Source organism: Trifolium pratense, linkage group LG4 (genome assembly GCF_020283565.1).
Source record: "Trifolium pratense cultivar HEN17-A07 linkage group LG4, ARS_RC_1.1, whole genome shotgun sequence".
Classification (NCBI taxonomy): Eukaryota; Viridiplantae; Streptophyta; class Magnoliopsida; order Fabales; family Fabaceae; genus Trifolium; species Trifolium pratense.
Window position 1 is genome coordinate 9,676,816 of NC_060062.1, and position 63,235 is coordinate 9,740,050.

A 63,235-nucleotide genomic window follows, 5' to 3' on the forward strand; every position below is an offset into this window, starting at 1 on the left:
GATAGAAAAATGATTTCTTTAAAAAAAATATATTCATTTACCTAGTAATTTAATCATCTAATCTACCTGTACATTGAAACTTTTCCTATGTACCATAGAATTTCCCTTATGGTATATCACGATTCGCACCGCACAATAATTTAAGGGTAACCAAGTTATTGGACTCAAGTGCTTAATGAGCTTTACCAAAAAGGACGAATTTTGGGAGAACCCAGGTTCGATTCCTGGCTGGAACAATTTCTTGGCCAGACTTTACTTACCTCGCGACCGAACTCTTGAATACTAGGCCGCTTCCCCCAGGAACATGAGAGTTATAAAAAAAATAAAAAATTTAAAGGGTAAAAGTGTAAATCTCTCCCTCCACTCCTCTCACTTCCTTTCCCCTCCATTAAAATCTCTTCACTTCCCTCCGCTGAACCAAACGCTTACTACTGAGTCACATTCGAATCCGAAATGCCGAAACGCACCAAATCGGAAGAAGAGGGTACTTCAACATCATCAGAATCGGAATCGGAATCAGAACAAACCGTACGGAACGGAAGTACCATGTCAGAGTACGAGAAACAGAGACTGCAAAGAATTGCGGAAAACCAAGCGAGATTGAAAGCTATGGGGTTACCCCAAATGGTCACTTCATTGAAAAATTCAACTCCGATTAAGAAGAAGAAAGGGAAAGAAAAGGTTCAAGATGATGATGAAGAGTATATACCCGAAAACGAAGAAGAACGAGAACCCGAATCAGATTCAGATTCTTCTAGTGAAGAACAACATGAACATGATTCTGACTATGAAAATCCTTCTGGGTCACGGAAAAGAAAGGTTTTTAATTTATTTTTTTACATTTTTCAATCAAAATGTCACATTTTTATTTTTAGTTCAATTTTTACTCCAAAATATTCTCTTTTTTCAATCAATTTGTCCCATTTTATTTAGGTACATAAAGTGTTGGTTTTTTGTTAGTTCAAATTGTTTTATGGGTCATGCTAACCGGTGCCTCCGGGGCACTGGTTAAGGAAACCAAAATTAGAAAATTTTGAAAAGAAAATAACACTTTTTAAACTTTCGAGAAGTTGACTGCACAAACTCCAATGCCAAATTACTATTTTTGCATCCTTAACTAGTGCCCCGGGGCACTGTTTAGCATTTTCCTTGTTTTATTTAGGTACAAGTAGGTAGTTTGGGGAATTGGATTAGACGCAGTAACTGCGTCATTTTACGTGCCATAGCCGTCCGATCTGGAACCAATGATTGAGATCATTTGTAGTTGCTTTTCTTAATATGCATTATGAACTGAACGTTTGTGATTTAAAACTGCGTGAAACTGTATGCGGTTTGGATGGTGGACTAAGGATACCGAATGAGTTTTAATCATAGATGTAGGAGGTTAAGGATTTGAACTCTAGAAACTTACATAATAACTAGTAGTTTACTAACATTTAAGGATTCGGGAGGAGGTGGAGGAGGTTTAGGATTCGAACTATTGAAACTTATGTGATTACTCGCCTATGTGAATGAGTCGTAAATGTTTTAGTTTTAGTGAAATTTGGTTGGTGAGATGAATAATCTTGTGTAAAGAATGTGTGCAAGTGCAATTATGTCATTAACTAGTAAGGAATTTGGTATTGGTTTGAAAATCTACTTTACAACTTATGAGGTTTATTGTATGACTTAAAACACTTTGTATGTGTGAGAAGAGTTTACAAAATAGCATAGCTTATGATATGTCAGTGAGTTGTTGGTAGGTTTTTTAATAAGTACTTATTCGATAACCACTTAATTAAACGGTTTATCCCAAGGCTTCCTGGTTTGTTTAAATAAAGACTTATATTTGTAAATGAAGAAAACATAAATGCAGTAGTAGGCAGGAATATGGTTTGGTTAGATGAATAATCTGTATAAAGTGTATGAGTGCAATTATTTGATAAAGTTGGTAGGAATTTGGAAAAGCTTATGCTTATCTTATTATGACTCCAGTACTTTGTAAATGTCCACAAGTTTTCAAATTTTTTTCGTTTCCCATGAAAATAGCTTATGACTTATGCAAGAACAGTTTAAAATATTATCTCTTTGATTGCACTAATCGTTTGTTCTTAAGATCTTATACGACAAGTCTTTGTTCGATAAACACTTAATTGATCAGGTTACCAAATGTCCCATGGTTTTCATATAGACAGACTTGATCTTGAGTCTTGTAAATAAAGAAATATCCTTTCGCAGAGGTCCCAATGTGAAGTATGTGGATAAAAAAAATAGGCATCGAGCTTAAACTTTAGGATACATAAAAGAAAATATAAGTGAATTTAGTTAAGAAATTAAGATATACCAAAAGAATGATAAAAAAGTACAACAAAGTTTGCGTTTGAAGTTATTTTAATTGAGCTTTCATGCAAGCATTGGCCTATTAATATTAATTTTATTTTTGTAATTTCAAAGTTGAGTTATTTTATTTGAGAATGCTTTGTATTCCCTCCGGTCCTTATTATAAGAAGAACTTTACTTTTTAAATTCATAGAATGTTGGATGTATCTAGTCAATAATATGGATTATGGACCAGATAGATACATCCAACATTCTATGAATCTAAAAAGTAAAATTCTTCATATAATAAGGACCGGAGGGAGGATTTGATTAATGTTTGGTTTGATATGAATACTAGGATGCTTGAGTTGTGCATTTCTTTAATAGTTATTCTGCACAATCCTAATAGTTATGGTTTGAAAATGAAGTTGACCATTACCATTCTTTTCCTTGATACTGATTGCAGGCAAAGAACAAAAGTTTGAAGGTGAAAAGTAGAGTAACTGGAAAGAAGCATAGTGGTAATTTAGATTATATTGATAATGAAGACGAAGCTTTGATGCAGGTAGCCTTGATTTTTGGATCATATTGGTTACAATTGTTTGATATAAATCCTAAACATTTTGCATTGCTACTGATTAGAATATCGTGTTGAATATAGAAAGTGTCTTAACTGTACAGTGTGATATGTATGGACAGGCAATTGCTCTTTCCTTGCAAGATTCTGCCGAAGCTTCATTTTTCTCTAACAAGAATGTAGGGAACATCAGCAAGGCTGAGAAAAATGAAAACGCTCAGGTTCAAGAAGATAAGGGAAGAAAGAAGAACAAAAAATCGGTTTGTATTGAGTTTGCTATTCACAGAATGATGATATTTCCTTCTTTGTAGTTCTTTTAGTTTGTATTCGTCATTCTTTATTCTAATAATTGATTTTGTTAACAGTTTACTAGTCGGCTGCAAATGACTGAGGATGAACTCATTGTACACTTCTTCCAACTTGATGGTAATTTGATAATTTATGTTGATGCTACTTTTTGTTTGTCAATTGAAAGTTATGATTTAAGAGATCGTATTGGAAGTGTTTCTCACATGATAGATGATCATATAACATTTCAATCATACTTATTTATTTCCGGAATGGAAGTATTTTGGCCTCATTTTTTGTTTTTCCGTTTTGAATTAATGGAGCGGGTCATGGTTATTGACAAGGTTGATTTTGATATGCAGAAGCAGGAAAAGGAACTGTAACAAAAAGGGATTTAGAAAGAGCAGCTATAGCTCATGATTTTGCATGGACAGACAAAGAGTTGCTTGATATGATTCGTTGCTTTGATAGTGATAGAGATGGAAAGGTAAGTATTATTAGCAACTTTTTCAATGACTATTTTTTATCGGAGATGGTAGAGAACATAGAATAACCTATAATTTGAACTCAGGATGGGTAATTGATAAAACGTTTTGGGTTATAGCATAGACTTGGACTGTATTTTTCTATATAATCTTGTTCACAATTCCAAGGACTATATTAGCAATTCACTTGAATTGTTCTTTTTTAAATCTTAAAAATATGAATATCAATAATTTCAATCTCTAATTTTCATGTATTCTGCACGATATTTATACTATTACTATGAAGATCTAATTAAGTATAAATGGCTCTGTTGCAGCTAAGCCTTGATGATTTTCGGAAGATTGTTGTTCGTTGCAACATGATAAAAGTCTCAGAAAATTCTTGACAAGCTCAAGGTTAGTAGTAAAACAGTTAGCTCTATGTTTTTAGGCATATAATATATAGAATGGCAATATTTCACTTTGTGCTCTGTGGCCATTTTGGCATCACTTTGAGGGCCGGAGAACATGATCACTATAGTGTAAAGACTGTTATTAAATGTACGTATATTTCCAATCAGAGTTGCTTTTTAACTTTTTTTCTTGCACTATGTTGCTAAATTATAGTCACCACAAATAAATTATAGAATGTCACTTTTATAGTGACAATAAATTAGCCATCGAGACAACCAACAATCATAAGTAGCTACGTGAGAGATAGGAACATAAAAAATAATCACATGTGCGATATTAAATAATAACAGAGATCGCATGATATAGATTTCATCAACCCGTCTATAATCTAGAAAATAAAGCAATTCATACAACAGCAAAACTAAAGAAAATGTCGTTGGAATAAACATATATTCTACTGATACGAGGCTAAAAAATGGAACAAATAAATAACTCTATCCGTCATCTGCATGTCTACAGATATAGATTTCATCAACATGTCTACTATGTATGACAGTTGTTGTTGGCCTCACGCCTCAGAAGCTCCTATGCATGACAAGATTCAATCAATCAATTATTTTCCAATAGAACCATTGGTTATAAAATGTACACTATGGTGCAATAATTAACTTCTACATTAAACAATTTTGACAAGGAAAATGATATAGGTCGGATGGAGAGAGCATAGTAGTTAATCCCGGATCGTGGAGCGGAGCGGCCAACCCCAAAACTGGGATAGCGGCATCGCGGGTGCGGGAAGGCCGCTATTTCATTTATTTTTTTTTTAAATTACATAAATAATACTATAAACATATAATTAATGTAAAATTAAACAAACATCTCAAAATCCATAAAACATTCATTCATAAATTTAAAATTCAAAACACAAATCTCAAGTCTTGATCAAACATTACATCCAAATTACCAACAAAAGTCAAGCAAATAAAGAAGCATGAAAATATTCAAGTCTCCAACACTTAGATTAATAAAGTAACTAAAAATTAAAACTCAAGTTCATCATTAAAGTATAAGTCTAAAAATCATTCTCAAACTCATCTTCTTCAACATAATCCCCATCAGCCTTGATGAGGTGAAGTGGTCGAAGAGACGAAGACTCGAAGCTTTGATGATGGTGAAGCGGAGGATTGGTGAAAAGGTGAGAGAATATGATGGTGAGAATGACGGTTAAGTGTGTTAACAACAAAAGGACATGTAAAAAACCAATTGTGCTCATACTAGAAACAGTCAAATTTCAAAAATACCCTTTAAAACCCACTAATATGAAATAACAGTCTTGACCCGGGATATGGAGCCGGGATCCGCTCTGCTCCGATCCACTGAGATCCCGGCTGTAGCGGCCGGGAACTGTAACTGCACCGCTCCCACCCTACTCGCAGCGGCAAGGCACCGAGACAGGACGCTCCGCCGGGATCCTGCGGGTTCGACTACTATGGGAGAGAGATGGATGGAGAGAGATGAATGGAGAGTTGGTTGAAGAGAGTTGGATGGAGAGAGGCGGATGGAGAGAGACAAATGAAGAGAGATGGATGGAGAGAGACAGATTGAGAGAGTTGGATGGAGGAGAGATGGAGAGAGTTGGATGGAGAGGGATGGATGTAGAATGGAGAGAGACGGATGGAGAGAGATGGATGGAGAGAGACGGATGGAGAGAGATGGATGGAGAGAGACAAATTGAGAGAGTTGGATGGAGGAGAGATGAAGAGAGTTGGATTGAGAGGATGGAGAGAGGCTGGAGAGGGATGGATGGAGAGAGATGGATGGAGAGGATGGAGAGAGATGGTTGGAGAGAGTTGGATGGAGAGAGACGGATGGAGAGAGATGGGTGTAGAGAGATGAATGGAGAGAGTTGGATGGAGAGGCGGAGGGAGAGAGATGGATGGAGAGACAGATTGAGAGAGTTGGATGGAGAGAATGGAGAGAGAGAGAGAGAGAGATGGTTGGAGAGAGAGAGATGGAGAGAGGCTGATGGAGAGGGACGGATGGAGAGAGGCGGATGGAGAGAGGCTGATGGACAGAGAGGGATGCAGAGAGATGGATGGAGAGAGTTGGATGGAGAGAGGTGGATGGACGAGTCTTGAAAAGATTACAACCCACAATGGTGGAAAACATATTTGAGATCTTGCTGGGATTGAAACAAGATGGTGCAGTAAAGGAATACAGGAAACAATTCAAAGATTTCCCTGCCAGAAATTGTGTCAGGAATTTTTGCCAACGACGTCGAGGAGGAGATTAGATTGGAAATGAGACTACATAGGCCAAGTTCGCTAAATGAGATGAAAGGAATGGAATCCATGAAAAGAATAATGGGGCTTCACAAAATATAAAACCCAGTTTTAGAATGAAGGTAGAGTTCAAAGAACACGTCGCAGGGAGATAGCTATAGTGCTTCAGTATCGTCGTATGTAGAAATAAGAAAACCCAAGCCAACTGAATGAGTGAACAAGGAGGGGACACAAAATAGAGGAAGTACGAAAGATAAAGTTAAGACTGTTAACAATTCCAGGAGTATCATGAAAAGATGAGCTAAGGTTTGTGTTTTACATATACTGAAAAATATTCATCTGCGCATGTTTGCAAAAATAAGATGCTGAGAATTTTGATTGTGGTCTCGGAGGACTTGGTGAAAATGAAAACTAATTTTAGAAACTTAGCCCTAAAGGTTAGGAAAGATAGAGTCAAGTACACCCTGAAAGGGGACCTCCTACCCTTTGTAAAGGCAAAATTTTAACAAACACTATGATCAAGGAGCTTCAAGAAAGAGATAAGTGTTTTATAGTGGAGTGCACACTGCATCAACAAGAAACAAAAGGAGGGAATTAGATTCCAACATCATTGGAGATTGTTTCAGTAAAATTTGAGGAGGTTTTCTGGGAAGATTAGGGTCTGCCACATGAGAGGAGTCACAACCATGTGATAGTGTTAAAAGAAGGGGCCTCTATCCCTAACCTGCGGTCAACCAGGTACGCACATTTCCCAAAAAATGAAATTTTGAAGTTGTTAGCAGGCATGTTGATGACAGGGATAATCTATATTTTGATATTCAAATAAAACAACCAATTAAAAGTAACAAAATAGGATCATAGGATAACAATTAACATCACAGGCTAAACATTAAAGATAAAATGTGCATAAGCATCCATAAAAGAAAATTTACGGAATAAATGCCATACCAGTTCTTGCTCAAGCCTTTTATATTTGTCAATAGCAGAATTCCTCTCCTCGGTTAACTTTGAAATAAGTGCTCTCGCCTGAAATGATAAGAAATTCAAAATAAACAGCTATATTTCGGAATTCACATCTTACCAAGAGCAATCCATCCATGAAATAGACATGAATAGGGTTTACAGGGTGGGCTTATATGGGGGACATTCCCAACGAACATTCTTAAATTGCAAAGAAAATCAATGTATTACAACAATATCTTTATCAAAGGCCAGTAAAACTCAGAAAACTTGAAAACTTTCAACTTGTCCTTTTCGGTCAAGATCACAAGTATATATTATAATATGCGAGTTCCGGTTGAAGTTCGTAACAATGTCATTATGACAGATCAATGGAGTTAATAACCAATTAAACAGTATTATATGCTGCATAGAAATTATATGCGAACTACTTTAAAAAAAATGAAATAAAAAGAAACCTTATCTGGAAAGCCAGATGCTCGCGAAGACAAATCTTCATCAGATCCTTCTCGAACTAGGGATGGTGGTTGAGGAGGAGGCACGTAAACAACTTTGAACTTGCACTCTTCAACCTCATAGCCAGACTCTTTCTTAAACTACATGCAATGCGAAAAGAAAACGATTAAATTATACTAGGTGGTTGGAACTTGGAAACCACTATTTATGACAACTCTCAATTTGCACTCGTCAACCTCATAGCCGAATTATTTTTTAAACTACATGCAATGACAAAAAAAAAATGATTAAACTTTACACGGTAAGTGTGTTATTGTGATTCTTTAATCTCTGTCAAGGAAATAATTTATTTGTTGTTAGTTGTTACCATTTCTGGAGTGATATCTTTTGTTGTTGCTCCATTTTTGGAATGATAACTTTTGTGGTTTGCAACTATGCTTTGAATGAGAAACTTATCTTTGCATTGCATGTCAGGAGGTGCCTGCTTTTGGGCTTGCATTATAACTACAACGTGAAAATGTAAATATGATTCAAACAGTAAATGCCTATCTTCACATATAAATGAATTTAGCTCGTCTAAAGCGAACAAACCACTTTAGAGGGAAAATAAGCGATGGTTGATGGAAAAAAAAAAAATTGAGAGAGAAAGAGGGAGGGAGAGAAGAAGGAGAAGAAAACCTATAATATCAAAAGTAGACCTAGGCAACACAACTCCATTGTTAGGCCTAACACAATACTTCTTTGGATTTGTAGTCTTAACCTGCCAAAATACCATCAATTTCACTCCAAATCAAAATTATAACTCTGCATAACACGCAATTTACAAAACAAACATGCAACCATTTACAAACTCAAAGAAAAAGATGAAGAAATAAAACTGAGTGGGAAAAGAAACATAAAGAGTAAATTAATCAGAACCTTGAAAGCTACATCATTATCTGACTTGTTAGACAACTGCAAAGAACATGATATTTGCTTCCTCAATTCAACTGTTTCACAAAGCCAAAGAAGGGAAGAAAATTAATAAAAAATTAGAAACCAAAGACAATAAAAAAAGCTGAATTTTTGAAGCGAAGAGGCACTTACAGGGAAATTGCAGCTCCTGAGGATGTATCTGGATATTGAAACTATCTGATTTAGTAAATGTTTATAAGCCCAATAAAATGAAGAAACAGAAGTGAAAAAACAACACACAAGATATCTGAATCCAGTTCAGAATCTAAGAATGGATTGAGTTCAAGGTTCAATAAGCGATGAAGGTATATAAGATGCACTCAGTAATGGCTGGGGATTTAAATCAGAATTTGCAAGAATGATCATCCTCTTTTGAGGTAAGGAACAAAATTAAAGTAGATACTAATTATTATTGTAGGCATGTTCTGGCCGGGATCTGCACAGGGTCGTTCCGACACAGTAACGGGCCAGTTACCAAATTAACCAGTATTCCGTGCTGCATAGAAATTATTGAGGATAAAAGACAGAAAATTCGACTTGGGGAATGGCACGATATTCTTCTAAGTGACAGATAAATATGTAGCATATGTATATATAATGTCACCTGAAGTGAAGTATCCTGCTGTTCAACCTTGTTATTGGAAGCTTTCAAATCTTTATCAGATCCTTCTCGAACCTGGGATGGTAGTTGAGGAGGAGCAATATAGACAACTCTTAATTTGCACTCTTTAACCTCATAGCAGGACTCTTTATTAAACTACTTGCAAAGACAAAAGAAATCGATTAAACTATGCCATATATTTTATTGTGTTTCTTTAATCTCTATCAAGCAGTTTATTTGTTGGTACCATTTCTGGAGTTATATCTTTTGTGGTTGCTCCATTTTTGGAGTGATATCTTTTGTGATTTGCATCTATGCTTTGAATGACAAATTCATCTTTGCATTGCATGTCAAGAGGTGCTTCCTTTTGGGCTTGCATTGTAACTACAAAGTGAAAATGTAAATATGACGCAAACAGTCAATATGGCTGATCTTTGCCCTCCTGCATTGCTCACACTAGAAAAACCACTAATGGGAGATATCTCCCGGTAAGATTTGCCCTATCGGGAGATACATTCCGGTAAGATTTGCGCTATTAAGAGATATCTCACGGTAGATGAGGGGACGTGTGAGAAATTATGATCAATTTAGGGGGGCGAAGAACAAACATCAACAATCAATGAAACTGAGTATAAAAGAAAAGAAGACATGGCATCATACCATTTAAACAATATTTCAAAAGTAACTGCCTATCCTCACTTATAAATGGATTTAGCTCGTCTAAAGCGAACAAACCACTTTAGAAGGAGATTAAGCAATCACAATTGTACATGTAACTTCAACCATTGATTTATTCATCAACAATACAGATTGTTGTGAATTGTTTACATAAGATGAGCCAAATCCCAGTTTGTTACCAAAAAGTACAATATTTTAAAACTCAACTCATCTTAAATGAATAGAATATAAAGTAAGTAATCTCAACCATTGATGAAAAAATTTAATAGTTGATATATCAATAAACATATGATTTGCAATGCATGTACATGTAATGACACAAATTACTAATTCAAATTATTTCACCATTCACATAAACAAGAACATTAGTATTCCTCTTTGCATATCTTTGTGTACAAGAGGGAGAGTGAAAAAAGTAGAAAGTGTATGCTTGAGAGAAAAGAAAACCTATAATATCACAAGTAGACCTGGGTAACACAGCTCCAATATTTGGCGTAACATAATACTTGTTTGGATTTGGAGTGTTAACCTGCAACAAGTCAATTTCACACCAAATAAAAATTATAGCTCTCCATAAAACCTAGAAGGGGTACAAGTTACATTAACCATTCTTGAGTTCTATTAAAATATCATTCATCTTCCTCTATTTTTGTAAAAGCATTAATCTCCCTTGAAATTAACATTGTCGGAGTGTATCGAAAAATAGTTTTCTAAATTAGAAAAAATAAAAAAGTTTCAATACGCATGAGTACGCCATGATATGTTGTAAAATATTGTGTCGATACGTTGCACTCTCTTGTGAATCTTCTTTTTCCTCATTGAAAGTTGAACTAATTGCGTCATTTCCTAAAATATAAGCGCACTTATTGCAATTCACAACATAAAAATGCTTGAAACAGATCTTCAATGGAACCAACATGACAAAGAGAGCGTTAGTATAGTATCGCTGCTGTACCACCATGGCTGCCGATGCCCTGTCTCTGTATAAGCAATCTACAACAAACTCAACAATTTATAATCTTTGAACACAGGTTCTGCCAACAAATGTCTCATGAGGCTTACTATACAAAAGGGTTGTATAACATTTCAATGCATTGAGTGCACACCCTGGTAGAGGTTCATGCAGTGGCTGGTCAGAGCGCAAAGTTTAGAGCAATGGCTAGTCGGAGCAACGGAGGTGGTGGGAGGCAATGTTTGAAAGTCTCTATTTTATCTTTTACTTACCACCCACCGGTCCAAAATGGAAAGGGTCATGTTTGAAAGACACTTTTTAAGCCTATTAATGAAATTGCGTTTTTTCTTGTTAAATAATTTTCTTTATTAATATAATGCTTATAAACAATGAAATTGTGTTTTTTTCTTATTAAATGATTTTTTTTATTAATATAATTATAAACAATGAAATTGTGTTTTTTTCTTATTAAATGATTTTTTTTTTAAATATACAAATAGTTGATAAATAGTTTTTTTTTTTGTTCTAGTGGCTAAACTCACTATAAGTGTGGAGAAATGAGGAATTAAAGATTCAAACTCCAGCCCCTCCAATAATATTCTTAGGATCCTAGTAGAACTATCAACTGAGCTACTTTTACGAGAAAATTAGTTTTTTTATTCATAAAAAATGATTGTTAATTTATTGATTTAAACTAAAAATGTACTAAAACACTCCAATTTATCAATGTACCATAGAAGTTCACAAACCATTACCTTAAAAGCCAAATAATTATCTGACTTGTTAGACAATTGCAAAGAGCAGGATATCTCCTTCTTCAATTCAACTGTTTCACAAAAATGGTGAACTATGAGTCTATGAAGAAAATAGTAAACCATAAAAAAAAAAAAAAGAATAGTCAACGTTTTCTAATTATTACATGGAAATTGCAGCTCATAAGGATGTATCTGGAGATTGAAACTATCTTCTTGTGATTTCAATTTTTCATAATTTCCATAAAATGGAGTGAAAGATTCAGAAGAAGCAAAACGTGGATTGATGAAACACCACAATTTAGAAGCTGAGGATTTAGCAGAAGAAATCCTTTGTCCCATTTTTTTCACAATGTGTTGACTTTTTTATCTCATGAAAAAAGAGAAGCTAGAAGAAATGAGAATGGGGACGATTTTATGTAAAAAATAGAAGAAGAGAGGCTTAAATTTCTAAGCATAATCCTTGAATAAAATATGATTTGTGAAATTGTGAGGTATGTATGACCAAGAAATTGTGAGGCAAATGATATTAGGTTACTTAGTGGCCAAGTTTCCTATATGAGTAACTAAATTCTTAAAGTCACTTTCTTGAAAGTAGAAATTATTTTTTTGACTTGCTCCATATAATAAATAGTAATTGAAGTGGAAATTATTATTTTGACTTACTCCATATAAGGCCAAAATAACTTTTACAATTTTTAATTAAAATTGGATTAAATAAGTTTTTGCTCCTATAAATATCTCGAATTTTATTTTTAACTTCTATAAAAAATTTCAGCAATTTTTGGTCATTCAAATAATTTTTATCACAAATTTTAACATTTTTGAATGGTTGTTTGTATTCATGTTTTTAATATTATAAGAATCTCTCCCATAAAAATTTAGAATTTATAAGATGAATTATTTATGAATTTTAAAGCACAAAAAACTAAAAAATTTATATTTAATTCATCATTTGTTAAAAAAATTTAAAATTTTTCAAGAGAGATTCATATAATGTATTAAATTTTTTTATGGGTTTCCATATTAAATTTTTCACGGCTAAGCTTTTGTCCAGTTTCCAAAAACTAAAATAGAAAGATGTCAAAATCGATAGTAAATTACATTAAATAGTTAAAACTTATTAAGTTAATCAGTAAAACTACCACCTCATGTCTTTTTCTCAAAAGAGGTTTAAAACTACCACCAGTATGAGGAATCGCTTCCTTGCTTCGATTTTCTTTATTTTTTATATAACGCTCCTATTAAAAAACAAGTACAAGTTAAATAATTAATCACACGATGGAGGGAATGAAAACTAATTTTACAAACTTAACCCTGGCACACCTTGAAGGGGACCCTACCCTTTATAAAGACGAGATTTCAATAAACACTATGATCAAGGAGTTGCCTGTTTTTTATCCGGGCTTTTTAGCCCGGCATGACAAAGCCCGACCGGGCCAACCCGAAATCGTCCGGGCCGCCCATTTTGACAGCTCTAGTTCCAATGCTAATCCTTGTAGGTTGGGGGAGGTTACGTTGAAGGATCAATATATGAGGTTGTTCCAATTGTTCATTGATCAGGAGCGCAAGTTGGGAGCTTAATTTGGAAGATGGGATGGTGGGGTGTGGATTTGGGAGCTTTAGTGGAGGAGGCGCCTTTTTGTTTGCGAACAGGATCTTCTTGATACTCTTCTTGTTTTGTTGGTCTCAACTTGTCTTTCCTTGTCTGTGGATTATGGTCCTGGAAGTTCGAGTCATCTTGATTGTACTCGGTTAAGTAATCTAATTTGTCTCTCACAAGTGAGGCCCCAAGGAGTGACGGCTAGAACTGTAGCTCTTATTAGGACTTTTACTAGCATTTGGAAGTCTTTGGGTGCCTTTAAGGTGATCTTGTTTTCCTGGAAGCTTCTTTAGGATGGGATCCCGTCTCATCATAACCTCGTTAGGCGTAGGGTGTTACCCGATCCCAGTAGTTCTATTTGTGCGCTTTGTGGTTTATCCGACGAGTCGTCCTTTCACCTTTTTATTTCTTGTCATGTGTTGTCATCAGTTTGGTATACCGTGGCGTGGTCTATTGGTTAGGGTGGGAGTTTGTGTCTCAAAGGGATCTTTTAGGTCACTTCGAGGCTTCTGTGGGGTTGGGGGTGAATAGGAGAGCTAGGAGTATTTCATCTTTGGTTTGGCATGTTGTTGTGTGGTCCATCTGGAAGTCCCGTAACGATGTGACTTTCTCCGGGAGGCCTTTCGCGATTGAGGAGCTGGTGGATAGGGCCCAACACTCCTCTTGGATCTGGTTCTATGGTAAGACCCCATATCACCCTTGCTTTTTGTATGAGTGGGGAGTGGAACCCTCCTTATGTTGGATTAGATAGAGGGGGTGGATGGTTTCCTTGTCAGGCTCTACTTCAGTTGGTCCGACTCTTTCTCTGTGTTCCCTAGTTGAGTTGGGGCCTTCTTTCAAGTCAGGTGGAAAGTGGTGTGCGGGTGCTTATAGTGTGCTTGTCCTAGTTGTTTGGGTGTGCTTTGGTGTTCGCGTCCCCTACCTTTTTTTAGTATCTGACGAATATTTCTTATACTTTCCTTTTTTTCTTTCCTGTTGTACTGGCTGAAATTGTCCTTTTCTTCTTTATAAAAAAAATGTAGACAAAAACTATGATAGGAGCAGGCAGGCAAATTTAAAGTAAGACAAAGTCTGTTTGTCTCATTTAATAAAAAATTAACTTTTTCTCGTTTAGCTTCATTTTTTGGTCATAATTTAATGGCTAGAATTTCACTTTTGCTCGTTAACCTTGTTTATTATGTAGTGGCTAGAAGTACTATTGTCAATGATTATCTAGAAAACAACGCAATTAAAATAAACAACCGCAAAAATAAAGAAAATATTGTTTAAAAAACAAATATTCTGTTAGCGCAGCACACACAATCTAGGCAAGCTTTGCAATGTTGCAGGCTTGGTGCTCATAGGCGCGCAACGAGCTTAATAGCAAGAACACGGAAAATAGGGCAAGATAAGCAAAAACCAGAAAATGATGAATGATGAAAGAATGAAGATCATTGAAACCAAAGTAAAAATTTTATTCATCCACTAATGGGCCAGTGATAAAATATACAATTGGTTTTATTTATACTAGCTACACTAATGACTTGTGAACCAAGTAACTTACACATAAAGCAACTAGCTTCACAATCGGTTGTAACTAACTAACAGGTTGTTGTAACCAACTTATTAACAAACTAAAACTAACTTCCAAACTAACAAAGTATCAAAACTGTGAACATCTAAACTGAGCAGATGTTACGACATCCGTTAGCACATTTGAATTACAATTCAACATAGTCTATTGTTATGTTCCTTAAATTCGAACATATAGAAACAACTTTATCCTATTAGAGGACATGAATTTTTCTCTCCTAAAAACTAGAATAAAAATCGTATTTGTAGTTGGTTGACATCTTCAAGAGTAATCCACTTATTTTTGAAGCCTTTTAATTTGCTCGAGGAGACGATTTTCTATCGAATGTTTCTTGAAATGGGGATGGCAGTTTAGGAGGAGCAACATAAACAACTCGCACGATCAATTCTTTCACCTCATAGCCGGAATTTTTTTCAAACTACATGCAACAAGAAAAGAGAACAATTAAATTTGTTTTATGTCATTTCACACATACAATATTGTAATTCTATAATATCTATCAATGAACAAATTTCTATTTAAGGTTACCATTTCTGGAGTGATATGTTTTCTAGTAGCTCCGGGCTTTACAAATATTGTTTTAAATACAAAGATATCTTTGCATTGCATGTTTGGAGGTGCCTCCTCTTGAGCTTGCATTGTAACTACAATGTGAAAATGTAAACATTATATTTAAAAAGCCAACAATTCACTTTAGAGGAAAATATAATCTATAAAAACCAATGATTAAAAAATTCAATTAATTGTGTCAAAAAAAATATATTAATATGCCAAACATTTTTTTAAAAATACAAAATATTTCTCTTTACTTCAACCGACTACATTCTTTCTTAGAACCTTTATAAAAAGGATAATTATTTTAAAATGTTGCACAAAAAAAATAGCGGCCAAGTGGAGGAAAAAAATTGTCCTTAAATAGTACTCCGTAGTAACATATACGGCACTATAACATGAAAAAATTTGTCCAAAATTGTTATTGTTTCGGAATATATTATTATTTAACAAAAGAAAAGGATCATGATCAAATGTCACATATGAAATATAGCGATTTATTTTGTTGATAGATTGTTATAGCATTGTTGCTTAACATAAACTAGCACATGAGAGAGAGAGAGACAGAGAGAGAGAGAGACCTTTAATATCATAAGTAGACTTAGGCGACACAGCTCCAATATTAGAACTAACAGAGTACTTCTTTGGATTTGAACCCATAACCTGTAACAACACCATCAATTTTACCTCAAATCAAAATTATAATTCTCCATAATATTAACAAGAAAAATACACAAACGCAAATTTACAAACTCAAATTTAACTGAATTGGAAAAAAAAAATATATTCAAGAGTAAAATAAATAATGAGAATCAAAAGGAGTGAAAAGTAAGAATTACACTTACACGAAAAGCCATATAATCATCTGTTGGGTTAGTCAATGGAAAAGACTGTTTGATCCTCTTCCCCAATTCAACTATTTCAAAAAATCAAATAAACAAAGGATATATAATTAGAATAACAATCAAAACCAAAAAACCAAAAAAAAAAAAAAAAAAAAAAGTGAAGAGTGAGGATTACATGGAAAGTGCAGCTCCGGATAAGAATCTTCTTGTGATTTGTTTTTCTTTTGAACAATGCTATCTTCTTCTGATTCCAATTTTTCATAATCACCATAATTGGAAGAAGCAAAAGATGGGTGAGTGCAACAAGAAACTCTTTGTCCCATTGTTTTTATCTATTTCTTTCTATAGAAAAATATCAGTGATATAATAAGGTTTAGAGTTATGAATGATGAGATATGAAAGTGAAGTGGCCAATTTATATATTTAAAAGAAAAAAAAACCTAATTTTCGTCTTTTACATAGGATTTTAAATTAAGATTTGTTTAGATTTGATCAGCTAAAATTGATTAAAGGATTATATATTTTTTTATCTTATCTTATCATTAGAGAGATGTTTTAGGGAAATTAGTTAGTGGAATAGTTAGATGAATTTTTAATTTTTTTTTGGATAGTTTAGATGAATTTGAAATATTAATGCAATCAATAAGAGTATATTGCTAATATTAAAAAGTTGATGAATTTGGATTGAGAGGTAAATTTATCTCATACTGTGAGAGAAGGAAATTCTTGTGCTGACTTTCTTGTTAAAGTAGGCTCAAGTAATGATACTAAGTTGAGGATTTGGAGCTCTCCCCCTGAGGGTTTGAATTCTTTGCTCCGGGATGATGCCTTGAGGTTGTTGCGGCCCAGACATTATAGTTGGGAAAATAAATACTTTTTATTGTTAAAAAAAAATGTAAACAATTTGTTATTAGTATTTTAAAGTGATAAGTAATTGTTTTAAGATAAAAATATTGTATACGAGACACTTTTTATTTTTTAAGAGACAGAATGAGTATTAAATAAAGAGTTTAATTGTTGCCACATCATTTTTTTACAGAGACATCCAATAATGCGTTGCCACATCATTTAATAAATGTGACACATCATGTATTTTTAATTATCATACATGATGTGTCGGTATATTATTGGACGCGTGTGTAAAATAACTTTATACTGTATATAAATTAAATTCTTAAATAAAACAATTTACAACAGAATTCCAAAAAATAATCTTCATACTAAGAGCATGATTTAGATAACTCTTGTAAAATATATAACCAACTTTAGAAAAATAAAAATTATAATAACTTTGGAATTTTATGATATATAATGAAGACAAAAACTATATATAATAGAAGTTAAGACAAGAGGTAGGGTGTTGTTATTAAAATCAATGTTGAATTTCATATCCATTTTCTATCTCTCTTTTTTAAAGATGCCGGTAAAAGTTTGGAAACAAATTGTTCGGCTTCAAAGAATTTCTTATGGGGAGGTGCTGGTCACAAGATCTCGCGACCTAAGAACTGTGGTGGTTTAGGGATTCGGGACCTTCGTGCGGTGAACTTAGCTTTGCTAGGGAAGTGGAGATGGAGGGTTATTGCTAGGGGTCAGGGATTATGGAGGGAGATCCTTTTGGCTAGATACGGCTCTCTTTTTCCCTCACCTCATCTTGGGGGGGCGGCCAAACGGGCTTTCAGGGGTGTCCTCTGATTTCTTCCTTTGTTGCTTCTTTCTCGGTTAGTTTCGTTGTTTTCTTGGTTGGTTAATTTGGTTCAGTTTTATTTGGTTTGCTTTTGTCAGGTTGATTTTTTTGGATTAGTTTGATTTGGTTTCGGTTCAGTTTGGTTTGATTCCATTTGGATTTAGTTGTTTGATGAGTTAAAATAGTGCTCACAAGGTGTTTGTGAAAAGTTCGGATTGAAGAAAAGTTTGAATTTTTGGTCACCACTCATCTCTTTTGATTGTTTCTACTTTGGACGTTCTTCTCTCTTTGTTGGTTTCTATGTTTGATTTGAATTGGTTTGATTCTCTCTCTATTGTTTCTTCTAATTGATTGCATTGCACTTCTCTCTGTCAATTCTTCTGTTTGACTGCTTCTCTATGATGATTTCTTCTGGCTGATTGGTTCTTTCTAATGATTTCTTCTATTACCTCTCATTGATGATGTTTTTGTCTGAATTCTGTCTGATTGCTTCTCTCTGCTGATTTTCTTATGTCTGATTGCCTCTCCTGTTAATTTCTTTTGTTTGATTGCTTCTCTCTCTAATGATTTCTCTTCTATTGGATCGCTCACCACCGTCTATTCTTCTATTTTAGTTGCTTCTCTTTCTACTGACTGATTCTTATGTTTGGTGGTTTGGTTCTTCTCTATGTTGGTTTGGATTGATTTGGTTTTGCTTGATTAGTTTGGATTGGTACAATTTGATTTGGTTTAGTTTGGACTAGATACGTTTGGTTTGACTTGGTTTTGTTTGGACGTTTCTACCGATGATGGTGATGGTTCTTACTGCATTTTCATTGATGTCAACTCACTTTGGTTGCTGCTCTTTGTTAGTTGTTTTGGTTTGATGTCTTGTTTGACAAATTCTCAATGCTTTATGTCAAGGCATTGTGAGTTTGCGGGGAGATGTTAGATAATATGTTAGTGATTTAATAATATAATGGGCTTTTGGTTGTAATTGGGTTTTGGGCATAATAGTAATTTAGTCTATTTATGTTTTCTATATATTCCTAAGACAACTCATTGTATTATAAGCTTTGTTCAATGTTATGAAACCCTAGGGGTGTCAATTTGAATCCGTCAGAGCGGATCCCGCGGGGATTGCCCCGTTCGGAGTTCCGAAAACAAGGATTTTTTTTCCCGTAAGAACGGGGAGGGAGGTAAAAACTCCCCCGCGGGAACTTCGGGGTGGGGATTGGGGAAGACGCACTCGTCCCTGCCGATTCCCCAAATTCGTACATATATAGTACTTAACTATATTATCATTATAAAAGAATAACAAAGTAACTGAGGAGTCTGTCAATTATTTTCTCTAACGGTTTTGAGATATTTTGGTTATGAAATTTTGTATGATTATTCATATTTTGCTATACATTATGAAATATTTTTGGCTATTAGGTTTTGTATGATTATTAGTTGGCAAATGCTTTTGCAACATTTTTTTGGTTATGAATGCATTATGTGTTGTTTTTATTTTTAAAAAAAGAAAGATGCAAATGTTGTTTTTTATAAATAAAACAGGAAAAAATAACGTCATCATATTGTCATAATTTTGACCGAAAAATATAAATTTTTTGTTAATATTCGATATTCGTGGATCTCCGCTAGTACCGTGAGGATCTGTGAGGATGGGGACAAATATTCCCCTGTGGGGACGGGGATGGAGGTAAAAACTCCCCTGCAGGCACTTCAGGGCAGGGAACGGAGAAGCTTCCTCCGCACATTCCCCGTCTCATTGACATCCCTAAGCACACTCCAAGATCCCATGTCAACACCACTACGTCAACTCGTGGTTATATATGAAATATTAATGCAATAAATAAGAGTATAATAGTTGGAAAAAATATATGATTTTTTTAAATTATATTTTAAAGTGACAATTATTTATTTATTTATTTTAATCACAAAGCTTGTAATCATCGTTCTCATAAACACTCATTTGCTCAATGTACCAGGATAGTGGATAAAGGAGCATATTTAAAAATCGATTCGCTACTTTTAAAAATCCACTTCATTCAAAATAGTGATTTTAAATGCCAAACCACATATTTTCAATATTATATTTTTTTTAAAACCACAAAATTTATTTAGAACAACACTCTCCAAAGCATAAGAAATGCTTTAAAGTGAGCTAAAAATACAAGCACTGCGAACCATTCAAGAGGCATACACTTCCACTCCCAAAGCTTTAAAGTAACTATGAATTTTACTTGCTAAAATAATATTTTGTCAACAAAAATAAATTGTATAGCTCCTAGAAAATGTGTATAAATTATTCAATTATTATATAGTCTCATTTTCATTGTGTCCATAACAACACAAACAAAGAAGAGCAAGGTGAGAAATAGAAGCAACTAAAAATAATCACATCAAATAACAACACATATCCCATGATATAGATTGAATCTACCTGTCTAATGTCTAAGATTTCTATTTTCCCATCACACATTCCAAATTTCTAGGAGCAATACAAGACAACATGACAATATAATTGGTTTTTCCATATCACACATTTTTCTTCCCAATGCTTTCTACAATTTTGATCATTTTGATGAAATCTTGGAATCGTCACGTCCTCTTCAATAGGAAACCCAAAATGAGGCCAATCAAGCCAACAACAATTACATACATAAAGGGTATACCGCCGCGGGTTTGCTTGGCCGCACGCCTTAAAAGCTCCTATACATGACAAGATTCGATTAATCAATAATTTTCCAAGAGAATCATAGGTTATAAATAATACACTAGTGTTTTCAAACCACCCATCAACCAAATTAATGGCAAAATTACTCTTGTGGTCCTTTAACTTAATTTCAGATAATGATTTAGTCTTTTATCTTCTTTTTTTTAATGCCATTTTGGTCCTTCACCCATGTTTGGATATGAATTTCAAACTTCAAATCTATGATTTTCTTTCCCTATTCACTATCAATCATAAATATATCTTATGCCCCAAAAGAATACCATAGCTTTGAAGCTTGAAAATACATATGCAAACATGAGTGAAGAACCAAAATGACATGAAACAAAGATAAAAGACTAAATCGTTACTTGAAATTAAGTGAAGTGACTACGAGAGTAATTTTGCCATAATATACATTTTTGCAAAATTGATAACAGAAATAAGCTTATATGGATAACATTCAGCGGAACCAAATGCTTTAAAGAGTTCACATGGTTTGATATGTTCATGTAAATAGTTGAATAACATAACACATGAATAAATTAGAAGTGCTGAAAGAGAACTTAATCGTAATAAAAATAGTAAAATAGGATCATATTCATATTCATAAAGATCATTTGGCTGAACATTCAAGATAAAACCTTTTTCAAAAAAAAAAAAAAATCAAGACAAAACATGTATAAACATGCTTAAATAATATTTACGGAGTAAATGTCATACCAATTCTTGCTGAAGCCTTTTATTTTGCTGAATAACAGAATTCCTCTCCTCAGTTACCTTTGAAATAAGCGTTCTTCCCTGTAATCATAAGACATGCAAAATGAGCACAAGGTTTTCTAAATTCATATCTTATCAGCATGTTTTGTTTTCAATATCAGTGTTAAGAATGTAAATAAATGGCATGAATCAATCAACTTCACACAGCTTATATGCAGGACACTACCAAACAACGTGCTTAAATTAAAAATTAAATCGCAGTTTTAAAGATTATTATAAAAGGCCGGTAAAACAATATCAATCAGTATAGGTAGATATCTCTAGTTCTCTACAATGACATGAAAACTTGTCCTTTTGGTTTAGGATTATAGGTAGATATTATTGCAGGTTTGTTCTGGTCCGGGTCCGTTACAATCGAATGTTAGAGAATTGTTCAAAACGGCCGGATCATAGTCAGAGGCTGTTAAGGTCTTTTGGCTTTGTTTGTTATGTAGTACTTGATGATTCTGGAACTCTCAAGTACTTTACTAAACTAACTACTAACAAGATTAGAGCAATATATTATGGTTTCGGAGCTAGTGCGACATAGAAATCATATGTGAACTGCTTTCAAAAAATCGGAAAAAACCTTATTCAAGAGAAAAGATAGAAAATTCGACTAGATGAATGACAAGTTATTCTTCTAAATGACAGAAAATATGTGATGTATGTGTTAATATATGTCACCTGAAATGAAGTATCCTTCTGTTCAACCCGTTCATTGAAAGCTTTTGAAGCCTACAGTGCATGTTCACAACAATTGATTAACATAAAAGCAATAAAAATTCTTTGAAAATATATGCAAATGCAGTTGTTATTAAAACCTGAAATTGCACAGCACTTGAATGTCCATTTTCTGATACAGATGCTCGAGGAGACGATTCTTCATCAGATCCTTCTCGAACTGGGGATGGTGGTTGAGGAGGAGCAACATAAACAACTCTCAATTTGAACTCTTCAACCTCATAGCCAGACTCTTTATTAAACTACAAGTGATGACAAAAGAAAACGATTAAATCATGTCATCTCATATATACATACACACAGGCTCTGTTTGCTAAAAGTCGCAGAGAGCTGATAAGCTAATAGAGGATAGCGGATTGAATTTGTAGAGTTTGGTAAATTTAGTGATTGAACTAGCTAATAAAGTTAAAATTAACTGAAAAATGATAAGCTACAAGCTCAAACGTTACTTGAAGTAAGTTATCAGAAAACACTATAAGCAAGTAAAAATGCTATAAGCTCGTGAGAAAACATTGTTACCAAACAGGTCTATTTTGATCATATGAGCTTATAAGATATAAGCTCAAAAGTTGCACTTGCCAAACAAAGTTATTCTCAAGTTTCTGTCAAGAAGCAGTTTGTTATGTCCAAGTAGGTAGCATTGGTGAGTTAAGGGGGTACCAAGGAGTTTTAAGCAGAAGATTAAGGGTTTGAACCATGGAAACTACCATAACCACCAATTTACTAACGTTTGCATATAAAAAAAAAGTTTGTTATTTGTTGAATGTTTACCATTTCAGGAGTGATATCTTTTGCCGTTGCTCCAGCATTTGCAACTACACTTTGAAGGAGAAACTTATCTTTGCATTGCATGTCAGGAGGTGCCTCCTTTTGGCCTTGCATTGTAACTACAAAATGAAAATGTAAATATGACACAAAGAGTCATGAAAATGTAAATATGACGCAAAGAGTCAATAAGTAAACAAGGAAGCTATTCTATGAAGCACAGACGCAGACATGGACACGAGACACAACACAGACACATCGACACCGGTAATAATTTAAGAAAACGACATAATTCAATGTAATCATAAGTGTCAGTGTCAGACACCGAAGCTGACGCTGACGCTGACACTGACGCATATTCGACACTGGGACACACCTAACCCGAGAAGTGTATGTGCTTCACATATGCTATTTATTTCGAATTGCTATAAATGTGAGTATAAAAGAACAGAATCCTTTCTTATACACGGACTTAGCTCTTCTAAAGTGAGCATTTCATTTTAGAGTGTAAAATAAGCAATCGAAACTTTGATAGACAACTGATATGACAACATATCTATGATTTTTTATGTATGTACATGTAACATGAACCATTGATTTAACATCAATGGTTGAGATTGTTGTGAATTGCTTACTTTAGATGAGCTAAATCCCAGTTAATTACCTAGGCGAAACAAATTATCAGTAGTTCAAGATTTAAGTAATCTAAAATGAATAGTGTAGAGTTAGTAATCTCAACCATTGATGAAAAAAATAAGAGTTGATATTTCAATAAACCTATGATTTACAATGCATCCACATGTAAAATCAACTATTGATTTGTTCATCAATGATTTATATTGTTTACTTTACACTCAATCAACTACAATATTTTGTGATACTTGAACCAATTACATTCATTCATGAACCTTTATAAAAATGTAGTACCCAACAGCATTTTCTAGTCATAAAAGGGACAATTACTTTAAAATGTTGCATACAGAAAAATTAGGGGTGGCAGATTGTTCAGGAGAACTCGAGTTCAATTCCTGGGAGGAACAATTCTTGGCCAGACTTTACTTACCTCAAGGCCGAACTCTGGATTACCAGGGTCCTGTCCCTAGGAACTGGAGGGTTAACACCGAAAAAAAATATGGGGGTCGGGGGAGATAAAATAGGACCTTGATTCCCCAAGACATTCAATAAAGTCGTTTGATTGAAATCAGATGGTGCAGATTTAAAATAAATAAACAACATAACAAAAAACACGAATCAAAATCGGAAAAATAAGATCTTCTACAATCACAATTTGAATAAAATCGCCATTTTTAAAAGTAGCGAATCGATTTCCAACAAAATAAAATTATAATACAAAATAAAAAAATAAATCTAAAAATTACTAATTGAAATTATTTCACCAGTCACATAAAAAAAGTAAATAATTATTCCTCTATACCTGTAATATCACAAGTAGACCTAGGCAATACAACTCCATTGTTAGGCCTAACACAATACTTCTTTGGATTTGTAGTCTTAACCTGTCAACACCACCATCAATTTCATTCCTAATAAAAAATTATAATTCTCCATAAAACAAAATTTCAAAAAACATAAATAAACACAAACAAATTTCAAAATTCAAGGAAATGAATGAATTGAAATAAAATAAAAAAATGAAATAGAAAATAAACATGAATGAACCTTGAAAGCTACATAATTATCTGACTTGTTAGACAATTGCAAAGAGCATGAGATCTGCTTCCTCAATTCAACTGTTTCACAAAAATCAAATAATAAAACAAATAAATAATTAAGAAATTAGAAAAATACCCAGAAGAAAAAACCAAACACAGAAGCCAAAAAATCGAATTTTGCATCGAAAGGTAAACTTTTTTTATTTTTGAATTATTTTTAGATGCTTACAAGGAAACTGCAGCTCCTGAGGGTGTATCTGGAGGAGTTCGCCGGAAGTCATGGCGGAGAGATCGGGGGAGAATCGGCGGAGACTACGATTACTGGTTGGTGTTGATTTTCCGGTGAATGAAATGAGTTGTGGTAGGTGGAGAGAGAGAGAGAGAGAGTTGCAAGTACTACTAATACTAATAACATGGGACAGTGTGTATTTGTTGTCTTTGGAAATACATGTCATTCATGCAATGCAAGGGTAATTTCGTCTTATCAAAGTTAAAAATCATTGACCTCTATACAATAACTTGTCTCATTTCTAGTCAAAACAATTTTCCAATCCAATCCAAGTTATAGAGCAAGTAAATTTAGTACTCCCGGTTAACCTTATTTATAAGCGAAAGTCAATAAAAAAAATTGGTCTTAAATATAAGTAAAAGTTACCTAAATTAATTTTATTTAATATTATTCTTCCAAAAGTATCTTCATTAATTATTCTACTTTTTAACATGATTGTAGAGTTCCAATGAAAATTTAATACTCCCTTCGAGCACTATTATAAACAAAATTTGACTTTTTTTTAGTACATTAGAAAAGTGATATATTTGGTTCATAATATGAACTACGTACATCACTTTTCCATTGTACCAAAAACGTCAAATTTAATTATAATAGTGATCAGAGAGAGTATATTATAAGGTCATTTTAGTCATTGTAATAGAAATTTTACATGTAATTAATAAAAAAAATAATTTGTTTTCATTTTTTTGTCTCAATACTTATATCCTCCATTCCGTGCGAGAATACAATAAAACTCAAACTGAAATTGGATTGTAACTGGTCCCATTTTTTATTTGTGAAAAAGACAACTTTTGATTCAAATGAATTCATACTTTAAAATTCTCATTTATGTAAATGAAACTTTAACAAAAAAAGACATGCCAAAAACAAAAACTTTATTTCAAGCCTTCGTTTGGGATAGGGACTAAGAAACATAATATTCTTAAGAGCCACTCAAATTCACTTCAACAAGTCAACTTGAATTTCTAACCACTTGACTATTCGACTAAAAAAATACTCATTCATTTTCATAAATTTAAGAACCATCTTTTTAATTTTTTCACCGCCGGAATTTACCATAGTTGTAAACTTGTTCTTACATAAGTAAGGTTCGTCAACTTAACACATAAATAGATGAACACAACAAATTAATTATTCTCTTAAAAAAACCAACAACCAATAATCTAAAATTTCGTCAAAAACAATTTGCTTTAGTGAAAAAACACAAATTAACTAACAGTCATCTTAAAAGTACAATTCAGTTGATAACCACGTGAACGTTAATATTCATACTTCTAAATTTGAAGTTGAATTTTTATTTTGCCACGGTTAAGATGTTTGTGTATATATTTTTCTTAACCACTTGACACCAAGTCACCAACCACCACTAATAGATACAATAAATTTATCAAAATCCTCATAACTTCATGTATAAGCAAACTAAATTTTAGTCAAATTTTTCCAAATTTTTGCATCAACCTAATCCTCACAAGAAAACCAAATTTTAGGCACATACTCCTATTTCCTGATTTTTGCATCAACCTAATCCTCATAAGCAACCCAAATTTTGAGCACATATTTCCTTATTTTGGCATTAATTAACCTCATCCAAGTCCATTGCGTGGGTTCATACTCTCTTTGAGAGAGCATGTGCATACAAGAGAAAATCCAGCGCATACTAAGCAACATAAGGATTATCAATTATGGCATACTTATTGTTTGTTAAAGTCACAAATAATTAATCAACTAGATTTAGTCAAGTTTAGTCGTGATAAGTTTGGGTAATATGTTAAAAGTTTTGGGTTCGATCATCGGTTCTATTGTAAAAAAAAATGACAAATAGTTATTTTACAATATTTTGAAAGGTTATGGACTATGTTGTCTAAACTCTAAAGTCAAACTTTTATCGTTGAACGGACGTTGATGAACATTGTCCCCTATGGTTGATGAAGATCTAAATTAATGAATCTTTCCATCTAAATTCACTAATATTGCTAATGATGGTTAAGAATCTATTTGTTAAAGATTTGGATCAGGTACAGTCAGCACATATAAGAGTGCATGCGGTCAGAGAGATTAAAACCTTTTGATCGAGAGCAGATAGTTCAAATTTTAAAATCAATGTATTATATTCTAAAATATCAAAATTGCATTAAAATTACTAGAACAAAACGGATACGAGGATTTGGATTCTCTACCCCACAAATATTGCTTGAAATTACTGGAACAAAATAGTAATGGATGAGGATTATCAAAATGATACAATCAGTAAACTAAGAGCCAAAAATACTATTAAGATTTTTCACAAAAATTGTGTGAAGTATGTCAGTTAATGGCCATCCATTTCACCGACTTTTGTTAACTATTTGACAGAAAAATTAAAGGAGAAGAAACACATTTAGTTCAAAAACGTGTGTGAATTAAATGCAAAGTAAAAACCCAAGAGTACTTAGTGCTTGTTTGGTTTAGCTATAAGTATTGGATTCAAATTATTAAATCTTTTGTAAAACTTTATCACTCATTAGTCATTACAGTTTTATTTGACTTAAAAGATTAGTTTGTTTTTTTTACAATGGAGCTGAGGATCAAATACAAGACCTCTTGCATACTACCTAAATCATTCATCACTAGATCAAACTCAGTGACTTAAAGATTAGGGGGGTGTATTGGATTGGGATTTCATGAGACAATTTTGGCAAAAAAAGTCTTGATGATTTTATGAGATTTTGTTGGACTATATTGATTTTGTGAGATTTTAAAGACTTTTTTACAGAGACTTTTTTACAATCAAGATTTTTAACACATGATTTGAATGGATTTTGAGAGATTTTTTTCAAAAAACTTTTTACAATCAAGATTTCATAATACTTTATATATTAAGAAACTTTTGTATATTAGGCAAATTTTAAAAGAATCAATAAATTTTAATAAAAGAAATTATATTTTTTTGGGAATCCAAATTTTTAAACAAAAAAAAAGCCTTACATTTTTTTCACGTATATGTTTCTAATCACAAATAAAAACCATTATCACCATTGATGGGAAAAGAAGCAGATGAAGGTAACGAAAAAAAAATTGCCGTAAAAAGTTGTATTGAATCAAAAGTTTGTAAAAAAATGTAGAATTTGTTAAAATATTTTTTTGCAAAAAAACATATTTGATAGAAGAAGAAGAAGAAGAAGAAGAAGAAGAAGAAGAAGAAGAAGAAGAAGAAGAAGAAGAAGAAGAAGAAGAAGAAGAAGAAGAAGAAGAAGAAGAAGAAGAAGAACTGATATAATGATGATGAAAGTAAAAAATCTTGGAGAGTTTGAAAAAGTCTCAAGTCTTTTGGTGAGATTCTTGAACAAGTGAACAAAGAAAAGAAGAAGGAGTGCAGTGATGATGAACTATGAAAAAATAAAGAAAAAAAAATTTGATACAGTGATGATGAAAATAAAAAGTCTTGGAGATTTCAAAAAAGTCTCAAGGCTTTTGGTGAGATTGTTGAAAAAGTCTTTCAAGTGTATTTTCAACTAAAAAGTCTCTCAAAATCCATTCCATAGAAGAATCCATCAAAATCGGTAGACTTTTGAATACCAGTAGACATTTTAAAAGTAGTACCAAATCTCAATTGAATACCAACGGATTTTATTGCCCTGAAAAAAAAATCATGTTTGTCTTAATTGAATACCACAAGATTTATTTAACTTTTGTAAAAGTCTTGATTGAATACCTCAAGATTTTTTTGTCATAAAAAAGTCTTTTAAAATCCCATGAAATCTCAATCCAATACATCCTCCTTAGTCTTTATAATTGTACTAAGAGAATATCCCGTTAAAAATGATGCAAGAGGATAAAACTTTCATAAATACTATGAATATTCTCAATTAAGTCTGAATATAAAACTTCAGCTTAACATATTAAACACTTTAACTATGCCCATAACATCTCAATCTCAAGATTACACAAAAACAACCTAATTCTTTCCTTCTCCTCCTCTTAGCCACCCACACCTTCATATTTCTTCTTCTTCTTTTGGTTGATCAATTAGAGAAGGGTGATTTAGGATCAATTTTGATCCAAAATCACCCCTCTTGATCGTTTTTTTCTTTCTTTTTATTTAAATAAGTGATAATATTCACATATTTTTAGGTTTCATTCGAGTTTCTTCGAGATTTTTTCATCTGGTGTTGTTTTAATCCGTCTTTGTGCGGTGTTTTGTTTTATCCCGTCTTAGTACGATGTTTTGTTTATCTCGTCTTAGTACGGTGTTTGTTTTTGTTCAGATTTGCAGGTTTGCTTCAATCCAAATTCAGTGCAGATTCAATGACTTTAGCGTCGTCAACGTTGCAGATCCGGATGCATGACTATTCCGGACATTTGAATTTTGTCATATCAACTGTAGGCTTTGTCATAGACATTAGGTCGTTTTATGCTATTAACTCGGATATTGTGAGCATGTTCGCATATTCATCCTTATTAGTTTTTAGCGAAATTCAATATGTAATGATTGTGATTAATGTATTTTCTATGAATTTGAATGAATGAACATTGTTGTTTGTGAGTCCAAACACAAAAAAAATCTCAATCTCAAGTCATCCAAAAGTAATAGGAACATCCCAATGACGTTGCAAAGCCAACCAAAGTGTGTAAGTGCAGTCCAACAAAGCAAGTGTGACTTGGCATACAGTGGACAATAAAGCATATTTCCAAGTTAGACCAAAATGCCCTTGAAGAAATTAAAACATAAAAAGGAGTTTTGTAGTGCTTAACACATGATGTTCCCTCTAATAGAATTCATTCACAGTTCACAAGCATAACAAACTTTGGAGGAGAAAAAACACCTCAACCACCTGTGTAAATGAATCTTTGTTTTCATATATTTCATTCAATTCATCTAGATTATGAGCTCTCCCTCTATAAGGAGAGGATCCTCTCCAGTATGATTTTTCTCCAGTTGCATCACAGATTCACAGCCATTCATTTCATTTTTACAATATACTATTCATATCATCAAAAAAAATTGGATGGTAGAAATGTAGACTGGACTGCCTCCGGTTAAAAGTTCACTGCAGAGGATCCAGGTTTCCTCTATAAGAGTATTCTACAAGCCAAAAGACAAAAAGCCTCACACTTACCAACAAGGTTTGATCCGACTAACTAGAAGTTTGGCCCTTTAGCCATATATCCATGATTTGACTCCTGGTGATAGTGTTGTCAATTGTTGATCACAAAAAACTAGCAATTTGTTAAAATATCCGGTTGCGCAACAATGCTATAGTGCCACTGCCGCTATGTCGGAATTTGATAACATTTTGTACTAAATAGCGTATCACAGAACAAGAGATTTGTTAAAACTCTGCTACACTAATACTTTAGCGCTATAGCACCACTATTTAACAACTCTATAACTGGTACTCTAAAACACAAGTATATGATTCTCCTTCCATCTTCATAAATTTACGAAACAAATAAACGATTTTTTTTCACAATTCGAAGATAAAACAGGAACAAATAGTAACAAAGCACAAAGGCTAGTTTAATAGAGAATTCTTGCATCTAATTACTTGTATACATAGCTATTAAATGTGTGTCACTATCAGTCTATCACTTTAGTCTATGGACGAGATAGAAAGTAACCATAATAACTAACTTTAAACCATATGTACTTATGGTATAATCTGTCTCTTTCGGAATTTGTTTACAACTGATATTAATTAGTAATCACTAAGCAGCAATACCATTAGCAGCATCAGAAGAAGATTGATCCTTACGCGCTCGAGCAGCTAAACCAGCAAACCAAGCAACCCTCATGAGCTGCAGACCGAGAATTAGGACCCACCAGCAAACAAGTCCCCTTATTGTATGCATCATCCATGCTGGTGCAGTAAGTTCAACACCAAGTTTTAATCCCCTCATTAGCTGCAAAACACGGTATGCCTCGTAAATGATAGGGGTAACGAGCCAGACCGGTGATTGCCAATGCCAAGTTAACAACTCGGTCAGAATCTGTACTGACAAAAGAAGAAGATAAGGACCTAGCAGAACCGCAAACGAGATGAACGGTAGTTGAGGTTGGAGAAATCCCTTTTGAGATCCAAACATCAATAACAACGGGACGACGAATCCAGTAAGAGTAGCAACGATGTTCCAGAACTGGTAACTAAAGGGAGCTTTGCTCTTGATGACTTGTGTTGGATGTTTAGGTCTTGCACAAGAATCAGCCATGAGGAGAAAAAGTGTCGCACCAATGTTAAAGATGCAATCGAGTCCAATCAAGGAAAGTAAGCTCGCTATATTGGAACCAAGAAAGATTGAAGATATCGGTAACCATAACGTCGGGGCCATGCCGGTTGCAAGGAGAACGGAAGGGCCTAGAAGCCACATGGGCCACTTGAAAAACTGAAGTTCCGGGCCTGGTTGATAATTTTTCTCCACAAGTCCTTCAGCATTTGCCGTTGATAACTCATCTGTTTTACTAGATTCAAGGGTTTCAAATACATTGGCGGTACTCTGCAAAAAATTATCGCTTTGATTATCAGTAGGAGCATATGTAACGGGTGATGGCTCCCATGGATTTAACTTTGTGCAGCATATGAAGGATTGATTAACGCGAATACTTGGAAAATTGAATCGTTGAAGTTGGAACGGTTTTCCAGGTTTCAATAATCCTTGACTTCTGGGACGTAGCCTCGTGAAAGTGGAGGTATGTAATTTGTAATGGGCATGAGTCAATGACGATGCCATTTCTTTATTCACTCTTGACTGCAGATTCTCTAAAGGATTTGGTGCTCTTTATTTTCTTCCACCTGAAGTTAAGAAACAGGCAAAATGTTTATAACACAAACAATGTTAACCACCAAAATTTAAAAATATATCACCCTCTTGGATGCTACTTTAAGCAGAGATTGAGTAAGTATATCACTATAAAAAAGAAAAGTGAAAAAGAAACACGAGTTAGAAGCAGTTTGGATAAACAACGTAATTAACCATCTATAGCATAAACGTTTATCATATAAGTGCTTGTGCATGTAGAAACTATTTCTGTAACAAAAGATAAAATAAAGTGAATATGTTTTCACTTAAGCTATAAAGTGTTTTTATGAGCTATCCTAGAGAGCTCGTGGAAATAGGCTGAATACAGCTTAAGGACATAGTCATACACTGTTTCTATAAGCACTCCCAAAAAAATGAGATTGAGAAATATTCAGTTACACTAAATGTCCCCTAGAAAAAATAAATAATATTCAAGTCTATTTCCAGCTTCAATTTAAAAAGGAGACGGTGAAAACTATAGTTCAAATATAACAGTTGCAAGGTGAAAACCAAAATATTGCGCATTCTGCAGTGTAACAAAGAAATACTAAGTGGTGAAGCTCTAAGGAGTTGTGCTATTTCCAAAGCCAAATAAAGGGGGGGGGAAACGAAGTCTTTTGCATAAATTGGATGAACTAAGCACAAAGAGTTAAGTTAATAATTTGATTAGTGTCTCATCACTATCTCATTATGCAATGTTACTTGACTAGTTTACTAAATTAGCTAGATAGCTTCTTCATTTCTTAACAAATGACACAGCTTGAATGCCAAAACAGTGAGCTGAAGTAAAAAAACTAGTTAGCACAGCAAGAACTACAAAACAGATTGGCATAATTTCTTTGGATTTCAATTTAGTTTCTAAAGAATTTTAGTCAGCTTGAAAGACAATCTAATCAGCTAAATAGAGTAAAAATTATGATATATTTCTCAAGTCAAAAGCAAACAAAATCAATATTTTAAGTACATTCCAACCCTCAATTAGTGAACTCTGAATTTGAATATTTCAAACCTCGGTTCTATAACATTCAAAGTTGTTTACTCCCTTTATTTCAAACTATCTACCATTAAAGGTAATTACAAAAGAATTTAGCAATGACCTCCATTAGAATTTATAAGAAACATAAATGCATTTGGAAAAATCACTCTCTAATGCCTTGCACCTCATAATTGACCATCATCATTGAAAAAATTAATAAATTGGTATCAATCATTTCCCTTTTCAGGTCAAGCCAAAACGAAAGTGTCAGCTAGGTATCATAGCCATTTTCCCTCGACGTGTCAGAGCCCAAAAAAGATGAAATTGAGTGTCTAAGACGTGCAATATGCAATGTTGTTAAATAACAGTTGAGGCGAAGTAGAATTTGAACAGATTGTTATTATTCTGCTATGTGCTATTTACTACAAAATATTGTCAAATAGCACCTATATAGCACTGTTATGTGGCGGAATTTCAACAAACTATTGTTTTCCGCGTTCTGCAATTGACAACACTGGTCATACAAGTGTTAGTATCACATAAGTGTTGAAAACTTGTAGGCCCCCTTCCTAGAGTGTCCAAGCTACATACGAGCAAAGACATATAAAATGAAAGCAAACAAGACCCATCTAAAAGGATAAAACTTTGTGGAAGGAGTAATCATCACTCCAATCACTCTACTAGACTACTACACATAAACATATATCAACCGTTCAAAAAGAAAACATAAACATATATCAAATGAATACAATTGTCACAGTATCCTCCATACCCAGTTACCAACTAACTTCATCACCACTTTGCAACCAGCTTAACTAAACTTCTAAACACTTTAACCCACAGGGGTTTGCCCGGTAGTGTAGACTTGGGACCTCAGAGTGTACTCCTCTCTAGGTCTTAGGTTCAAATCCTCCCGGTGTCATTTTTTGTATTGTATCAGTCCATGCAGGGCTTTGATCTGACTTCAATTGGGCCCCCCTCTAGTGGAACTTCTAATCACTTTTCAACCATTAAGGTCATAATTCAATGTAAATAAAATTTTAAAAGAAAAAAAAAAAAAACTTTTTTTATAATACCCTTTGGCCTATTAATCAATTTACTTAAGAAAATTTAAAGGGAATTTTATTGGGTGCCTATTATATAAGTTTTGAATTCACAATCAACTATATCCAATTAAGCTAAAACCCTAATTATTTAGCATATTAATCTTATAGATTTATTTGCACTGCAAACAAAGCTTTATGATATAATTAGTGTTGAATCAAGGGTTTTTTAAAACAACACTAGCTTAACACCAACAATAGATAAGGAAAAGAAACAAGGAATGATTAACAAAACAGTGATAGATAACAGAGGATATACAACGAACGATTCGATGAAATTAAGAAGGAAACAAAAAGGAACAAATTCAAAGGTAAAAGATTTTGGAAGTGAAGAAAATAAAAAGTGACCTTTTTGGTTGAAACTCGCTGTGCAAGTGCAGCAAAGCCTTTACGCATGAACTTGAGATTCGGGGTATAGCATTTTGTTATTTTGTAGAGACAAACAAACTCTATTTTTTTTTTGGAGTTTTTGTTTTGTGCTAATAAAAAATTTAGAAGTGAAGTTAGAAAAATAAAATAAATTTGTCTTTTTTAGCAGAATTTATATTTTTTAAAATGACAATATATATTACTTTTATGTGTTTTTCACTTTTTTGACTAAATTATATTATTTTTATGTATTAATTGATTCTCTAACTTTTAGGGGAAAATAATTTGATGATACAGAATTCGACCGCATAATAATTAAAGAGTTTAATTTATATGCATTGTCGGTGTAAAGTGTTTTTACACATTCATCCAATGATGTGTTGCCACATCTTTTAATGAATATGACAAATCATGTATTTTTAAACATTATACATGATATGTTGATATAATATTGGACGCATGTATAAAATAATTTTACACTAACAATATATATAAATTAAATTCATAACTAAAATATCACAAAAAATTGTTTTGTCCAAAAATTGAATACGGTTCTCCCAAATGAGTTATCTTTGGTGGAGCTCAGTAATCATTTGAGTTCGATCCACAAAAAAAGGAAGAACTTCAATGTTTGAGGCCAACACCACCGTATTTGATCAAATAAGTTTATTATTTGTTATCTAAAGAGAATCAGGTACACGAGTTGGAGCAACACTAGGTGATTTTGATCTGTTTTATTCTTTTGAATTTATCTTTATTCATATAGTGGCTAGTTCAAAATAAACTACCAACAAAAGGCAAGTTGGTGAGGTAGGGAATGTTGCATTTGGATTATTTACTTTGCGCCGGTGGTTGTAACTTTAATGAAACAATTAGTTACTTATTTTATGAATGTGATGTTTTTTCTTCTCTTTGCCGGGCGATTGCAAATTGGTTGGGAGTTAGTGATGTTTTTTCAATTGATATGCAATATCATGCTTTGCAATTAGGTAGTAACTGCAATAAAGAGACTCGGAAATGTTTTATGGTAATTTGGGCGATTTTTGTTAGATTATTTGGAAAGAACGAAATAACAGGGTTTTCTCCCAAAAGGAATTGCTGATGGAATTTCTTCTAGATAAAGTTAAGACTCTAGTTTGATGGTGGTTGAAGTCGAAAGAAAAAAGGTTTTAGCTATAATTTAAATTCTTGGTGGTTCTAGCCATTATCTTGTCTAGGAGTTGGAATTACTTGATTCCGACGTTCAAAGTCGGTGGTTTTGATTCTTGTTTCAGATCTGGTTCGTCCTCCGGCTCATCTCTTCCTTGGCTGCTCGTTAGAGTTCTTGGTGGTGTTGGTTCTAGTTTTTTTTTTGGTTGATCGGGTGTTATGTGTTTCTGAATAGATTGTGCTCAAACTCTCATGTTGGAGGGTTCAGATGGATAAGCCAGAAATGACTGTGTTATCTTATTATTTGTCACAGTAAGTCGTTGGTTGCGGATCTTGTTATTGGGTTGCTTGTGTTTGTTGTTTTCTATGTTGATTTGGTTTATTTTTGGTAGAATATGTTGATAATTTGGTTTTACCCCTCAATTTTTTGTATACTTTTATTTTATATATATATATATATATATATATATATATATATATATATATATATATATACTATTAACATGAAGGCTTTGCAATAGTTCTATCTAATCGTTTTTGTTTAAGAAAAAATCCAATCGTATTTGTATGCCAATACCTAAATCCAAATGAATATGCTATTTTTGACTTTTGTCCTATTAAAGGGATTTCTAGGAAATTAAACCAATCCTGCGATTCTAGGAAATTTTGGCCAAAGCTTCGTAGTGGGTCCTGCTTGGTTACTTTAGGTACCTGCTTCTGCTTGCATTATTCACTAATTCACTAATGGTCAACATTGCATTATTCGTTAAGGGCCCGTTTGGTGCGCAGGATAGGATAGTGACAGGATAGGATATACAACAGGATAGTGATATGATAGGATATCAGCAGGATAACAGTTATCCTCAGTTATCCTATCCTGTGTTTGGTGCACACAGGATAACAAACATGATAACTATTATATCATATTTTTAATACATATTTGTTCATACCAATATGATAAGATACATAACATATTTAAATGACAAAATTACCATCGTAAAACAATTGTTATTTGTTAAAAATTATATTGTAATACTTTGAATTTTATAAATAAAAATATAAATAAGTAATTGTACAAAAAGAAAAAGTAATCAAATAACTTTAAATTTTAAATACAAATCATGAGAAAATAAACAAATTAAGTTTTTTATATGAATCATGATCAAATAAATAACTCAATTATACATGTTAGATAAGCTAAATAAATATATGATATATGTAAATAATAAAACTACCATTGCAAAAGAATTATATTTAAGTTGTTATTAAATTTAAATTAATATTCTTATTTTTCAATTTTTTAATAATTATTTTAATTTAAAATATTGTAATTTTAGGAGAATTTTGATTTTTTAGATTATATAAATTACAAAATTACCCTTGTGAGAAAATCACATATATATTTAAAAATTAATTATTTTATTATTAATTTACTATCAAATTATTTTATTAATTTTCAATTTTTTATTTTAAAATATATTTTATAGAATAAATCAACGATTTTTTTTTCTTATCCTATCCTGCTGGTAACCCAGCTCAAATTCAGGATAAGGATTTTAACTAGAGAAACAGGATAGGATAAGCTTCAGGATTAACTTATCATATCCTGTTGTGTCACCAAACACTGGATTGAGACAGGATATGATATAGTTATCCTATCCTGTCTCTTATCCTGTGCACCAAACGGGTCCTAATGGTCAAAATTATGGACATGGATGGAGATCGTGCAATTCAAACATAATCTCTTTTTTTTTAATGGCAATTAAAATTTAATCTGTGTTGATTCGCAAACCAATAAGTACTGAAGATAACATTATAGGATAACATAAGATAGTATAAGACAAGACAAAATTGTATCGAAAAGAAATAGAGAGATAATATTTTTTATATTAAAAAATAAAATATGTATTTTTCGTATTTTTATAGTTATATTATGGACAAAAAGAAATTGTATGGTAGTTTAGTTATAGTTATACTATTTTTCAATTCCCTATTTTTTAACCGAACAACGCACCCTTAATATCTTTTTCTTTTAATATATGAAGTAGTGCACATTACTAAAATTTATATTAACAAACATTACCAAAACTTACGTCCCCTAATGCTTATTTCATTTTATCTTTCACTTTTGTAATAAAATTGTCTATATTTATTTGTCATATTTTCTACTTCAAATATATACAATGATAATTCAATATTTTTATCAATATACGTATCAATAAATATTATTTAGAGTGATAAGTGAAACAAAACAATATAAATGATTAAGATTATTATATATAAAAGATAAATAATTCAATCCATATATACTGTTTTTTAGTGTTTTTAATACATGTAAATAAGCTTAAAACGACAACTTAAAAAGAAAAGAAAAGTGTCCACAAATCCTACCTCAACTAACATAAATGTTGAAATTGTTAGTGTTGAACATCATGATCGGAGTTTGATCACCGATCCCTCCAATTTGTGTGTGTGAGTTTCCAATAACTTTTCATTTCGTCTATTAAAAAAAAGAGAGAAGAAAAGTAGATGGTGAGGTACACTAAGAGAAGAGTTATGTCTCGATATATATATATATAGGTTCTCTCTATCTAGCTATATTATTATAATATATAGTATTCTTCGATGTTGAGTGACATGGATGCGTGTAATCGTATTGATGAATTGGATTTGGAAGAAGCTGGTGATGCAATATGCAGAAATAAAAAAAGAAGACTTAAAATGGCAATATATAGAGTAAACCAAAGAAAATTGAAGCTGGTGAACTGCTTATCCCGTGTGAAATATTATAATCAACCAAGGTATATATATATATGAATTAATCTTCCATGAGTTGTAGTTTAATATTCATTTTTAATTTGTTTATTATATCTTTCTTCTTTATTTTAATCCATATTTCATACACTGTATCATCAAAACGTACCCTATTTTATATGATTCTTCACGTTACCCAAAATAGTTAAATAAGACTAGATAAAAGAATTATTATCATCACATATTAATTAATTAAATGGTAGTGGTATATGCATGCTTTGAATCTATTGTATTTTTAAATTTTTTATTCTTTTATTTAACTACCATCTTTTATTTATTTTAGTCTCGGGTCAGATTTCTAACAACTAACATATTTTTATCTTTTGTCAAAAAAACATTTTTTTATCTTTTATTATTTTATATTTTTATTTAATTATTATTTTGTTTAAAGGTAGAGCAAAAGCCCTAACTTGTAGAAGTTGAGAGTGGGAAATATGTTTTATATATCTAATTGGACTTAATTAATTTGTAGATTACCAACTACTTTGAAGGATCAAGACTTCATCCCTTCAATCCCACTCCATGCCATCTTTGTGTTTCTTGATACAATACTAATTGGTTTGTTGCAAGTTGAGTATCAAAACAAGAAAGAATCTCTTCTTGATGTTCACAAAATTCATATGCAAACCTTCTTGACATCAATCTGCATCTACTGCTCGTTAATCGGAATCAAGATCTATACAAAGACTTGCGGTGACCATCGAGATCAAATTCTTAACTTTGTCCTTCTCTTCTTCGGAATACTTTCATCGGCTTCACTTCTCTCCATCTTGTTGCCGTGGCAACTTTTGTGGGTTGTGCTCTTCATATGGGGATCCATACCAATAATAATTGCTCGTCACTCGCTTAAAAATTTGGTGTGTCCGATTAGAGAAAAGATGGCGAAGTTAACTTGTGATTTTCACGATCTCAAGTTTAACGTGGTTTCAATATTCAAGACTAAGGATTCAACCATTGGAAGCAACAACACCACTAATCCAACTCAAAACTGACCTAGTTGAAGGTAGATTTTAAGCCTTTGTGTTAAAAGAGTGTGTCTCACTCCAAAACTTTTAGTGTGTATAATTTTGGAAAATAACAAGTGATTCTATTATCTTGTGCTAAAAATATCAATGAGTTTATAACTACAAATTTTTAATTTGAATGAATTTCACGATCCATGAAGATTGATGTGTATATACCATACCAAAAAACAAAAAATATTTTGATGATGAATTTTGATTATTTTTTTTGTACATTAATGAATATTGTTTCATATTTGTTTGTTTTATCTCTTTTGTAAAGGGGTTCGGTTAATAAATATTTTTATTGAACATCATTAATCTTGATGGTTACATTGTCAATAAAATATCAAATGATTTTATATTTATGAATTTTTTTTGTATGGATGATCTATGTGATGTTGAATATCTATGAAAAAATATGATTATATTAATGTAAATATATTGTTATTGAAATCAATAAATAAAAACTAATCATGAATAACATTTGCTTACCAAGAAAACAAAAAAGTAAAACTAAATTTTCTACATTCCATGGATAGTGAATTTGGCTTTTGTTGGAATTAAGGGAAATGAATATTAATATTAACTAAGTTTTTTTTTTTGTCATGAGAGGTATATTTTTTTTTAGGTTGATAATCTCTCTTCATGAGGGGTATTCTGCTTCTTGTGGTGGTGATTTTGCGATGTTCTAGTTTGTTGGTATTTTCTTGTGATTTTATTTGCCTGTTTATTTTTCTATCTTTACTGTAGACATTGTTGAATTTTGGTGGAGTGTACTTTTGGTACATCTTTGCTGTTTAGAACCTCCTCTTATATTATTTTCGTTTTTTATATTAATATAAAATATATTTGTCATTAAAAAAAACTATGTTTTTTATCATAAAAAAATATATTAACTATGTTTTTAAGCACCAGAAAGGGGAAATGATTTAAAAAAAGGGAAAATAATAGAAATTAATTCCCAAATAGTTGTGAGTTTAACTTTCATGCACAATTGTGTAAAAAGTTCTACACGTAAATCACCACATACAATTAATTATTTTCGGTGATTTTAGTGATTATAATTAGGGTAAATAGGATTATACTCCCTACAAAGCTTTTTACATAGACGTTGTATTTAACAGTATGTTGTTTATGGTAATAATTGAATTAAATTATGTTAAAGTATAATAATTATTACTATTTTTAACACACAGGTATAGCTAAGCTAACTTGATCCTGAGTTCATAAATTGGCGAATAAATACATACGCATGTATGACAAAATCATGTTAGTTAAAGTAGTAATTAGTAAACATGTTGCATATATATTCATGAAAAAATGTTACAGTGAGTTTAACTCAGTTGGTATGAATATTACATTATATATATATGGAGTCTTCAGAAATTATTATTAATAAAGATGTCCCTATCATTCAACCACCTATAGCGGTAGAAGGATTTAAATTAAAATCTAATAATAATGAATTTATTCATGTTTTAGAAGAAAAGCTTAAGCAGATGCGCTTAAATGTTTTATCTCAGAAAAATATGTCTGACACCTCTGATATAGAAGATATTGACCAATTAGCAGAAATATTTGCTAATGAAGAAATTAATGATCAGGTTGCACAAATAAATCCTATTTATGCTCCTAAGCCAGTAGAAAAATACTACTATAAGAGGCCATCGCCTCAAGATTTACTCTTTGAAGAAACTGAACCCTTTCAGAATTCTTATTCTGGAAAGGCCATTTATGAATGGAATATTGATGGCTTAAATGATAAGCAAATTATTGATATGATACATAGAATAATCATGTATTCCTCTGTGTGTAAACAACAAGGGAATTCTGATAGTTCTATAGCTTCGTTTATAACGACCGGTTTTATTGGCCAATTAAGAGGTTGGTGGGATCATTATCTCACTGATGCTCAGAAAAAAGAAATTCTTTCTCATAAAAAACTTATTAAAACTGAAACATCAAGTAGTAGTACTACTATCACTACTACCGGAGAGGAAGATGCAGTTTATACACTATGTCTTTCTATTCTACAACATTTTGTAGGAACTAATGTACCCATTGCTGAGAAATTGCAAACATTATTGCAAAATCTTAGATGCCCATCGTTAACTCACTTTAGATGGTATAAAGATACTTTTCTATCTAGAGTTTTTCAATTAAATAATCCCAATTCTATGCATTGGAAATCAAAATTTGTAGATGGTTTGCCTCATCTTTTTGCTGAAAGAATAAGACAAACTCTTAGAAACAATAATGATGGAATAAATATTAATTATTCTGATTTAACTTATGGCCAAATCATTAGTACATGTATTAATGAAGGCTTATCTTTATGTAATGACATAAAACTTAAAAACCAACTTAAAAAACAGAAACTAACTGAAAAACACCAAATAGGTGAATTTTGCGAACAATTCGCTTTTGATCTTGAAAAACCCCCTGAGAACAGGAAGAAGGGTAAAATAGAAAGGTTAAAACCTTATAAAAGTAGAAGAAAAAATCCCCCAGATACTTATAAGTATTCCTACAAGAAAAAACGTAGAAAAAATTATTCCAAACCAAAATATAAGGATTATACTCCTAACTTTAGTAGAAAAAGAAAAGCTAAAAAGCTTGACATAACTTGCCACAAATGTGGAAAGGTTGGTCATTATGCCAATCAATGTAGGACTAAAAAAGCCTTAAACGAAATTGAGGATGAAGAACTTAGAAATCAGCTAGAAAAGGTTCTTCTTATTAATTCTAATTCTGAATCTGAAGTTGAGTCCTCTGATGATGAGGTTAGCTATAGTTCTTCTTCAGACACATCTGACAATAATAATTGTCAATGTAATGAACTAAATTATTGGAAATCCATAGTAGAAATGAATGGTCTAAATGTTTTGACCAATGAACAGGATGAAGCTTTAAAAGCTTTAGAATCCATATCAGATGATAATCTAAGAAGAAAGTTAATAGAAACTTTAATAAGGGATAACTCTAGGGAAAAAACTCCCCTAGTTACAGAAGCCCCTTATCAGCTCAGCGAAGTCTTATCTAGGTTTCGTCAATCTAATGAACGAGAAACTCCTGTTTCTATAAATGATTTAAAAAGAGAAATAAATCTTTTAAAATCTGAAATTTCTTATATTAAGAAAAACAATGATGTTCTAGCTAAAAGAATTAGTTTATTAGAAAATTCTAATAAAATAGAAAATATTGTTTCTAGTAATGACAGTCCATCATCTAGCAATAGCTATCTCAGTCTTCTTGAAAGAGTTACATCGCAAAAATGGTTTGTTAAGATAACTCTTGTTATTAATAAAAGTTTTATTCTTGAAAATGAGGTTGCCCTAGTGGATAGTGGTGCAGACCTTAATTGTATTCAAGAAGGAATAATTCAGAAAAATACTTCTCAGAGTAGGGAATCTCCTACCCAATCCGAAATGAGTTTTCATTTATGATGGATCTCTCCCCAGGAAGTAAGTGGAGGCAACTCATCAATGATGAGTTTAACCAAGATAGATATAAAGATTTTAGGAATTGGTATTTCAAAAAATTCAAAGATTTTGAATTAAAAGAATTTAAAGATAATTATTATGATTATTTATCTCAAATACAAAGCTATGTTCCTTTTGTAAAATGGTTTGTAAAACATTTTCATAACAAAGTTAAAACCGAAATTATGGTGTTACAAAATAAGAATTGGAATACCCATAATGAAGGAATTATAGTTTCTCCTTTCCCTCCTGAACAAACTATAAGTCTAGGAAAAAATGTTGAAGCTACAGCTTATCTGAATCTTCAGAATCAGAAGGTTGAGAATAATCATATTACTCTCAAAGAATTAAATGCGATAATTAAATCCCAAAATTACACCAATTCTTTCCTTATTTGTTTAGGTGACCAATTTATGTCCCTAGAAAAAGACATTACTGATTTAAAATTACTGTTTGAAGAACAATTAACTAAGCAAAATCTAATTTTAAAACAATTAGAAAAGAATAAAAATAATATGGAGTCTTCAGAAATTATTATTAATAAAGATGTCCCTATCATTCAACCACCTATAGCGGTAGAAGGATTTAAATTAAAATCTAATAATAATGAATTTATTCATGTTTTAGAAGAAAAGCTTAAGCAGATGCGCTTAAATGTTTTATCTCAGAAAAATATGTCTGACACCTCTGATATAGAAGATATTGACCAATTAGCAGAAATATTTGCTAATGAAGAAATTAATGATCAGGTTGCACAAATAAATCCTATTTATGCTCCTAAGCCAGTAGAAAAATACTACTATAAGAGGCCATCGCCTCAAGATTTACTCTTTGAAGAAACTGAACCCTTTCAGAATTCTTATTCTGGAAAGGCCATTTATGAATGGAATATTGATGGCTTAAATGATAAGCAAATTATTGATATGATACATAGAATAATCATGTATTCCTCTGTGTGTAAACAACAAGGGAATTCTGATAGTTCTATAGCTTCGTTTATAACGACCGGTTTTATTGGCCAATTAAGAGGTTGGTGGGATCATTATCTCACTGATGCTCAGAAAAAAGAAATTCTTTCTCATAAAAAACTTATTAAAACTGAAACATCAAGTAGTAGTACTACTATCACTACTACCGGAGAGGAAGATGCAGTTTATACACTATGTCTTTCTATTCTACAACATTTTGTAGGAACTAATGTACCCATTGCTGAGAAATTGCAAACATTATTGCAAAATCTTAGATGCCCATCGTTAACTCACTTTAGATGGTATAAAGATACTTTTCTATCTAGAGTTTTTCAATTAAATAATCCCAATTCTATGCATTGGAAATCAAAATTTGTAGATGGTTTGCCTCATCTTTTTGCTGAAAGAATAAGACAAACTCTTAGAAACAATAATGATGGAATAAATATTAATTATTCTGATTTAACTTATGGCCAAATCATTAGTACATGTATTAATGAAGGCTTATCTTTATGTAATGACATAAAACTTAAAAACCAACTTAAAAAACAGAAACTAACTGAAAAACACCAAATAGGTGAATTTTGCGAACAATTCGCTTTTGATCTTGAAAAACCCCCTGAGAACAGGAAGAAGGGTAAAATAGAAAGGTTAAAACCTTATAAAAGTAGAAGAAAAAATCCCCCAGATACTTATAAGTATTCCTACAAGAAAAAACGTAGAAAAAATTATTCCAAACCAAAATATAAGGATTATACTCCTAACTTTAGTAGAAAAAGAAAAGCTAAAAAGCTTGACATAACTTGCCACAAATGTGGAAAGGTTGGTCATTATGCCAATCAATGTAGGACTAAAAAAGCCTTAAACGAAATTGAGGATGAAGAACTTAGAAATCAGCTAGAAAAGGTTCTTCTTATTAATTCTAATTCTGAATCTGAAGTTGAGTCCTCTGATGATGAGGTTAGCTATAGTTCTTCTTCAGACACATCTGACAATAATAATTGTCAATGTAATGAACTAAATTATTGGAAATCCATAGTAGAAATGAATGGTCTAAATGTTTTGACCAATGAACAGGATGAAGCTTTAAAAGCTTTAGAATCCATATCAGATGATAATCTAAGAAGAAAGTTAATAGAAACTTTAATAAGGGATAACTCTAGGGAAAAAACTCCCCTAGTTACAGAAGCCCCTTATCAGCTCAGCGAAGTCTTATCTAGGTTTCGTCAATCTAATGAACGAGAAACTCCTGTTTCTATAAATGATTTAAAAAGAGAAATAAATCTTTTAAAATCTGAAATTTCTTATATTAAGAAAAACAATGATGTTCTAGCTAAAAGAATTAGTTTATTAGAAAATTCTAATAAAATAGAAAATATTGTTTCTAGTAATGACAGTCCATCATCTAGCAATAGCTATCTCAGTCTTCTTGAAAGAGTTACATCGCAAAAATGGTTTGTTAAGATAACTCTTGTTATTAATAAAAGTTTTATTCTTGAAAATGAGGTTGCCCTAGTGGATAGTGGTGCAGACCTTAATTGTATTCAAGAAGGAATAATTCCGACAAAGTATTTTGTGAAAACTACTCAATCTTTAACTCAGGCAGGAGGAGATAAACTCCAAGTTAAATATAAATTATCTAATGCCTATATTTGTAACAAAAATATGTTTTGCTACAAGGGTTTTTACGTCCTTTTCAATGATTGATTTAGCAGAGCTACAATCAATTCTTAAAAGAAATTTTTGATTTAATAAATCACTTTGAAATTTTGAAATACATTTAATAATAGAAAGCATTTCTTTCTTAATAGTCGAATATTTCGACTGAGTCTGGTTCCATTTACCAGAGGTGAATCTCACCAAAACTTCTTTATTAGTTTCAGGATTGACTTGTTTTAATATTCCTCCATAGCCAATATTAGAAGCATCAGTTTCTACTATTTTAAACAATTTTGGATTTGCCAAAGATAAACAAGGAAGGCATTTAACCCTAGTTTTAATTCTCTGAACTGCCTTTGTATGAGCATCTGTCCAAGGGTCAGGTTTATTTTTAAGCCTATTATAAAGAATTGCAGTATCAGTGGATAAATTTTTGTAATAGTCTGAAATATAGTTCAAACTTCCTAAAAATCTCTGTAATTGGGTTTTGTCTAACATGACATCAGGAAATTTGGAAGCAAATTCAATGCTTCTTTCTATAGGAATTATAGTTCCTTGGTCAATCATATGACCCAGAAATCTAACTTTAGTTTGAAATATTTTCATCTTGGTAGCCGATAAGACTAAACCATTGTTTTTAACAGCATTCTTAAATATTTTTAAATGTTTTATATGTTGCTCAATTGTTTTAGAAAATACTAAAACATCATCAATATAAACTATTATGAATTCAGAATATGGATTAAAAATATCATTCATGATTTTCTGAAATTCAGAAGGAGGATTTTTTAATCCAAATGGAAGTACATTCCATTCAAACTTAATTGTATTCAAGAAGGAATAATTCCGACAAAGTATTTTGTGAAAACTACTCAATCTTTAACTCAGGCAGGAGGAGATAAACTCCAAGTTAATTATAAATTATCTAATGCCTATATTTGTAACAAAAATATTTGTTTACCAACCCATTTTATATTAGTTAAAAATTTAACTCACAGGATTATATTAGGTACTCCTTTTTTGCATAACATTATGCCTATTATTAATATTGATCAAAAGGGAATTACTACTTTTATAAATGATCAAAAAATTACTTTTGAATTTATAACAGATCCTCAAACTAGGATGTTAAATGAAGTCAAAGATATCCTTTTGAAAAAAGAAAAACAATTATGTTTTTTAAAAGAAGAAATTAGTGTGCTTAATATTAATGAGCAACTTGAAACTTATGATATTAAAAAGAAAATTAAGTCTTTAGAACAGGAATTTACTACAGAAATCTGTAATGATCTCCCAAATGCTTTTTGGAATAGAAAGAAACATGTCGTTTCTTTACCTTATATAGATGACTTTAATGAAAGTCAGATCCCTACTAAAGCTAGGCCAGCCCAAATGAACAATGATTACCTAAATTTGTGTAAAAAGAAATACAATCTCTTTTAGACAAAGGTCTAATTAGACACTCTAAGTCTCCTTGGAGTTGTACTGCTTTCTATGTTAATAAGGCAGCTGAGAAGGAACGAGGAGTTCCTAGATTAGTAATCAATTTTTTTGACTCAAGATTAGTAATCAATTATAAACCTCTTAATAAGGTTTTAAAATGGATTAGGTATCCTATTCCTAATAAAAAAGATTTATTAGATAGATTAAGTGATGCTTTAATCTTCTCAAAATTTGATATGAAATCAGGATACTGGCAAATCCAGATAACTGAAAATGATAAATATAAAACAGCCTTTACTGTACCGTTTGGACAGTTTGAATGGAATGTACTTCCATTTGGATTAAAAAATGCTCCTTCTGAATTTCAGAAAATCATGAATGATATTTTTAATCCATATTCTGAATTCATAATAGTTTATATTGATGATGTTTTAGTATTTTCTAAAACAATTGAGCAACATATAAAACATTTAAAAATATTTAAGAATGTTGTTAAAAACAATGGTTTAGTCTTATCGGCTACCAAGATGAAAATATTTCAAACTAAAGTTAGATTTCTGGGTCATATGATTGACCAAGGAACTATAATTCCTATAGAAAGAAGCATTGAATTTGCTTCCAAATTTCCTGATGTCATGTTAGACAAAACCCAATTACAGAGATTTTTAGGAAGTTTGAACTATATTTCAGACTATTACAAAAATTTATCCACTGATACTGCAATTCTTTATAATAGGCTTAAAAATAAACCTGACCCTTGGACAGATGCTCATACAAAGGCAGTCCAGAGAATTAAAACTAGGGTTAAATGCCTTCCTTGTTTATCTTTGGCAAATCCAAAATTGTTTAAAATAGTAGAAACTGATGCTTCTAATATTGGCTATGGAGGAATATTAAAACAAGTCAATCCTGAAACTAATAAAGAAGTTTTGGTGAGATTCACCTCTGGTAAATGGAACCAGACTCAGTCGAAATATTCGACTATTAAGAAAGAAATGCTTTCTATTATTAAATGTATTTCAAAATTTCAAAGTGATTTATTAAATCAAAAATTTCTTTTAAGAATTGATTGTAGCTCTGCTAAATCAATCATTGAAAAGGATGTAAAAACCCTTGTAGCAAAACATATTTTTGCTAGTTGGCAGGCTCAATTATCTGCTTTTGAATTTGATATTCAATATATTAAAGGAGAAAATAATTCTCTTGCTGATTATTTAACCCGTGAATTTTTGCAGGGTAATGACAACCCCTTATAGGGGAAGAGGCCGAGGCCGTAATTCTGGTCGTGGCGGAAGAGGAGGTAACAATATGTTACCTTACCAGGAAACTAATATTCCCCTAATAGGGGATTGGACCTCAGTGGGAAAACCCAGGCAATTGCCTGCCCCACCTAAGAAGGAAGATCAGCCTTCTTCATCTTCATCTTCAAATAAGATAATATCTTATAAAGAAGTAATGGTCAATGAACCACAAGAACAGGCATTAGAATATTTTCAAAATCCTGCTACTGAAAAGATAATTCATATAGATGACGAAGATTTGTCATTAACCCATAATGATGGGTGGTCAATTAAGACAAGATACTTAGAGTCCAGAGGATATGCTGGGCTTTATGGCAAATCTAGGCCAAATTTGGAAATATTATTAACAATCACTGAATCAGTGACCATAACCCACTATTACCAAAATAATAATCCAGAAAGTTTCATAAACTTCAGCAAATGTCATATAAACAAGGTATTATTACCAAGAGAATGGGGTTTAAACCCAAATGGAGAAAAGGCAATAAAAGTTGCCGAAGGAAAATATATATACTTCAATTATTGGGATTATATCCAGGCTTTCACACAAGCTTTTTATTACCAAAACCCAAAGAACAAACATTCTTGGTTCTTTTCGGTAAATCCAGAAATTGTAAATAAACCTATACCAAATTGGTTCTTTGAATGGTGGATCAAATTTGGTCCCTCCTTAGAAATCTTACCCAAAGAAATAGGGGATTTATATACTCCATGGTGTGACAATAGTTCACTAATAGCAAAAATAGCTTCTAGTAAGCTTATTACAGGACAATGTCCCTGCTTATTCTTTATTAATTTTCAAATTCCCTGGATATGGAGGTGGACTGTAACCATATCAAAGGATAAATTTAACATCCCCATATTAGAAAGAAATTTCTTTTTTAAATGGTGGACAAAAATGAGTTCGGAAGATATTCAGAATTTAATATCAAAAATAAAATTGACTATCAACAATGATAAAGCCTCAGGTGCCAGACAACAAAGCCACCAATATTCTATGGAGGAGTTGAAGGATTACTTCCAAAGGAAATATCCTAAGGAGACAGACGAAGAAATCATGGTCAGAATTCTGGACCATATGAAGACTCAATTCCTAAATACTTTTCCCTCAGCGGAAAGAAGAGATGATATGTCTACCTCTTCTCAAGGATCAATGAGCCAAAATATGAGTGAAGGATTAGCTGGAGAGTCCCAGCCTGATGAGGAACCTACCCAAGAAGATTTTTGGGATGCTATGATCCAGTCAATCAAGACCAAGAGGGACAAGAGCCAGTAAAAATGTAAAACAAGAGCCAGTAAAATTGTAAAATTTAACTGGTTGAAAATTACTGAGTCACTGTCGGCATAAGGAGACAAATAGGTCTCTATCAACTTTATTAAAGTTTTGCCAGTTGTCCGGTTGTAATTTTTATATTCATGCCTTTTTGTTTGTTAGTGAGGACAGATGTGTCGATGGGGCCCAATGAGCACCCGGCATTATCCCACTATGGTTTATTCTATCTTTAGTCAGGACAGCTGTAGGTTAATGTTACCTTTTACCTGATCAAATAGTGATCCTTATTTTCCTATATATAGAGGCCTTTGCCTCAGTTGTAAGCACGCTCAAAAACATATAAGAAAAATTTTCTATAATCTTTCCTTTCATCTTTTAGTTTTTATATATATACCGCTGCGACGGCACTGTAGCACTTTCGTCTTATTATAAAAATACACTTGCTACATACTTTTTATAAAAATACACTTGCTACATACTTTTTGGCTACATACTTTTTGGCATACTTTTGGTATCAGAGCTATATATATATATAGAATTGAGATTCAAAGTTTGAACTCCACATTTATTCATCTTAAGAGTAGAATTTTTAGTCACTAGATTACTTGACAAAAAATGCATGGATCGAGCTACACAAAAGTGCTATTTTAAAACTTTGGGGTTCACTTTTCCAAACTTGAGGGTCCAAAATCGCCGGATTGTAAAACTTAAAGGGGCAAAATAGTGCAATTTAGCCAAAACAAAATTATACGGTAAATAAAATGAAATTAATTTTCCTAGAAATTTCCTCATTAAAGAAATCAACCAATACTTCAATAATAACAATGCTTCGCAACCGGACCGGTCATCGAACCGGCGAGCTCACCGGTTTAAGGTTCAATTGGTTGGACCGGGTTCAATCGGGGTCGAACCGTTTTTAATTAAATATATATATTTTAATTAATATATAAATTTCCTCATTAAAGAAATCAACCAATACTTCAATAATAACAATGCTTCGCAACCGGACCGGTCATCGAACCGGCGAGCTCACCGGTTTAAGGTTCAATTGGTTGGACCGGGTTCAATCGGGGTCGAACCGTTTTTAATTAAATATATATATTTTAATTAATATATAAATAAATATACATGAATAATTGTTCAATATTTCATAATTTCACACATTAAAAAGATAAAATATCACAAGTAAAAATAAAATAAAATTTATAATTCAAATCAAAAGAAAAATAGATGAAAAACAAAAACTTTTCCTATTCCGGTCCAGTTTTGATAACCTTGATGCTTCGCATACTTTGGTTAAAAAAAAAAACAATGCTTCGCATACCAATTCCATGTCATTCTTATACTCTAATCTAATACTAACTAAGGAAGGAAAAGTTATTTTACTTCAATATTTAGCTTATAAAAGCTAAATTTACATCAAGATTAAAAGAATTTCAGAATTTCTTTTCCCTTTTAGTTGATCTAACATCAGATAAATGTTGTAACACTGTAAGATTTTCAAGATTTTGCAACACACCCCTCATTGAAGGACGATTTGTTGGAAAATATTCTATGCAATGCAAAGCCAATAGAGTTATTGCAACACCATCTTCAGAACAATAAAGCCAATCTTCTTGTAAATGTTTATGAACAAGAGAACAATTTGGCTTGAACTCTTTCTTAGCCCAAATATGTATTAGACTATCCATATTTAAGCTTTGTTGTTTGTTCCCAATGTTTGAAATTCTCTTTGTTATTAGTTCAAGCAAAAGTATGCCAAATGAATACACTTCACAGCTTCTATCCCATTCATGACCACCTGCCATTATATAAGGAAAAATATCATTATTTGTTTTTTTTAAGAAGCTAAATTAGCCCACTCAAATTGGGACTGAAGTGAGAATCGAACCTGAGACCTCAAATATCATTATTTGTATTATAAATATGTGGATATATTTCAAAGTTATGTAGTACCGGATGTGTTCGGTGTCAGATGTTAACACGAAACTGACACGTTATCTAGATTTGTGTTAATGTGTTAGTGTCATGTTCAATGTGTGTATTTGTGCCGGTGTTTCATTTATAGTTCAAATTACATATTAGTGATTTTATGAGTCAAATATAAGAGGAAACAAAATCACTTGTCCATAAAAAAGAGGTGGAAAAAAAATATATTTTTATTACTACTAGGTCCGACGAGTCAACCCGCCCCGTCACCACCCCATTTTTCTACCTGGTTAGGTGGGACGGACCAACTACTAATGGGGTTCAAAATCCCAACTCACTCCGCCAAAAATGGCAGACTAAACGGGCTGACCCGATAGGCCCGACCGATTTTGTCATCCCTTATATGTACATTGGGTTCATAGGGTAGGACTACAAATTGTGCATGGTTTAAGCACTATACATAATTATGCCATAGTCATGTTCAATGTATTTAAAAGAATTACCCGCCCTTGGAGAAAAATAAGGATCAATGTAGCTAGTTGACTTTGTTGATTGTTCCTTTTGCATTTTCACTTCACTAACCAACAGCAAGTCAAATAATTTTGGCTTTAAATCCTGCAAAATATATTGTATTCAATAATTAAGAATGATACACATGTTCATATATAAACATTAACAAGATAAATCAATGGCAAACAACTTTATCCTTCTCTTGTAGATCTACGCAACTGCGATCGGGAGGAGGCTGAAACCACTTGATGTCAGAACTGACCCCCGAACCAGATTAAACTGGTGGTGAAAAACCAAATCTAACATCTTAGTTCAAAAATACTATCATATTAATAACCTAGCTAGCAAGTGCTACTAGAAATAAAAACATTAATGTAAAAAAAAAATAAAAAATAAAAATAATTACATGATCAAAGAAGAAGATGATTGCAATGGTAGTGTGCTAACCTTATCAAGAAGTATATGAGATGCACTAATATTCAACACCATGTTTTGTTTCTCTTGCTCATGAATGAACTTTAAGAGCTTAGCAACCTCATGAATTACATCTATTCTCTGAACCCAATTCATTCCATCTGTATCAAAAATAAAATAATTACATAAAAGTATAATAAATAAACATCTTTTTTTAAGGGGGTCAACATAGATAGATCAAAAAAAGTACAACAAAGAAAAAACATTAAAATCAATACCTTTCTTGATTACATTGTCCAAAGTATCAAGGGGATTAATATCATACACAATCCCTTTTATATCTCTCTCACAAGTATAACCAATGAAAGTAGTCAAGTTAGGACAACCTTTCAAATTTGGATTTGTCCAAAACTTCATTTCCTCCTAATAAACAAAATCAAATTAGAGTTGAAAAAAAGAAGAAAAAAATTAAAAAGTCAAAGAGAGAGATTTAGATAGATCAAGAACTTACTTTGATAATGAAATGTTCATCATTATATTTAGAACTTATGTGCTTCAATTTTTCATCATCCAATATTTTCACTAATACACGTTGACCTTGAAAGTTTCCTCTAAACAATCTTCCAAATTGTGTCAGCCCAATGAGATTGCTTAGATTGAAATTGTTTGTACATTCTTTCAACTTCTGAGATGAAAGAACAACAAGGTTTGTTGGGTACATGTTGTACAAAAAAGATGTAACAAAATGGATACATGGGACCCCATATATATCTTGGGATCTTATACGATACTCCGTCCGGTCTTTAATAGAGGAAGTTCATTTTCTAGATACATTGATATATTAATGTATCTAGTCTATGATATAGTCTAGATACATTAATATTTCAATGTATCTAAAAAGTGAACTTCCTCTTATATCAAGGACCGGAGAGAATATAAAAATGATTTAAAAATTATAGTAAAAAAAGTTTGACGGTCAATTTCCTAATTATATTGTAGTTTGACTGTTTCATTTATTATTTATTAATGTTTACTTTTTAAACTAATTTTATTTATTTATTTATAATTTAATTTAGTCGTAGTTGAGAGATTGAACCATAATAAACATACACTAAATTAATGTTGGAAATATTTTATGAAACAATTTTAAATCAGATTTTTAAAATATTGAAGGGAGGTAAACTTGTTGATGAAAAAGTTCTAAATTCTCTTCTTTTCTGTTTTTACTAAAAAAAAAATTCTGAATTGTCAGTGTCAAACGTACGTTTCTTTCATGAGCTGTGTCAAATTCAATGTTTTCTTTCATGAGCTGTGACAAATTTATTGTTTAGTTGACTTTGACTTTTTAAGGTGAACATATTACTCTAACTAAAAAAATTTACTATTTTATTAATTTAAATATTTTTTTTTATGAATTACCGACTAGTTTTAACTTTTTTTGACTCATGACTAATTTATATTTGAATATTTATTTAACAGATTTTTTCACTAATGACTAATTAATTGTTCAATGGTCAACAAAGGTATTAAAATTATCATATTATATTCAAATTAAAATTAATATAATGAATTATTAATTTAATAATTATTTTTAATTTGAATATAATATAGCTAACTTTACAAAATCACACTTATGTGCACCCTAGAAGCTAGAACTATATCATTCAAAAAAAAAAACATAGAGCTATATATCCTCTTAATTAGTTGCTTGTGGTAACAGCTAATTAACAAGCAAGAAACCCTCTAACAATGCTAAGGGTAAAAATGAGCACATCAGTGAGAACATATCCAAGAATTAAAAATATTTACCCTGGAATAATTATTAAAATTAATTTAATAATTATTAATTTAAAAATGTACACCTTTTTTTATCCAAGTTATATTATTACCAAATTTGGATCTCATCTCCCAAATTTGTGGTATTCTTTGTAAAAAATTTGTGTGTAACAAAAAAAAACACTAGGTTTGGTCTAGCGATGAGAATTTGGGTAATATTCACGAGGTCTTGAGTTCGATCTTCTGCTCCATTTTGAATCTTTAATCTTTTTAAAATTTTGCACAAGGATTAAAAAATAATAAATCTTGATAAGTTAAGTATTTTTTGCTCTTACTCACTCTGTGACATTTTATAAGCAAATTTTACATTTCTAGGTTCATTGCACTAAATATATGTTTATAAGTGGCGGCAATCATCATCTTACAAGCCGGTTTTGTAAGGATGAGTTATGTCTGATATAAAAATCTAATACGGTATCAGAGTCTCCTCCACAATACGCTAAGTCATCTGCTATCAGATTTTTGATCGAGCCATCCACCATTAATATTTGCGCACCAAGTCTAATAGTGTTGGACGCGAGGGAATATGTTAAGAAGTCTCACATCAATTGCGAACTTACGAGATGACTTGAATATATATATATATATATATATATATATATATATATATATATATATATATATATAGGGGATTGCTAATTTACAACCAACTAAAAACATGTTGGTGTAAATTAGCAACGTGCACCTTTTATAATAGGACAAAAAAATTCTTGATATTTACTTATTTAATACTAGGAAATTTGGGGTTAATTAGTTAGGTAAAATTTATTAAATAATGTGCACCAATTTACTAATTTACACCCAAACAATTATAAATATATATAACCATAATAAACACAAGACAACCTAGAAAATAAAAAAAAGACAACTTGAGAAACATATACGATCCAAATTCGTTTTTATATTTTTTTAAACAAAAAAACTATTTTCTAGTTTTATGCTCCATATTGTTTTTATAGATGCTCCAGATTAAAAAAAAAAACGATGATTTCTTTTATAGATGCTCCTTATTTGTTTTTATGAATTAGACAATGCATGTCTGTCACTCATTCCGCAGGTTTTAGCAAGAACAGTCGAAAATAATTTTCTGCAATTACACAAGAAAACACTATAAATTAAGTACCCAAAAAAAACTATAAACTATAATTTTCGATTATAAGCAATGGCCGAAGTAGCATTTTTCATTATGATGGTGTGTGTACTTTGGATTGTAATGCAGAGAGTAAATCGATGAACCACTATGTTTTGTTTGTCATTTTATTTATGTGTAAAGAAATTGTGTTTGGATTGTTTGATTTCCTAGGTTGTTTGGTTGCAAATATTTATAATTGTTTTGGTATAAATTAGTAAATGAGTGTACAATATTTAATAAAAGTTACCTAACTAACCCTCAATTTTTTAGTGTAAAATAACTAAATGTCAAGAGTTTTTTTATCTAAAGTGAAAAGGTGCGCATTGCTAATTTACACCTAGTTGGTTGTAAATTAGCAACCCCATATATATATATATATATATATATATATATATATATAAGTCAGGATCCGTTGACACCAACTAGTTTGACACCAAATGTTACACCTCTCAATAACGTTTTAACCGATATAAATTTTATAAAATCCACCGTTGGATTGAAAGTTTACATCATATAGATCATTTGTGTAAAATTTCAAATAAATCCAAAATCATTTGATATGTTATTGAGATACATCAAAATTAACGGTTTTTGTATTTTTTTAAATGCCGTTAATCTTTATGTGTCTCAATAGCATATCAAATGATTTTGGATTTGTCTGAAATTTTACACAAATGATCTATATGATGTAAACTTTCAATCCAACGGTGGATTTTATAAAATTTATATCGGTTAAAACGTTATTGAGAGGTGTAACATTTGGTGTCAAACTAGTTGGTGTCAACGGATCCTGACTCATATATATATATATATATAATAATTTCTTTAAAAAACTAAAATTTTGTGATAAAAATAAAAAATTAAAAAGGCTAAAAATTTGAGGAGGAAGTAATTATCTCCGAAAAAGATAGAGATGTCACATAAGCTACATTTCTTCTGACTAAAAAAATCACCAACAGGGCAACAGGCAAATACTTGTTTTTTATTAATTTCTCTGTAACTCCGTAGAAAATCCAATACATTGACCATATCAAACCAAAAATTACCAAAATAATTAATGACTTAATATTTATCCTAGAAAGGCTTTTGTTTTCATCTTAAGTAATTCACATGTTTCTTAATCAAAAGGGAATGTAAATTAACATCAACTAAACTAACATGTGTTTATACCGAGCAAAAACTCGGTTGATAAGCTAAGAAACATCGAAAAAGTAATAATCAGAACGTCCAAAGTTTTAACTCCAGAAACTAAAAAAAAAACTACTAAAAGAGTTTAATCAAGAAAAAGTAAGAAGTAAAGTCTACTCTACCCCTTCATAACTAGCACGTGTCCTGCAAAACGTGTTACACACCATTTTAACTTCAAATTTGTGATCAAATTTTTGTGAGTATAATCATCAAGAAATCACCATCCCTATCATCATCAATTTGAATTACTAAACAATTGGAACAGCTGCATTAAGTTGTATGGATTGAATGAGATCAGAGTCTGGCAAATTGAGAGGAGGCAAAGAAAATGCACTTTGTGTTGAGCTACCTTTTCTCATTTCTTGCATTGTAAGTAAAGCCGTGACCGTGTTTCTAAAAATTCCTTCTCCTGCTACTACAATAGCTTCTTTTGCTTCTTTCGCTCTTTCAGCTTCTTCCTCGGCTGGAAACACTGCATCAATTATGGTTTCACATTCTTTCACGAGTTTTGAAATTAGGTCAGTTGTGAAAAACGGTTGCTCCAATACTTTTTGAATGAATGGCAAACGAAGTAGTCCTCCCGTCCTTTTATCATATTTCTTCAAAATTTTAGCCAACCCTACAAAACTTAGATCTATAATTTGTGCATCCATCTATATTTAGGGAACTTAAATTAATAAGTCAAAATTACGATGTTACCTGTATAATTAATGTTGCTGTAGTTTACTAATAGAACCATTTCACCATGAAAATCAACAATAGCTTTTCTAATTTTTTCCATTTCATCCTTATAATCAGCTTCTGAAGGCTGACTACCATTTGGACCCCACAATTCAACTACTCTCTTGATTCTTTGTTGTACTTCCTACACTCAAAATTCAATTATAAAATCATCGTCATATCCAACATTCAATTTAAAATTTTCTTTGTAATAAAAAATTAGTCTAACAAACTAACTTTTCCTAACAAATTAACCACTAACATTCTCCTATAAAAAATATGAGTGGATAAGTCTCACATCGACTATAAATAAGTAGAAGAATGATTAATTTATAAGAGAAGTAACTCATGAACCTAATGCTTTAAGATTTTCGAGGGAAACGCCACATTTCCACCCAAAACTTTAAGACATTAGATTCATGAGTCATTTCTCTTATAAATTTATCATTATTCTCATTCATAATCAATGTGAGGTTTAACCACTCACATTTAAAATCCAACTAATTGAGCCATATCTTCTACTATGAGAATTTTATTTACGGCAGAGATATACACAAATAAGAAAATAACAAAGTCAATTAAAAATTATTTTTTAGTATGAGACTCATTAATCTCTTATTTGCTTCTATTATAATTGAAGCATGCAATAAGAAATGTTTAATCTTTTTCCCAAAGTAAAGTGAATAGTGTGACTCAGTCTCTTATAAAGAAAGCAATATTCCTATATTGTCTTTTTCTCTTAATCTAGTTCCACGTTGTATTAATTCTTTTTTATCATGGATGAAATTCATTGATTCCCTTTTTATTTTTTAAAATGAAGAAATAGAAAAATTGTTGCGTATAGATCAGAGAACCTCATCTAAAACAAAAATATCAGAATATATGATATAATGATAAGCAACACATAGAAAGAAGGTGCTAAAGTTGCATGAAATTATGGGCCAAAAAATTATGAGCATTTTTTGAATTCATTGTACAATCCAAGTGCATATGAAGCTTATGGACCACAATATTCATCATACTATATCTCAGATTCGATAGCAACGTTCTACTACAAATTTAAGCTCTGAAATAGACTTGCTCTTGTGTATATTATTCCCCATGACCATGAATTTGTATGATACGTTCATTTTTCCTATGAAAAGCTTGTCAATTAAAAACAGTTTTATTTTTTTTAATCCGGTAAGTAATCACATGATCTCAATGTCGTTTTCTATTTTCTTTTTTAGACATAGCTTGTGTTTAAAAGGTTTTTAAAATAATTTATTTGGCTTTTTCAAAGAAAATCATACCAAAAGTACATGGAAAAAGTACACCTAAATGTTGTCCTTTATTTACTACTATCATTTTTTTTTTAAGAAATTTACTATCATTATTTCTCCTAAACGATTCTTTTTAGAAAATACTTATTAATCATTTGAACTCAATATCTTAATTTAGTCATTATTTTTCTTTCTAATATTGATACAATTAAAATGATTATTTATTGAGTTAATTAAGGAGATTTTAACCAACCCATTTTTCTTAACTTTTCATCGTGGGTATGCTACAACTACCATCAGCTAGCGTAATCACAATTTCCAACAGAAATTTTCAATCTTGTACTCTTAGTAAGTAAAGTAATATTCCAACGAATATTCTTTAGGCATAAACCAGGTATTATCATCAATCGTACGAACAAAACTAGCCCATTCAATGATGGAAACAAAATACTCCTACTAACAAATTAAAATTCTTTAATGAAAAATAAAAATTGTAATATTGAAATGACATAAACATCTTTAACCTAAACAATAAAAGTTTTAATAACAAAATTAATCAAATTATTAAACATATTTTATCCTTAAAAAATTCTAAGAACTAATTTTACAACTCTTTTAACATCTTGTTGTAAGAGTTGTAAAATATAGTGCGCCGTAAAAGATCTAAATCTTATATATGTACCAAAAAAAAAAAAAAGATCTAAATCTTATATTAATTAGTGCATGTAAAACACGTGTGTTCTTGTCGACCCGACACGTTAACAGTTTACACTATACTTATATCTTATATGACAATCCATGCAGTTTGACAGTCTTATAAAGAAACAAAAACATATATACTATCTTAGTATCTATATTATCTAATTTAAAACAAAAGTTATTATAAAAAAAAATCATCAACTTCACTTTATAACTGAAAAAAAATTAAAGTATTAGCAAGCATGGGGGTATTGATCATTAATTAATTAATCAAAGAATTCTTGATTATTATAAGAAGGGGATTATTTCTTAAACTATTGTCTCTTACTCTTATGAGAAGCCTTACATTATAAGTTATCAAAAGAGAAAATAAACTTTATAATTTAACTTAAAATTAAATTTGAGCTCTTTATAAAATTATATTACCTTATGTCGGATAATGAAATCTTCTTCTTGTTCCATGAAGAAACCATTGAACTTATCAATCTCATTGTTCAATAAATACATAAACTCAGCCTCAGCTTTTCCATAATCAATTGAAGAACCATTTAGCAACGATGTTGGTGCCGTTGATAAAAGTCGCAACAGTTTCTTCAACTCTTTGTAAGACAAAAATTTGTCCCTCCATTCTGGCAAAGTATCTTGAACTTGTTGCTTAAGTCTCTTCCCAAATTTCATAATGTTAAAAAAAAAAAATTAAAAAAAAAAATTAATATATACTTTTTTTTTTCAAATGGAAAAATGTGAGTTGGTTTGATATGGTGGTGATTTATGAAGATGGGAGAAAGGGGTGTACGGGGGGGTTTTAATAGCAAAAGAATTGTTAGAATATTAGGAAGCATATGCTTAGCGTGTGATGAAGTGGCGGTTTAGAAAATAGTATAAAAGGGTAATTAAGATGGAGCATGAGAATTCTTGGGAAGCATATTCTGTTACTATATGTTTACAATGGTCATACTTAAGGACCAAGACTTTGAAAATTATTTTTTTTTCACTTTTTCTTGGTGGCAACTCATTATGTGGGTTGAGTTTAGTAACCACACAAGGGGAACAATGTAATGTGAGGTTTGTCAAGTGTGGGTCCTATTAATTGTTTTTAAGTAAAATGAACTTATTGCATTTATTCAATATATATAATTGAAGATGTACAACTAGGTGGATAAAAAATGATGAATACTACGCTCTAGCAAGATTGTGAGCGATTGTAATTGTTTGCCTCCTAACATAAGTTATGTTGTAAAATGAGAAGGGAGTAAAGTACCAAGTTCATTGGTATACAAACAATCATTATACAAAGCATTCACAACCATTTGACAAAGCGAGCGCAGTAGCTTCGCATTCAGCAGCAGTAACTACAAAGAGAAATATCGTAGTACATGCTTGGACAAAAGAACTCATGCTATCACGAAAGCATATACCAATATCGAACTTCCCTTCTGTCATGAAAATAGCTCCAACACTTCAGTCAATTTGCATAAGATTTCTCCCAAGTAAGCATGTGAGCAGACGTAGGATTCATATTAAGTATATTGCGACACCAATTAAAGTCTGAAGTAAGCCTACATGAGGTCATCAGGTTCACTTGTTTAATCTCTCAAATGCATTGATTACGCACGCGCCAAATACTCCAAAGTACGGCAGCATAGAAATGTTATTTAGTCTCTTCCATGTTCGAAATAATGAAAAAAATAATAGAGAAAAAGTTGTCGCTTTTATGGAGAAAGTGTGTCCTACTAATTGTCACTTTTTTTTGTCTTATAAAAATGTCATATTTAGATAATTGTGGGCGGTTATTAAAAAATGGTTAGTTGAGTTGCACTACTAGAAAAAGTTTAAATACCGACGGAATTTAGAGACGAAATTTATTTCTTCTCTAATAGAGACAAAATTGGAGACGGAAAAAAGTAGTTAGACACCGAAATTAAAATATATGTATTAGTCACGGATTTTAGAGACGAAAATTTCTGTCTCAATAAAGTTTTGTCTCTAAATCCGTCTCTACTTTATCATTTTTATAATTATAATTGAAAATCAATAGTTGGAGACGGAAATTAGAGACAGATTTTTGCAGTGTCTAATAATTTCGTCTCTATATCTGTCTCTAATTAGTCAACTTGATATTAAAATAGTCAAACATTTGTCAGAGACAGAATTTATTCGTCTCTGAATTAATCCGTCTCTGGAATCCGTCTCTATAAATGAAATAACATTGAAATTTCATCCCGCCAAAAATTTCACGCCAAATTTTTTTTGTGCGCCCAAAATTTAGAACAAAATGATTTTTCTTATAATAAGATTTTTTTTAATGTTTCAAAACACATTTTCCTGAGTCACAATTTTCCTTTTCTCTTCACAATGACTTAACGCTCACGAACTCAGTCTCTTTTCTCTACGTTGTCTCCGCCACTCAAACTCAATCTTCCAGTCACGACCTCAATTTCCACCACACGTTATCATCACCGCCAGTCACGATTCTTACCTCCTCCGATCACAATTCGGAGGTAATGCTTTTCTCTTAGGTTTCTTGATGTTTTGTTTTTCACCTTCTCTTATAATTTAGAGATTTCTAAAAATTTCGAAAGATACTTTTCATTTGTTTACCATCATAAAAATTATCTATTACTAATATATTAAAATCGATTACCAACAAAGTTATTAATTTATCCTTATTACTTTTAACCACGTTGCAAGTTTTATATTTTTTATTGTAATTTCCCTACAAAAATAAAAAATTATAAGATAAATACAAAAAAAAAAATAGAAAGAATATAAGATAAATACAAAAAAATAAATAAATAATATGCTTAAAAATAGAAAGAAAACAAATTATTGATTGGAACAAAATTTCACTAAATAAAATATAAGATAAATAAAAAAAAATATAGAAAGAATACAAGATAAATACAAAAAAAGACGATATGATTAAAAATATAATCAAAACAGATTAAAGACGATATGATTAAAAATAAAATCTTATCACGTACACTATTTAAAAATAATAATTTTTTCAATACAAAAAAAAAATCTAAAACAAATTTACTCTTAATTTTGTAAAAAAAAAAATCCATTCTTTTTTTCTTGACAAAAAAAAAACTAGATTTATAAATAATTTTTTTTTATCTTAATATAATAATAAACTTAAATATACTATAAATAATTTTTTTAACCGTAAAAAAAAAAAAAAAGGAAAATTGATAAAGGTTGAAATTGTGGCAAAGCAACGCGGGCGATATTTTCAATCTCCAAAATTTTCACTCGCGCCCATATTTCATCTCTTCCCTCTTCTGTCTTTTATTTTCCAAATCAATCCTAAACTCAAATCAGTAGTTTGCAGTTGCACAAATCATCAATTTCCTCAACACTATCATTTTCCCTTTTGTTCGAATCATGAACTCGAATCTGGTTGTACCCAAAAAACCCTAAAATCATGAAGAAATCCATTAATCCTAATCCCTAATCGTTTTATTTCGTCCTTGTTTCCGACCCTAATCATTCTTCTCTTTATGGATTGTTTCCAATTCCGCTTGCTAGGTTCTCTTTCTACGCATACTGGTACGTCTCAAAAGGTATTGTTGAATCTCAAATCTTTATAGTTTTGTTATCATGTAAACTCAAATTTGGAGGTTTTGATTTTCGTTAATTTTTTATTTGCTGAAATTTGTTTTTCTGTGTTGTTTCAGGTTTTATAATCTTTTTTCCATCAGATTTAGAGGTTTGGAGTTTATTTAGGTTTTCTCTTTCTGAGTTATTTCAGATTTGTTGGGTTTTTTTGCTATAAGCTTCTTTATGTTAATTTATTATTGTTTTTCAGGGACACCAAGGAGTCTTCTTCATCCACCCGTGAGTCTCTATGATATCCAAATCAAGCTTTTATCTTCTGATTCCTCTTTTTCATTTTAGGCACTCATTTTTATTTCTACACCCTTTTTTATACATTTGAGTTGTATAGCATCATTAGTTCCATTTGCTTTCAATATGTTTAGTATAGTTATTATTTGAGACAACAAAGAGAAATAAAATAAAATTCAAAATAATATAAACTGAACATCTTTGTGTGTATATTAGTGTTTGTGCATTTTTTAAAGGGTAATTAAGTATGGGCCATCATGTGCTTCACCTTTAGTAAAATCAGCTTTATAGTTTTGTTAAACAGACTCATATTTTGCGGTTTTGATTTTAGTTAGGTTTTGATTTTTTTTCTTTCATTTTTAACTATGTGTGTAGTTTTTTTTATACTTTGGGTGATCTTGGGACCAAATGTACTGTTTTGGAAGACAAAATTTAGTGGAGGATGTATTTTGTTGCCTAAATGTTGATGTATGGTCCGTGTTTTTCCTGCATTTTCTCTATCATTTCTGGATCATTG

The 63,235-nt window shown here is 31.6% G+C and overlaps 7 protein-coding genes and 1 long non-coding RNA gene across 20 annotated transcripts in view; 2 read left to right on the top strand and 6 right to left on the bottom strand.

The window, feature by feature from the left end:
* The first annotated feature begins 362 nt into the window (after positions 1-362).
* Positions 363-11,973, top strand: LOC123924152 (ABC transporter F family member 4-like). 6 transcript variants are annotated; one of them, XM_045976938.1, is made up of 7 exons: positions 380-819; positions 2,765-2,863; positions 2,998-3,135; positions 3,241-3,301; positions 3,526-3,650; positions 3,966-4,044; positions 11,857-11,973. In XM_045976938.1, exons 1-6 carry the CDS (start codon positions 454-456, stop codon positions 4,032-4,034), a joined length of 858 nt encoding a protein of 285 aa, XP_045832894.1. In that variant the 5' UTR covers positions 380-453; the 3' UTR covers positions 4,035-4,044; positions 11,857-11,973. The 6 variants fall into 6 exon arrangements, with proteins under 6 accessions (XP_045832890.1, XP_045832894.1, XP_045832891.1 ...); XM_045976935.1 differs by lacking the exon at positions 11,857-11,973 and adding an exon at positions 11,004-11,371; XM_045976936.1 differs by lacking the exon at positions 11,857-11,973 and adding an exon at positions 10,872-11,004.
* LOC123924150 (vesicle-associated protein 1-4-like) lies at positions 4,349-12,211 on the bottom strand. 2 transcript variants are annotated; one of them, XM_045976931.1, is made up of 12 exons: positions 11,844-12,207; positions 11,680-11,750; positions 10,420-10,501; positions 9,542-9,678; positions 9,298-9,450; positions 8,826-8,853; positions 8,658-8,728; positions 8,418-8,499; positions 8,107-8,243; positions 7,742-7,879; positions 7,272-7,349; positions 4,349-4,626 (listed from the first exon to the last, which is right to left on the bottom strand). In XM_045976931.1, exons 1-12 carry the CDS (start codon positions 12,016-12,018, stop codon positions 4,585-4,587), a joined length of 1,194 nt encoding a protein of 397 aa, XP_045832887.1. In that variant the 5' UTR covers positions 12,019-12,207; the 3' UTR covers positions 4,349-4,584. The 2 variants fall into 2 exon arrangements, with proteins under 2 accessions (XP_045832887.1, XP_045832886.1); XM_045976930.1 differs by having other exon boundaries at positions 4,407-7,349; positions 11,844-12,211.
* Positions 12,212-14,750: 2,539 nt separating this feature from the next.
* On the bottom strand, positions 14,751-16,627 carry LOC123924154 (vesicle-associated protein 1-1-like). Its single transcript, XM_045976940.1, has 5 exons — positions 16,425-16,627; positions 16,250-16,320; positions 15,986-16,067; positions 15,381-15,496; positions 14,751-15,270 (listed from the first exon to the last, which is right to left on the bottom strand). Exons 1-5 carry the CDS (start codon positions 16,570-16,572, stop codon positions 15,145-15,147), a joined length of 543 nt encoding a protein of 180 aa, XP_045832896.1. The 5' UTR covers positions 16,573-16,627; the 3' UTR covers positions 14,751-15,144.
* A 3,586-nt stretch (positions 16,628-20,213) lies between these two features.
* Positions 20,214-24,992, bottom strand: LOC123924153 (vesicle-associated protein 1-1-like). Its single transcript, XM_045976939.1, has 8 exons — positions 24,802-24,992; positions 24,580-24,650; positions 24,335-24,416; positions 22,906-23,021; positions 22,215-22,376; positions 22,078-22,128; positions 21,355-21,432; positions 20,214-20,630 (listed from the first exon to the last, which is right to left on the bottom strand). Exons 1-8 carry the CDS (start codon positions 24,851-24,853, stop codon positions 20,520-20,522), a joined length of 723 nt encoding a protein of 240 aa, XP_045832895.1. The 5' UTR covers positions 24,854-24,992; the 3' UTR covers positions 20,214-20,519.
* Positions 24,993-30,357: 5,365 nt separating this feature from the next.
* Positions 30,358-34,216, bottom strand: LOC123923568. The gene is made up of 2 exons (XM_045976262.1): positions 34,066-34,216; positions 30,358-31,631 (listed from the first exon to the last, which is right to left on the bottom strand). Exon 2 carries the CDS (start codon positions 31,567-31,569, stop codon positions 30,550-30,552), a length of 1,020 nt encoding a protein of 339 aa, XP_045832218.1. The 5' UTR covers positions 31,570-31,631; positions 34,066-34,216; the 3' UTR covers positions 30,358-30,549.
* A 16,247-nt stretch (positions 34,217-50,463) lies between these two features.
* LOC123881985 (cysteine-rich receptor-like protein kinase 24) lies at positions 50,464-52,761 on the bottom strand. The gene is made up of 5 exons (XM_045930758.1): positions 52,544-52,761; positions 52,311-52,455; positions 52,066-52,193; positions 51,612-51,723; positions 50,464-50,980 (listed from the first exon to the last, which is right to left on the bottom strand). The coding sequence occupies exons 1-5, from the start codon at positions 52,751-52,753 to the stop codon at positions 50,616-50,618; spliced, it is 960 nt and encodes a 319-aa protein (XP_045786714.1). The 5' UTR covers positions 52,754-52,761; the 3' UTR covers positions 50,464-50,615.
* A 3,131-nt stretch (positions 52,762-55,892) lies between these two features.
* On the bottom strand, positions 55,893-59,791 carry LOC123881986 (SPX domain-containing protein 3). The gene is made up of 3 exons (XM_045930759.1): positions 59,296-59,791; positions 56,888-57,053; positions 55,893-56,807 (listed from the first exon to the last, which is right to left on the bottom strand). The coding sequence occupies exons 1-3, from the start codon at positions 59,545-59,547 to the stop codon at positions 56,437-56,439; spliced, it is 789 nt and encodes a 262-aa protein (XP_045786715.1). The 5' UTR covers positions 59,548-59,791; the 3' UTR covers positions 55,893-56,436.
* Positions 59,792-62,074: 2,283 nt separating this feature from the next.
* The window catches only part of LOC123924594, a 3,516-nt gene continuing 2,355 nt past the window's right edge, over positions 62,075-63,235 (top strand). For 2 of the 7 annotated variants that reach the window (XR_006814767.1, XR_006814762.1), the window contains exons 1-3: positions 62,075-62,435; positions 62,550-62,581; positions 62,681-63,235. The exon at positions 62,681-63,235 is cut by the window's right edge. This is a non-coding gene — a long non-coding RNA (uncharacterized LOC123924594). Of the gene's footprint in view, positions 62,436-62,549 lie in introns of all 7 variants that reach the window. The other 5 variants (XR_006814763.1, XR_006814764.1, XR_006814766.1 and 2 more) reach the window with 4 other exon arrangements.

Coding starts and splice junctions, on each gene's coding strand:
- LOC123924152 (XM_045976934.1), top strand. CDS start 454: ATGCCGAAACGCACCAAATCGGAAGAAGAGGGTACTTCAACATCATCA. Junction 820..2,764: donor CTGGGTCACGGAAAAGAAAG/GTTTTTAATTTA, acceptor TACTGATTGCAG/GCAAAGAACAAAAGTTTGAA. Junction 3,136..3,240: donor GAAAGAAGAACAAAAAATCG/GTTTGTATTGAG, acceptor TTTTGTTAACAG/TTTACTAGTCGGCTGCAAAT.
- LOC123924150 (XM_045976930.1), bottom strand. CDS start 12,018: ATGGGACAAAGGATTTCTTCTGCTAAATCCTCAGCTTCTAAATTGTGG. Junction 8,729..8,825: donor TCAGGAGCTGCAATTTCCCT/GTAAGTGCCTCT, acceptor TTTGTGAAACAG/TTGAATTGAGGAAGCAAATA. Junction 7,880..8,106: donor AAGATATCACTCCAGAAATG/GTAACAACTAAC, acceptor CATTGCATGTAG/TTTAAGAAAGAGTCTGGCTA.
- LOC123924154 (XM_045976940.1), bottom strand. CDS start 16,572: ATGGGACAAAGAGTTTCTTGTTGCACTCACCCATCTTTTGCTTCTTCC. Junction 15,497..15,985: donor GTCTACTTATGATATTAAAG/GTCTCTCTCTCT, acceptor TTCACATTGTAG/TTACAATGCAAGCTCAAGAG. Junction 15,271..15,380: donor AACATATCACTCCAGAAATG/GTAACCTTAAAT, acceptor TGTTGCATGTAG/TTTGAAAAAAATTCCGGCTA.
- LOC123924153 (XM_045976939.1), bottom strand. CDS start 24,853: ATGACTTCCGGCGAACTCCTCCAGATACACCCTCAGGAGCTGCAGTTT. Junction 23,022..24,334: donor GTCTACTTGTGATATTACAG/GTATAGAGGAAT, acceptor TTCATTTTGTAG/TTACAATGCAAGGCCAAAAG. Junction 20,631..21,354: donor AAAGGCTTCAGCAAGAATTG/GTATGACATTTA, acceptor TGTCATGTATAG/GAGCTTTTAAGGCGTGCGGC.
- LOC123923568 (XM_045976262.1), bottom strand. CDS start 31,569: ATGGCATCGTCATTGACTCATGCCCATTACAAATTACATACCTCCACT.
- LOC123881985 (XM_045930758.1), bottom strand. CDS start 52,753: ATGTACCCAACAAACCTTGTTGTTCTTTCATCTCAGAAGTTGAAAGAA. Junction 52,194..52,310: donor GGACAATGTAATCAAGAAAG/GTATTGATTTTA, acceptor TTTTTGATACAG/ATGGAATGAATTGGGTTCAG. Junction 50,981..51,611: donor TTATTTTTCTCCAAGGGCGG/GTAATTCTTTTA, acceptor ATATAATGGCAG/GTGGTCATGAATGGGATAGA.
- LOC123881986 (XM_045930759.1), bottom strand. CDS start 59,547: ATGAAATTTGGGAAGAGACTTAAGCAACAAGTTCAAGATACTTTGCCA. Junction 57,054..59,295: donor ATTTCATTATCCGACATAAG/GTAATATAATTT, acceptor TTTTGAGTGTAG/GAAGTACAACAAAGAATCAA. Junction 56,808..56,887: donor CAGCAACATTAATTATACAG/GTAACATCGTAA, acceptor TAAGTTTTGTAG/GGTTGGCTAAAATTTTGAAG.